Below are 72,089 nucleotides of genomic sequence, written 5' to 3'. Positions count from 1 at the left end.
CTTAAGCTTCCGAACAGATCGGTATCTTTTCTTTTTCTTCTCTCGGTTTTCCTCCAGATCTGTTTTTGTTTTACTCTAACTTTCTTATTCCACTTTCAGTGTTTGTGGATTTACTACCTTGTATTGCTTGTTAATCGGTATGATTATGTTAATTTGCTTGTTATCGACATGTTTCGTGCCTTTTCGTATTTGTATTCGTGTTGTTCGATTAGCTGTTATGGAATACATCATATTGAGCTGTCCTTTACGGGCTTTGATATCACCTGATTCGAACGCAGATGATTTAAATCTGAACATGGCCTTTGGCTTTGGCTTTTTGTTTTGCTTTTTCTTTGTGAGATATGGATCTTGGGTCAACATACACTCTTTCCCTCTTGAATGTTAAAATGTTTTAGCTTTAACGTTTTGTTGCTAATTTGTGCTGTTTTGTTGGATGTAATTTGTGTCTGGTATCATAACCTAGGGTTTTGAACAATTGCGATTCTTTTTTTTTTGTTTTTAAATTTGTAGAAGCTTATCTGAAAGGAGATATAATAGTTCGTGCAAATACTGAAGGTCTTGATTTAAAAGCACCAAATGATTTTTGTTTTGTTCATGCTAAATTTTTTGATGCTGTCTTTTTTCTCTGCAATTTATTTTTGATGAAGTTATGCTAATTAATTTTTTTTCATGTTTTGCCTTTTGTTGCCTGTTTAATATATTACGATTTAGCTAACCTTGGTGTCTTAATGTATCAGTTTTGACTCATTTTTTGGTGGAAAATAAAGACTAGTCAAAATGGTAAGTCTTGTACAGTGCAATGCATAATTTCATCATTTATATGCTGTTCGAATGTTCGCAATCTGAATTGAGAATTTTCTATGCATGCAGGTGAAGTTCACAGCTGAAGAGCTCCGTCGTATTATGGACTTTAAGCACAATATCCGTAATATGTCTGTCATTGCCCATGTTGATCATGGTATGGAATTAACACATTTTATATTTTGTGTTTCTTTCTCTTTCATGCACTTGTCTGATTCTAATTTTGATGTTCCCTCACCCTCTGTTATAAATGAAAATATTTAATTTTCTTTGGTGTTTTGGTATTATTTTAAGTTACGGCTTTGAACAAAATCATTGTGTAATAGACACTTTTTTTATGAAGGATATATTTTCAACTGTTTTTGCTGCTTTATGCTATATATTGTACGGTCGCAATATTATGAAATCATTGTACTTTGCTTGTTTACTGACTATATATGGTTTATGTTTTTGTATTGCAGGAAAATCAACTCTGACCGATTCTCTTGTGGCCGCTGCTGGCATTATTGCTCAGGAAGTGGCTGGTGATGTCCGAATGACTGATACCAGGGCGGATGAAGCTGAGCGTGGTATCACAATCAAGTCTACTGGTATCTCACTCTATTACGAGATGAGTGATGAATCTCTGAAGAATTTCAAGGGAGAACGTAATGGGAATGAGTATCTCATTAATCTCATTGACTCCCCTGGACATGTTGACTTCTCATCTGAAGTTACTGCTGCACTCCGTATTACTGATGGAGCCCTAGTCGTGGTGGACTGTGTTGAAGGAGTTTGTGTCCAAACTGAAACTGTGCTGCGTCAAGCTCTGGGAGAAAGGATTAGGCCTGTTCTGACTGTCAACAAGATGGACAGGTGCTTCCTTGAACTCCAGGTGGATGGAGAGGAGGCTTACCAAACATTCCAGAGGGTTATTGAGAATGCTAATGTCATCATGGCTACTTATGAAGATCCACTTCTGGGTGATGTTCAGGTCTACCCAGAGAAAGGAACTGTTGCTTTCTCTGCAGGGTTACATGGGTGGGCTTTTACCTTGACTAACTTTGCCAAGATGTATGCTTCAAAGTTTGGAGTTGATGAAGGCAAGATGATGGAGAGACTCTGGGGTGAAAACTTCTTTGATCCAGCCACAAAGAAATGGACCAGTAAGAACACTGGATCTGCTACCTGTAAGCGTGGGTTTGTTCAGTTCTGCTATGAGCCCATCAAACAGATCATTAACACTTGCATGAATGACCAGAAGGATAAGCTGTGGCCTATGCTCCTAAAACTTGGTGTCACCATGAAATCTGAGGAGAAGGACCTCATGGGTAAAGCATTGATGAAGCGTGTCATGCAAACCTGGCTTCCAGCAAGTACTGCCCTATTGGAAATGATGATCTTTCATCTTCCCTCTCCTTCAACTGCCCAGAAGTACCGTGTGGAAAATTTGTACGAGGGTCCACTTGACGATCAATATGCTGCAGCTATCAGAGCCTGTGACCCTGAGGGTCCTCTGATGCTCTATGTGTCAAAGATGATTCCAGCATCTGACAAGGGTAGATTCTTTGCTTTTGGACGTGTGTTCTCTGGCAGGGTTTCAACTGGTTTGAAAGTGAGGATTATGGGACCAAATTATGTTCCTGGAGAGAAAAAAGATTTGTATGTCAAGAGTGTTCAACGTACTGTCATTTGGATGGGTAAGAGGCAGGAAACTGTTGAGGATGTGCCATGTGGTAACACAGTTGCTATGGTTGGTTTGGATCAATTCATCACAAAGAATGCTACATTGACGAACGAGAAGGAAGTTGATGCTCACCCTATTAGGGCAATGAAGTTTTCTGTCTCCCCAGTTGTGCGTGTTGCTGTTCAGTGCAAGGTTGCCTCAGATCTTCCCAAACTTGTTGAAGGTCTCAAGCGATTGGCCAAATCAGATCCTATGGTTGTTTGTACCATTGAGGAGTCTGGTGAGCACATTGTTGCTGGTGCAGGGGAGCTTCATCTTGAGATCTGTTTGAAGGATTTGCAGGATGATTTCATGGGTGGAGCTGAGATCATTAAATCTGACCCTGTTGTGTCATTCAGGGAGACTGTGCTGGAGAGGTCATGCCGCACTGTGATGAGCAAGTCACCAAACAAGCACAACCGTCTGTACATGGAAGCAAGGCCAATGGAGGAGGGTCTGGCTGAAGCCATTGATGATGGCAAGATTGGACCAAGGGATGACCCCAAGGTTCGTTCTAAGATCTTGTCTGAAGATTATGGCTGGGATAAGGATCTTGCTAAGAAGATTTGGTGTTTCGGCCCTGAGACCACAGGACCCAACATGGTGGTTGATATGTGTAAGGGAGTGCAGTATCTGAATGAAATCAAGGATTCTGTGGTTGCTGGATTCCAGTGGGCATCAAAAGAAGGTGCATTGGCTGAGGAGAACATGAGGGGTATCTGCTTTGAAGTATGTGATGTCGTTCTTCACGCTGATGCTATCCACAGAGGTGGTGGTCAGATCATTCCTACTGCCAGGAGAGTGTTCTATGCTTCACAGCTTACTGCTAAACCCAGGCTTCTTGAGCCTGTCTACCTGGTTGAAATCCAGGCTCCTGAGCAAGCTCTTGGTGGTATCTACAGTGTTCTGAATCAAAAACGTGGTCACGTTTTTGAGGAAATGCAGAGGCCAGGTACCCCACTCTACAACATCAAGGCATATCTCCCTGTCATTGAGTCATTTGGTTTCTCAAGCACCTTGAGGGCTGCAACATCAGGCCAAGCTTTCCCACAGTGTGTCTTTGATCACTGGGACATGATGTCCTCTGACCCATTGGAGGCTGGATCACAAGCTGCACAGCTGGTGGCGGACATTCGCAAGAGGAAGGGCTTGAAGGAACAGATGACTCCTCTTTCTGAGTATGAAGACAAGCTTTAAAATCTTTTATTTTAGAACTATTTATTTTTCAACTTATTAGCTGAATTTATCTTCCGAAACCTTAGTTTTAAATTTTTGTCGAGTTTTGTTTGTGGTTTTGTCAGTGACTTGTTGTACTTGTTATTTGTGCTTGCGTCGATGTATTTTTGTTGCTCCATAGGATTTTGCATCGATGTTTCGAACTATTTCTGCGAATTTTGCTTTAAACATACTATATCAATATTTGTGTGGTGCAAAATAATCCAATTATAAATTGAATGCGGTAGGGGAATGGCAGTGCTGTTGCTAGAAAGCTTTAGGTATATGAGAAGTATAGATTTCTTTACAGTGATTTCTTAAGCTGGAGCGATTGCATGCATTGGGTAATTCAAATAGCATTCCATAGCTGCTGGGTGGGTATTTTGGCCAAAGTTTCAGAGTGATAAAGAAAAGCAACATGCACACAATGTTCTCTTCTTTTTTTCCATTCACAATCATGCGGGTCGAATTTTACAGTGTTAGTTTATACAGAGAAAAAACGACGTAGTTTGACGTTTGGGTTTTAGAAAAATAGGCAGTGTAAGTGGTTTCAAATCCAGTGCTTATAGTTTTCATTTTGTTGATTACATTTTTGATTATTTGAATTAAGTCTCATTTAATTTTTATATGTAGGATTGTGATTGAAAAAGAATAATTTTTATTCTTAAGAATTATTTTGTCCATTAAAATAAAGTTCTACATTAAAATCCTTAAGTAGTTTTTAACTTTTTCGAGTTTCATCTACTTCATAGAGTTTAACTTGTATAATAAAGTTTAACAGATAAAAAAAAGTAAGAAATTATTGTAAGAGTCAATTTGATCCTATATGTTATTCAATTATGTCTCCTTGATCATGAACATTTTTATTCTATCATCCATAAATCCCTTTAAAACACTTTAAACAATATTTTTTAAACATGAGTGTGCGATATTTTCATCTCTAAAACTTTCTTTTATAACAGAATTTGGAGTTTGCGGGAGGCTTAGAAAGTCCTCACTAATTTGAGTTAAATTATAACCTACCCAAAAAAAGGAATATCACTATGTAAAACTTAATAAAACAATGAAAAAAAACAAAAAAAATATATGGTAAGAGTCACTTTATTTAGTTTTATTGTAACGTATCATTGTTAAGATTTCAAATATACCTTTATTCAAATTATTATTCAAATACTTATCATAAAATTTTATTTAACCGAATGTTATATACACTTTCATAGGAAAACATTTATTAATATTCATTTTAAACAAAAAGTTGCTTATAATATAAAAAAGAGATAAATATGTTTATAGTCTGTTTCAGTTGATTTTGTAAATGGTTTATACTCGAAACTTGATCACCGTTTGGTCCACATCAATACTAGATCTGTTGACACCTATATTGACACGTGTCTCATTAATTTTTTTAATTTAAATTTCGTTTTAGGTTAATTGAAACTGACGTTTTGGAAGTGGGTTTTTAATGGAAGAAATGGTTGAATGGCAAGAAATATGGAAGGATTACAGGTAAAAATCAGTTGTAGTGAAATTCAGATACAATGTTGTATTCGAAAGAGGTTAGTGTGTTGATGTTGGTGGGGGTTAAGGTAAATTTTGAGGATTAGGGTTTCTTGTTCTTCCTTTCTAAAAATGAAAAAGAGTCATGGATCGTGAAATTCAGATGCAATGTTGTATTTGAAAGAGGTTAGTGTGTTGATGTTGGTGGGGGTTGAGGTAAATTTTGAGGATTAGGGTTTCTTGTTCTCCCTTTCTAAAAATGAAAAAGAGTCATGGATCGAAGTGTTCCACCTCATATTCTTCTTCAATGCTCGGATGTTCAAAAATTTGTAGATGTGGGAAAATATTATTGCTTTTGAAAGCCACTACCGCGAAGAATAATGGTAGATTTTTTTGGAGATGTAGAAACTAGGCAGTAAGTATCATTTTTTGCAGTGTTTAGATCTGAGGTAGTTATTTGTTGTCAATGATTTTTTTTTGGTCATTGTAGAGTGAAGGAAATTGTAGCTTCTTCCAATGAGCTGATGAGGTGGAACCTATTTGGGAAAAGTTAATAGAGAAAAAAGAAAAAGAAACTTTTTGTGATAATGAGAGAAGGGTCGTCGATTTGGTTTAGAAAAATGCCAAGCTAAAGAAGAAGTTGATGGAAGAGAGAAAAATGGGCCAAATTAAGACGTGGCTTTTCTTAGTTTCGTGGGCATCTACTATTGTTTTTTGTACTTTATTCGTGCTGAAAATGAATTGTAACGTGTTGGTTGTTCATGTTTACTCTATAATGAGTGGTGCTGAATTAAGATGTTGGTTCTGGGTGTGTTATCAGTCCATTCCATGGAAGTGTTATTTGTTATCAGTTTGTGGTGAATTGTAAAAAATGACATATTAGTGTTAAAAGCTTTGGCATTTGAAGATTATTTGTTATCAATGTCTTTGTTACTAGTTCCTGTATGAGTCCATTTGGGAGACGTTATCATTCCCTTTGACATATAATTGTTTAAAATTTTGGCATGAACTTGTCCATTATTAAGTGGTCCATAACCTGTGTTGTAATATTCAGCATACACATGTATTAATTGGTTCAATATCATATAGATATTCAACACATAACATATTATATTACCAAGATGATATAAATATAAAAGATGCTCCATTAACATCATACGGCCCATAAACATTACAGTGGTTCAATATGTTGACAAGTGGTGATAAAGATAAGAAGTGGTCCCCTAAAGTTGAATACAAAGCCTGATGCAAAGTTTGGTACAACCAAAATATCACATCTCCCCAAAATAAAGTTCCAATACCACTTCGAATTAAAAAACTCCCAAAATAACACAGCTTCCAAAATAACACAACTCCTAAACTAGGTCATCATGAGGCGTTGTTTGTACTAGCTTGCGAGCTTAAAACTGTTGTGGCCGCTGCAGCTTTCTTAGATCTCCTCCCTCCTCTGCTAGTTGATGGCTGTGATGTGGTGCTTATGGAGGATCTCAACCTCATGTTGGTTCTCATTCCAGATGCACTGGTACCTTCACTTACAACATTTTTGTTCTTTCTCTGGTTCTTTTTCCCCTGTCACGAACATGAAATATTGATTAGGTACGAGGTTACTATAAGCAATGTTTAATTTGATTGTAAAAAGTTTAGTTTTTGTACCTATGTTTTCCCAGCTCTACAACCTCTACTATTATGACCATATTGGTTACATTTCCTGCATTTCATCCTTATAGGTTTCCTCCCTGCTTTAGAGTAACTCACGTTCTCATCTGCCTCCCTTCTTCTTAATTTCTTTGGCCTCCCTGGAGGAGGCTTAAATGATGGAGGAAGTAAAGGTGTGGAGTTTGTTCTTGGCCATAATTCTTGTCCATTGATGGGTGTAATTTTTGGCCCATAGCAAGCTTCGTAAGCCTCTCTCTTATAATAACGATGGACATAATCTTGGGTTTGTTCTAATTTGTAATTTATTGCAGCAATGACATGTCTGCATGGTATTCCTACTAATTCCCAAAAATAACATGAACACCTACGATTTCCTAGATCAACAACAAATTTCTCCATTGTAAATCCTTGGGTCACTTCAAAAATAGCATCCCCAGTCCAAACAGCAATCCAGTTCCCACTTCTTTCAATTTCCCTATCTAGCCTTTTATTTGGCTTAGGCAAAACAACTCCAAAATATGCAGCAAAATTTTCTCTTAAGTGAGCAAATCTACTCATCAAATAGCACCTTATCCACTCCATCATAGTAATTATAGGTTTATCCCTAACTAACAAAATTGTGCTATTAAATGATTATGACAAGTTATCCATAAACACATCACACCTAGGGTATACACTAAATGCATGCTTGCACCATGCTTGTCGTGGAATAACTATTAACTAATCATATGCCGCTGCATTAATCTTCTTTAATTCCTCCATTTTTGATTCCCATGCTTGGTAGTATGTTGCTTTTGCAGCTCCCATCATCAGCTTGCGTATGACTACTCCTCCTCCAAATTTTTTCTTATAATTGTTGTATAAATGTCTTAAACAAAATCTATGTTCAACTCCATGAAGGATTTCATCAAATACTTGCATTAGTCCCTGATAGAAGCAAAAAGGCAATTAATATTATCACAAGAATGCCAAAACAGTGCTGGAAAATAACACATTTTTATTGGATACATGAAGTATACCTTTTGCTGGTTAGAAATGAACACCCACCGATTAGATTGCACATCCCCAATGTCATCCAGCAATAGACTCAGAAACCATCTCCAATGTCTTGACCCTGAAAGTATGACTTTACTACACAAAATCAGAAATCCACATTTCTTCTTGCAAACCACCTTCACTCTTATATCATCATTTTTAACAAACATTATCTCTCTTCCATTTAGTACTGAATACTCCTTAAGAGCTTGTTTAAACTCGGCAAAACTCCATCCCAACCTTGAACTTGAAGTCCTTTCGCATATCTTCACTTTGAAAAGTGGTATACTTGTGCATAAGCTCTCCTTCACACTCAACATCACTGTCTTATTAATCAGTGCTATATGTGGCATCTATGTCATGATTTTGACCTATTGAATCTGTCTTAAAAGCACCTACACCAGCACTCGCCGAAGACTTTCTTCTTCTCCTTTCCTTAGAAAAATTCTTCCACCTTTCAAGTAGTTTTGTGATGTCTCTGGGTGATTTATTAGTGGACCCAAAACAATTGTAGTCGTCTCTATGACGTTCTTCTTCACTTTTGTCCAATTCTTCAACACCACTATCATCCACATCACTTTGGTCGTCCACACCAGCAACATCCTCATTCTCAGCATCCCTATGACCGACATCCCATGTAACATCCTGGTAGGATATTACTTAAAATATATAAAATAAACAGAAATAAATACCTCATTTATAAATAAACCATTTCCCTAAAACGTGGGAAATTTTAAACTCTTAAAAATTTATATCCACTATAAATAGACAAAATACTCATAATTCTCTATTACAGTTTGAAGGTCCAAAACAATAATTAAATTACATGAAAATTAAATAAAAGTATCTATAAAAGTCCCATGCAACTGGTCCCCACTCTCTGCCACTATGTAGCTGGCTCACTTGTAACACATCTGCTCCCGGATAACAAGTTACCCAATCATCGCCACACACAAACAGATAGGGTGAGCTATGCACAAAGATATAAATAAATGTAAAGTAAACCCACCCACTAATTCATAGTTATTTATTTCTTTACAAAAACCCCACTTTCCCACACTCATAACCAATATGAGTTCATGCATGCACTCTAAATCTTGGGACTTCCTGTGCTTCCACGACCCTCCTCGCTCGTGGTCCAACCTACAAGCCTATCCCGCTCGTAGTCCTACTTCACGGACTTCCTTGCCCGTCATCCGAACTCCTCGCTCGGACCCGGACACGCATACCCGCCTTTCCTACTATGAACTCTCTCGCCCATAGCATTCTCAAGTTGAGCATGAGATGAACTCCCTCGCCCACTCATCCCAACGAGAGTACCTCCGGTGAACTAAATTGTTCACGTTTCGCATGCGGTCCACCCATCACGAACTCCTCGCTCGCGACTCAAGCCAACCACATCCCAGATCCTAAGGACTTAGTCCTTCAAGTCCAAACACCACAAACATATGCATATAATTTCCTTAGCTTAGGAAACACCAAGCAAACCAACTCAAACAATAGACACAAACCTGACTTCTCGCCATTCTCGCTTAAGCCATGGGTCTTCGCCCAAGCGAGTACATATGTCTCGCTCAAACTGAATCACCTCGCCTAAGCGAGTGAGAAACAATGGCTCACCACGAGCTCTCGCTTAGGCGAGACCTTCTCGCCTGAGCGAGACCTTCGTTCGCTCAAACACAATCCCTCGCCTGGACGAGGATTTGAACACAAGACGTGACCTGTTTCATCGCGACCTCGCTTGGGCGAGCTATTCTCGCTTGAGCGAGTGGACGTGTCGCTCAAGACCAAAATTGGTCGCTTGAGCGAGATGCGCGAACCAACACCAGGGATGAGTTTCTGCAACTTTCGCTTAGGCGAGAGTGACTCGCTTGGGCAAAAATATCAGAGTTTCGTCTCTGCTCACGCATATAACTCACCAAAACCAGACCAAAACACAACTCAAACATTACCAAGCATAAAATAGGTGCAAGCAAACCTCAGAACATGTTTTATATTCATTTAAACTACCAAAAACTCATGATTTAGTCACCCACAACCCTACACTACCAAAACCCTCATCCCCAAATCATATAGGGCATAAAAGGGTTTTGCAACCAACAACAACCATACCAATTTTTACTCTCATCACACAAACACGAAATTCACAGCACTCAGAATTCAATTGAAAATTGCGAAAACGAAAATCACAATACATTTGATTTTATACACAAAAGACAACTTCCCCTAACCTGAAATTCTTGATTAAAATTGAGGAAAAATAATGTTCCTTTGTTCACCAATGCTTTGATTCAACTTTCTCCCAATTTAGCCTCTGCACCCAAAACTCACCTCTCACTATATAATTTCGTTCTCCTCTCAAAAACCAATTAACAGCACAACAAAAACCCTTCCTCTCTAAAAAAAATAACCTTTTGTAGGTGTCTTTATGATGGGTTTAAGTGCTAAAACGAAAATGGGCTTAATGGGGTGTTTAATTTCCATTCAAGGGTAATTACTTAGTGCTTTTTTATCCCCGACTATACCCCTTCTGCTAGGTTTTCTCCGCCCTTTCACATTCAAGCCAAAGCTGCTTCTTATTAAAAAATAAGGGTTAATTCATGACTATCAACATTTGAACCCGTGACCCTCTTAATGTTAATTCAATTCATCACCATTCAACTAACCCATATTTGATGATAATTATTATAATCTCTTGATTATACTATCACTTAACAAGCTCATATATATTATCAAAATAATAATAAATCAAATAAAACACAATTGGCATACATAGGACTTGAACCCAAGTCCTCTCACACCATAAAGTACTCTCAACCATTTGAACTAGTACTTTTCCACGTCATACCATTTAACATTTAATGACATCAAAGTTCCCACCACCCGCATTTATTAATTAATTAATTATTTAATTAATTAATTTCCACGAGTCTTACATCCCCTTTCTCAGAAATACCCTCATCCTCCACTCTGGTCTCCCCTAAGTCAGCAACCCCAACTTCTTTTACAGTAGCCTCATCCCTCTTCCCACCATCTTGACATTCAACACCAGCCACCACCACATTAGGCTCCTCTTCACGCCCACCTTCACCTGCATTCTGTATCCATTCAATGTACTCAATAGGTTCAGCTATACTCACCACATGCTCTACATAAATCTGGACCTCTTCTTTCTTTGTTTCCGCACAAGCACACAATTGCAGTGCATCATTATTTGATACAAAAGGCCTTAAATCCTTATCCATTCGACCTCTCTTCGGATTCCATCAGAGCTTCATCGCCCCATCGTATTTGAACTCCTCCTTTAATATAGATAAGACCTTGAAATAGGACCACTTATCAGGATCCAATACATGGAATACGTGTTCTTCCCCTCCGTTGTAACGCAAAAACCTCCCCTAAATGACTCAAACTTTCCCATGTGGAAAAACGCAACTAAGAAAGACATTCTTTGCAAAACCAGAAACCCTAACTTCGTTACCGTAAACAAAAATCCCAAATGCAACCAACGATTTCAATGCATAAAACGTAAAAACCAATAAACTAATTGAAAACCTAAAAGAATTGAATTAAACCTTCATATTCAGCGGAAAATCACAGCACGAGATTAAGTCGTCTTCCCCAATCATGTCCTTCGAACACTATTACAGAAGAAGTAAAACCACCTTTCATGAGATTAAGTCGTCTTCCCCAATCTCTCCATCACGTTTTGTGGTCAGTGCTACGCCGCACAATAAAACCCTATTCAGGTAGACGATTGCATCAGCTCTGGACGTCAGCAGATTTTACAATCAAGAGTAAATTTTTATTTACCCTAAACGAGCGTTTCACCCATTTCATTTACCCTAAACGAAAAAAATAATCAGACACGTGTCAATTATGTGTCAATACAGGTGTCAACATATTTGGTAATGATGTGGAACGCCGTTTGCCACGCAATCACGTTATTAACGCCGCTTTAAAATAGGGACCAAAAACAAACGTTTTAAAAGCGTAGGGACCAAATGGCGATCAAGTTTCAAGCAAGGACCATTTACAAAATCCACTGAAACTACATGGACTAAAAACATATTTATAAATATTTTTTCATTTTTCTAAATAATTTATTATATTGTTAGCTTATTCTAACTAATATAAAGATCTTCTTACAAAATCCTGGTTTTAAAATAACTCTGAGCATAATTCCTACAATGAAGATGTTTTTAATGTTCAAATAACTAACTTTTATTTCTTAAATTTAATTGTGTTTTGGTCTAAGGTTATCCTAAATCAAAGGATAAATTTTTTTGGGTAAGTGTTTGAGATTATTTTGGTTTAAAATGTTAAGTTGATTTTGGTGCAGAGAGGTTAGTCTGTCTACCTTGAGCTAGGTGAGGCGTAAAGGTTGGAGTGATGGACAAGTTCGTCCTTATTGCATGATGGCACCAAGTCAAACTCAACACATTCGTTATTCTAAGTTGTGATTGGTTGGAATATCGACCATACAACCAATTGGTTCTATAGGAAGTCACCCAAATTACAAGGTACAAGAACTAAAGGAAAAAGAATGGTACAAGGCAGAGGAGGATTTGAAAGATGAGATCTCATCTTCTTTTGGGTTTGGTTTTGAAACAATGATTAAGCAAGTAAAAGTACTGTAATCGTATGTGGTTCTTTCAACTTTGTCTTTTAGTTGATTTTAGTATTTTCTTAAATCAGACTTTGGCTGAACGTATTGACTTTTGTCTTTTGATTTTAGTTGTTTTTGAAATGGTTTAATTAGTTAGATGGTACCCATTTTGGTAAGAGTGTGTCAATTTGGTATCCGTGAAAAAAAAGTGTTAATTACGTCCTCGTTTTTGAAAAAAATGCCTTAATTAGGTTCCTTTCAAAAAATATAATTAACGCCGTTAACGGTACGTCACATGTCACTATCTGATTTTTATAGTTTTTTTTTATTTTTAATTTTTTTTGCAAAAGTTTTTTTTTGTCACGTGTCAAGTCCCTATTGTGACACATGGCAATATCAATGCCACATGGCAGGATAATGCCACGTGTGGCAAATGTCATTGTACTGATCTCAATTTAGTACCTATCTATACCTCATTGTTTCAATTTAGTCCTCACTTTTTTGTCTTTGGTTTAATTTTGTCCCAATTTATTTTAATAATTGAAGTATATTTTTTAATTCACTTTTCATAAGATTAAAAGTAATTAAGTATAAATATTTTTACAACATTTAAGTATTGATATTTACATTAAAATTTAGTGTTAAAAAAATGTATACTAATAGAACAATGTAGTCATTTACTTTTTTTTTTTTCAAAATAGAGCAATGTTGTCTCTCTCCAATTCAAGACCAAATATACTATTTGTATAAATGTTATACTAATATTTTTTTATTAAAAATGACTTTTTAGCATATTATGTTATTGTATATTATTAACCTATATCTTGTTAATGTATTCTTTGACCACTAAATTTTAATATAAATATAAGTACTTAATTTTGTAAAAATATTGATACTTAATTAGTTTCAATCTTATAAAAAAATGAATTAAAAATATACTTTAATTATTAAAAAAAATTGAGACAAAATTGAATCAATAATATATATATATATATATATATATATATATATATATATATATATATATATATATATATACAATCAATACAATGACATTTGCCACATGCGGCATTATCTTGCCACGTGGCACTGACATTGTCACGAGTCACAATATGAACTTGACATGTGACAACAACAAAAATTTTGTAATTTAAAAATTATAAAAATTAAAAAGAAAATTAAAAAACCATAACACGTGGCATGCTATTAACGACATTAATTATTTTTTTCTGAAAGGGACCAAATTGAGACATTTTTTCAAAAGTGGGGACGCAATTAACACTTTTTTTTTCTGTGGGTACCAAATTGACACACTCCTACCAAAGTGGGTACTATCTGAATAATTAAACCTTTTGAAATTTACCCCTTGGTTAAGCCAACTCTCAAACTAAGTTGAGTTTTGTAGAAAATTAATCTTAGTTATTTTAATTTAAGACAATCTCTAGTTGAGCTGGATATCTTAATTGACATTTATAACTAATTCAAACTTTATTACCGATGAAATTAAATTTTATTTATAACTTAGTTAAATTTATAATGACAAAACTTAGAACTTAGTCGAAATTTATAACCAAGTCAAAAATTAGAACTATGTTGAAATTTATTAGAGTCAAATTCTATAATCGAGTCAAAATTTAGAATTGAGTTAAATTTATAACCAAGTTAAAATTTATAACCTTGTCGAATTTTATAATTGTGTATCATGCCTAAAGGCTTGATGAAATTCACACTAAACCTTCTGATTCTACTTGAGACCCATCTCATAGATTTAGGAAAATATAGCTTTTTACTTCTTCATCTGCAAGGACTTCTCTACGGGAATCGTTAAGGGCAAACATATTTCATGCTTATATGTTTTTCGAGTGATATATGGTGTATAACACTGATAAATTATTTTAGTGGTTGTTGAGACGTCTTCCCAAGATCTCCATTCTCTATGTACTTCCTTAATCTTTATTTGAGGAGAGTATCATTTCTCTTCTAGTCTCTTTTGTCTTGGGATTTCTTTAGCCTTAATATATGAAAATGATATGTAGAATTTCAGCCATGGATTCAACTTTGCTTTGAAGGGGAAATTCACTAATGGGATTTTCTCAAAGGCCTTTTACAAACAAATGGAAAAACCTAGCCGAGGTGACGTGAATCCGGAGGGGTGGATTCGTTTTTACGGATCCATCTAGGTTGGAATGCTAATAAGCAAGAAATTTGGATTGTTTAAAACGTGAAAATAGAAATATATAAGAAGATGGACTAAAAATTGATAGGTGTCACACTTCCAAGGATTGAAGATAAGCCTAAGAGTTTAAACATACAAAGGGATGAAGGACCTTTAATAAGACTTAAAGGTTCTTGAATCACTCAAGAACTTAGGAGAATCACTCTCACTAAGATAAAAGAGATAAAATCTAATAGTTCTAAATAAAACTCAACTTGTTTTCATTGAAAAAAATGGTTCAACTTATATAGAAGATTTAACCATCATAATTACAAAAGATCCATTAATTGTAATTACATCCCACTTAAGCTAATAATGATTCATTTAAGCTAATAATGATCCTACTACTTAATGGCTAATATTAATTGGAATTGTGGCAACCAAAAGTCACCCAAAAGCATTCAACAATGCATCGTCTTCTTGGTCTTCCAAAGACTGGTTCCTAAGTTGCCAAATGACCCCTTATTAGGAGAATTGCTCTCGCTATGATAGAAGAGATGAACTCTAATATTTTTGAATAAAACTCAACTTGTTTTCATTGATAAAAGTGGTTAAGCTTATATGGAAGCTTTAATCATCATAATTACAAAAAAAAATCCATTAATTGCAATTATATCCAACTTAAGCTAAAGATGATCCCACTATTTAATGGATGATTATAACTAAAGTTGTTGCAACCAAAAGTTATCCAAAAGAATTCAACTTTTGGTCTCCCAAAAGCTGATGACTAAGTGGTCGATTGGGTTAGTATTACAACTTAAAATAAAACCAAACGAGATTCCATTAGTTGATTAAACAAAAACATATTTTGCTCAACATATTTTAGAAAGGATTAGGCCATTATTTAAATAAACTAATACCTTAAAAAATGCAACAAAGTGGCGCATTAGTCCTTTTCCGTTTAGGCCATGATGCAATTCACAACCTTGGTCTTTTCTTCTTAAATCTTGGGCTTACATTCAAATAATATGGACAACACTTGTTGAAGAGTTTCGTTTGCTTTCCTTTTTCTAGCCCTTATCATAGGTCCTCCAAGTTCTTCAAGTGGATATGTGCCCTTACTCATTATCACATTTCCATCACTAGAACATAGGAAACTCTCTCCAACAAAACCAAACACCATTTAACCTTCATCCTTTGCAAGCTTCCGCATGTTCAAGCCATCACAAACACATTTACAAACATATCTTCATTTGACTATTAGGTACATACCATTTTATTGCAAAAGCTATTGTGGTAATCTTTAAGGGGTTCATTCTCTCATTATTTGATATCAAACAAATTAGCAATGCTAGGCGACTTCACTTTATTAGTGACAAGTTACAACAAGAACAACTGAAATAATGAAGAAAAAGATGATTGTTCCTTCTGGAATTCCACTAAACCACTGCAAAGCGTTCCCTGACAATGTTCCTGCGAATATGTTACATTGGATTTCACCTAGTCCACCTGGAATCATCATTTGTTCATACAAGGCCTTTAAATGACTCTTCAGATCCTCAGTTCATGAGAAGGAGATAACTTTAGGGATCATGTAATGTGTCATAACATGTTTGTTCATGATTGGTCAAGAGAATGGATGAGGTTCGTCATGATCATGCTTTGTTCTTTAGAAACCACCCTCTCGATGAGCTTCATAGTCGTGCATCATTTTTCGAAATTCCTCATTTGCCTTTTGCATCTCCTTTTGTGCTTTTGGTTCCTCCTCCATAACTTGTATTTCTCTCCACAATCTCTCTTGTTTGACCACAAGCTTCTTGTGATCAAACTTAGGCTTATTTTGCATAGTTCTTGACCTGTTCATTATCTTAGCTAAAATTATGGATAGTTTCCAAGATTTGTTGTAAGATTGGCACATTGTCTCTTCTGTTGAGTTCACCATGTCAAGGGATGGCAATGGGACAGGGTGGAGACGAGTTTTGCTATCCCATACCCATTTCGAGAGAAAAAAAAATTCATCCACATCCCTATACACAAACGTAACGAGTATCAATTTTACCCCATCCCCATCGCTACTAGTAAACGAGCATATACTCATATTCGTACATATACCCATTTTCTTACTGTTTTAATATGAATTAATTATTTTTTTATAAAATAATAAAAATTACGGTAAATGAAATATAACATGATCAAATATTCAATATTAAAAGGAGGATATTCTTTTTTCTTCAATATCAAATATTTAGAAAGAAATTATAATTGTATACATTTTAAATTAAAAGACAAAATAAAATTTCATTAGAGACAAAACATGTATTAAATTTGTAAACATTAATGTTACCTAGTTGATAAATATTTAAAGTAAATTTTTTTTAAATGTATGTTTACTTAAATTTTTAAAATTCTAATAAAATCTCTTTTTTTGCACAGTATAAAAATTATAAGACATCACTTGATCAAAATCACATAAGAACAAATATTAAACTAATAATAATTAAAATTTAATATAAATATTTAATCTTTTGAATTTCAATATATGTTGGATGATGGTAAAAAAGATTAATGACAATTATAATAAATTATTATATTATAGTAAATAAAATTTATTTTATAATTATAGTGATAAAATTACATGTATGATAATGAGTTAGTAAATAAAAATAATTATATAAAAAAAAGTTACCTACCCACAATGAATGACAATTGTTCTATTTTAGAATTATGCTAAACCAAAGAGCAAGATATTTAGAGTGAATGTTTCATATTGTTCTAGTTCGAAGTTTGGATGACTTCAAGTCAGAGAGTTGAAGTGTCTAGGCCTTTGAACTACTTTCCTATTTATAGCCATGAGAGTTATTGTAAGGCCCATTTTATTCCTGCCCTAAAAGTTAGTGGGCTGCCCTACAGTATTGGGCCTAAAAGGCTGGCCCATGATATAAAGACCCTTAGCGTTGCCCTAATTCCACATTTCTTGCACTTTCAGAAAAGAACCAGCCGTCACTCCCCATACCCCTCACAAAACGCTCTGCTAGGGTTCCTCCCCAAGTCTCTCGAGCTAGCTCCGAATCAGTTTCTACTCCACGTAAGTACCCCTCTAGCTCACCGGAGTTTCCTTTTTGGCTTTCCCTTGTATTTTCGCAGTTAGGGTTAGTACTAATCTGCCTTATTCCGTGCACATTCTGTTTTCAGCTCCGTAGTGAGTCCTAGAGCTGCTGTGCTCCTTGGTTACGCGTCGAAGGTCCTGTACGAACCTATTTCCAGGTACGGGAAGTTAGAGTTTCAGTCTTTTCGTGTTGTCTTGGCTGTTCTCGAGTGAATCACTGATTGCATGGATAAATCATTCGTTTTGGTGTGATTAACTGCTTTGTATGCTTTGTTGGTTCGATTTACATGGTTGTTGCAGTGAAGAACAGTGGCGAGACCTGTTAATCTCGCCCAAGCGAGTCCATCTCGCCTAGGCGAGATGAAACAGGGAGCTCGCCTAGGATTATTGCACGAAAGGTCGCCCAGGCGACCTGCTCGAACTTTGAGCGAGGGAACACCTCGCCCAGGCGAGAGGGGTCTCGCCTAAGCGAGATCCCGTGATGTTCCCTGAGTGCTCCATCGAACCCTCGCCTAGGCGAAGGGGGGGCTCGCTTGAGCGAGCACGTCTCGCCTGAGCGAAACCCTTCAGCCTGAGCGAGGGGTTGGGCGAGGCTGTACGCTGTTTGGGTGGTTGTTTGTCTTTGGAGGATTGATATTGCCTTGGGTGTGAATTGTATGATGAGAAACATGTATATAAGGGAGTATTATGTATGCTTGACATGAATTACGAATTTGCGTATGACGGGATGGGTATGATCTTAGCATGTGAAATGAATGAGTGGTTTGGAACTAAAGGGAACACGTTATTGATATGAGATGAGGCCCTAGATTCATGGAGTGGTGATGATCCGAGGTATGGATTCGAAATATGATACGTATGAGGAATTAATCTCAAGGGTTGCTATAGAAATGTAAATATGATTTAATGTTCTCTTATTGCTGAGTTATGAATGTTGGTCCGTGTCAGCGTGTAAATTCCTTGGGGTCTCTAGGCGAGACTTTCAGGGTTGCGCTTCAGTGGTCGGGACGTAATTCCATGGCCCCTGTTAGTGGGTGCCCATGGTGGTGCCCCATCTGTATAACTAGGTAAGGATTCAAGGTAAGGACTGCATCCTGACACTCTAAGGGGCCAGTTAGTCTCACTTAGAGCAAACTGACTCCTGTGGTGAGAGTAGCAGGAGGCCCGAAATTCATTAAGGGCTAACCTTGTGGTGAGGGAGATTTAATTCATTGTAACACTTGTAATACATAGCTCGGAGATGAGCAGCTCAGAGTCGAGCAGGGATATCCACCACAAGTGCAAGCATCCGCTGAATCCGACTAAGTTATACGTATCCGGATGAGTCAAGTCGAGTCGTAGTGTATTGAATGAGAGTCATAACATGTTTGGTTGATTATATGGATATGGGATGATGAAAATATATTTGACTGCATGATGAATATGTTGTTGGCTCTAGCTTACCCGTTTGTTTGCATGGTTGTGATGTATGTGGCTGTTCTTTCTTGCGATGATCATCGACTTGGTTGATGGGAGCAGATGGGCGAAGTTCTCGTGGTCAACAAGGGAATGGTGATTCCACCGCTTAGCCGTCTGGACTGGATCTTACACTTCTCTTCTTCATGTCTTCTTTAAGGCTATGGCCCTGTACTCGTTGTCTTTGGATTGAAAACTCTTAGTTAAACGGTTATCCTGCTTTTGTTGGCATTGTGTGTGCCTGGTTTTGTAGGGGTGATGTTATGAACCCTAAGACTGCATTGTTGATTATCTCTGTGTGACGTTTCCTTTAATTTTTTGTATTAAATTAAATGGTGCATTACAGTTATAGATTGAACAACTTATATCTCCTTGAATTTGTTAATATACGAAAGGTATGAAATCCTGAAAAGATAATTTAGGTTATTTTACTTAAAGATATAATCATGTTATCTTTTTCTTTAACATCGAAAATATAAAATCCTTTCCTATAATTGAGGTCGATCAATATATTATATAGTTTGTTATGATAGTACACAACCTCCCGGCCTAAGTTAATTTTAACATAAAGGTTGAATTTAGTATCAGGACGTTTTTTCAAAATTATGATGGTACAAATTATTTAAACATTATGTTTAAACAACGATTTGTATTTTCATATTTTAATTATTTTAAATACGAATATGTCATTAACGATCTGTAAGACAAGTTCTTTTACATTTTTATACCATTAGTTTCTTTTAGTTTCATGCTTAAATATCTCATTTAAGATAATTATCAGGGTAACCAAATAAATATGTTATATTATATAAAGTATCTGATTGGGGGAAGAGATCTGACCTGTTATAATTTAGATTAGGTTTTGGCCCAAACAAAATAAATTAATTCAGATTAATTTGGCTTAGATCAGTTTTGATTGGGGGAAATTATTTGGCTGTTGCTTCTTCCACCCATCAAATTTATCCCTCTACTCCATAAAACAGTTTCCGTAATAAGAGGGGATGATTGTTTTTCGGAAAAAAAAAATTCTGAGCTTTTTATGGTATTCCAGAAAGGACAATGATACTTTAATCCATTTTTTTTGACCCACTTTTAACCCACCACTTCAATCACCATTAGATCATACATTACATCACTAAAAAGAATAAAAAAAGATGATCTAATGGTGATTAAAGCAATGGGTTAAAAGTGGATCAAAAAAAGTGGGTTAAAATATCATTTTCCTTCCAGAAAATAAGTTTCAGTTCCGGATGAAATATGAAAGGGTGCAGGAAGCAATAGTCATATTATTTTTATCACGGGGCTATGATGGATATTTCTTCTTACACTCCCATAATTTAAATATGTAGCCCTCTAAATTTTAAAATTTAAAATTTACTCTTCTGGAATTAAATCAATTAAACCCTGATTATGTAGGCGTTGGAGTGTATTTTTACATTTGTTAAGGTTGTGGTGTGCTCGGTACTGATGGTAGTTTGCATCGAAGATTTTGTTATTGTTTGGTTTAGGATTTTCAATTTTAATATCGGTAAGTTGTTAACCATAAATATTTTAGTATTTTGAAAATGTACAATCTAAAATATATTATCTTATTAAAAAGATATATTTTGAATTATACGATATTAAAACTTTTTGAAAGATCTATTCTAAAATAAACATACATATAAGCAAAAACAAACAATATTTTGACCTACCTTCTTTATTTATTTTTAACTCTTCATTTTAATATTTTTAAATTATCATATCACACCATTAAAAAAAATCAAAATAGATAATTGAAGAAAAAAAGAGTTACAAAAATAAATATTTATTTTCTTAATCTTTTTCTAAAAATAAATAGCATTTATATCCTCTATAATTTTCAAATCGACATATGGATGATACCATTTTTCTTAATTTATTTAAAAATTAAAACATCATATTGTTAAAACTTAAACAGAAGTTATGAAAATTAAAAAAAAAAAAACTCTTTTACAATTATAAATATAATGAAAGAAATGAATTCCATTCAACTAAAATAAAAAACACAAAAGAATAAATGACATTGATCAAAAGTACAAGAAAATAAATACATTTAAAAATTGAAAGAATACATGTTATTTTAAGAGTAGAAGAGTTGTAAGTGTCATTTAATTTAAATTATGTTATCAGTGTTTCATCAAACTCACAACAACGTAATGTTATAGATTTACTCTCATGTGAAAATTTAAACTTCGACAAACAAATCAAACTGATTCCTGAACAAATCCTCCCTAACACAACAATATAATTTATAATAACTTAAACTTTGAAACGACAATTAAATGATAACAAAATCTTTTAACAATTCGACAAACACACTTTTATAAGAATATTTGTTTTATTATAATTAATCCTTCTTCATTTTATAAGCAGCAACTTTTTAAATTTACTCTCCTTTTCATTTTCTCATGAAATGAGTTTTATCGTTTGTCTATTTTTCGCCCAACAAAAAAGATGCAATAATTCATTTTGTACTTGGAGCAAAGCAGACTATACAAATATCTTTGAGTCTCCTCCAGATAGTCCGTAGTCAAAGTCAGAAAATAATTTAGTTTGTTTCACCAATATTTATATAAGTCAGTGTTCTTGCACAAAACTCCAAGAAACTTTCTGAATGGATCACTCTACCATAAGATACTAAGGTTATCCAACTCAATTCTAGTCAAAGATTTGAACAGCAAATTATTGATTAAGACAATGTTTGTATTTACATTATGTGTAGTGAATACACGTTCTGATATGCATGTTTGTATTTAAACGTGCTTTTGGACGGCTTTCAATGGAAAACAAAAACACATATTAAATATATAATTAATTAAACAAACCTTTATGATTGCCATTTTGGTTATAAAGATGATAGGATGATGATTTTTTATGATTAACTTAATTAAACATTTATTGAATATGGTTTTTACGCAATCAGGATCTTCTGTAAATCTCATCTGTTGGTCTTAGACTCAAACTACCACCATCTTCTCGAGCCCTTTTTCCCGCTGTTTCTCTCCCAGTAAAAGGTAACTTCTGCTCTGATATTATCCAAAGTTAATCAATATGATATTTTCAATCATCAAGTGGTTTTGTAACTTTCTATATGGCATTTGTTTTTTAAATTTCTGTTTGATACTAAACATTTTATTTATGCGTTCATTGATCATCATCATTGATCTTTTCACAATCAGCTCGTGTTTGAGAGGATTAAGAACCTGTTAAGATGGTGAGTTAGCATTATTTTCCCTTTTTCTTTTTCTCTGAAGGGATGATTTGAACTACTAAACTGGATAATCATGTACAGGTGAAGTTCACAGTTGATCAACTTCGGCGGATTATGGACCGCAATCACAACATTAGGAACATGTCTGTTATTGCTCACGTAGATCATGGTACGTTGTTCTAGTTTTTTGCGTTGATGTTAAGTCCCTCTCCCTAGCTTTTAATGGTTGACATTGTTGAGCAAAGTTTTCGTTGATTAGCCTCTGTATCTTCTTTGTCACGGGGTTTAAAACAGAAAAGATTTTCACATTCTCCTTAAACACTGCATTAATTAGGTTCTGGAATGCAGGAAAATCCACACTGACTGATTCTCTTGTGGCTGCTGCTGGAATCATAGCACAAGAGGTTGCAGGAGATGTGAGGATGACAGATACCCGTCAAGATGAAGCTGAGAGAGGTATCACTATCAAGTCAACTAGTATCTCTCTTTACTATGAAATGGCAGAGGGTGATTTGAAGAAGTTCAAGGGAGAGCGTGAAGGGAATGAGTTCCTTATGAATCTCATTGAATCACCGGGGCATGTGGACTTCTCATCTGAGGTAACGGCTGCGCTTCGCATCACCGATGGAGCACTTGTGGTGGTGGATTGTGTTGAGGGTGTATGCGTACAGACAGAAACTGTGCTAAGACAAGCTCTTGGAGAAAGGGTTAAGCCTGTTTTGGCAGTTAACAAGATGGATAGATGCTTCCTCGAGCTCAACCTTGATCCAGAGGAGGCATACCTTACATTTCAGAGGGTTGTTGAGAGTGAAAATGTGATCATGGCAACATATGAAGATGCTCTACTTGGTGATATTCAAGTATACCCGGAGAAGGGAACGGTTGCTTTCTCTGCTGGTTTGCATGGATGGGGTTTTACCCTCACCAACTTCGCCAAGATGTATGCTTCAAAGTTTGGAATTGACGAGGCAAAGATGATGAGTAGGCTTTGGGGTTCGAATTTCTTTGATTCTGCCACCAAAAAGTGGACCAACAAACACACCGAGACTGCTACCTGTAAGCGTGGCTTTGTTATGTTATGTTATGAACCGATCAAACATATTATTGAGCTTTGCATGAGCGACAAGAGGGATGAGCTGTGGCCTAAGTTGCAAAAGCTTGGGGTAAACATGAAGTCAGAGGAAAATGATTTGACAGGAAAGACTTCGATGAAACGTGTTATGCAGTTGGCTACCGGCAAGTAGTGCCCTTCTGGAGATGATGATATATCACCTTCCCTCTCCTGCCCGTGCTCAGCAGTATCACGTTCAGAATTTGTACAATGGTCCCCTGGATGATCCTTATGCTTCTGCTATCTGATAGGGGTAGGTTTTATGCTTTTGGACGAGTTTTCTCTGGCAGGGTTTCAACTGGTTTGAAAGTCAGAATCATGGGACCAAACTATGTCCCAGGAGATAAAAAGGACTTGTATGTTAAAAGTGTTCAGCGAACTGTAATTTGGATGGGAAAGAAACAGGAAACTGTTGAGGATGTGCCTTGTGGCAACAAGTAGCTATGGTGGGTTTGGATCAATTCATAACCAAAAATGCTACATTGACCAATGAGAAGGAAGTTGATGCACACCCCATTCGAGCTATGAAGTTTTCTGTGTCACCCGTGGTGCTGTTACAAGCAGGGTTCCGTCAGATCTTCCTAAGCTACAAGAAGGTCTAAAACGTTTAGCTAAGTCAGATCCTATGGTGGTGTGCACAATGTCAGAGACAGGAGAGCATATAATAGTTGCTGCTGGTGAGGTTCATCTAGAAATCTGCTTGAAGGACTTACAGGTCGATTTTATGAATGGAGCGGAGGTTTCAATATCTGATCCTATTGTCTCTTTTCGCGAGACTGTGTTTGAGGGATCTTGCCGTACAGTGATGAGCAAGTCACCAAACAAACACAACCGCCTATACATGGAAGCAAGGCCTATGGAAGATGGACTAGCAAAGGCTATCGATGATGAAAAGATAGGACCAGGGGTTGACCCAAAAAATAGGTCTAAAATATTGTCAGAAGAGTTTGGTCGGGACAAGGATCTGGCCAGGAAAATATGGTGTTTTGGCCCTGAGGGTAAAGGACCCAACATGGTGGTAGATACTTGCAAGGGCGTACAGTACCTCAGTGAAATCAAAGACTCAGTTGTTGCTGGGTTTGAGTTAGCATCAAAAGGAGGTCCAATGGCTGATGAGAACAAGCGAGGGGTCTGCTTCGAGATTTGTGATGTGGTTCTTCATGCTGATGCTATTCACAGAGGAGGCGGCCAGATCATTCCAACAGCTAGAAGGGTCTTCTATGCAGCCACACTGACAGCAAAACCAAGACTTCTGGTGGAAATACAGACACCTGAACAGGTCCTTGGCGCAGTGTTCTTAATCAAAAAAGAGGGCATGTGTTTGAGGAAATCCAGAGGCCAGGCACCCCACTTTACAATGTCAAGGCATATTTGCCTGTTATTGAGTCATTTAAATTCAACGAATCACTAAGGGCTCAAACAGGGGGGTAGGCTTTCCCCCAGTTAGTATTTGACCATTGGGATATGGTGTCATCAGATCCACTACAACCTGGCACTCCTGCTGCTTTGCTCGTGTTGCAGAGATAAGAAGGAAGAAAGGCTTGAAGGAACAAATCACACCTCTCTCCGAGTTCGAGGACAGGCTTTGATGTGTCAATAAGTTCTCTTAGATAGAAATATACAGTAATTTCTTTTCCCTTTTCCCTTTTCCTAGGTTTTGTTCATATTTCTCAATCTTAATGTTACATGATATTAATTGTAGTTTTTCAATTTTAATGTTGCATGTTACACTGCAAATGGTCATTCTTTCTCTCTTTCTTTGTTATCATAACTTCATATTTTATGTTTCAATTTCGCATCTTAGCTTCCCCCTTTGTAAATTAGATTTTGGAATAGCTGTCCTAAGCTTATATAACTAGCATGCTACGAAGATTGAACTCAAGTTCACAAAAAATCTAATCCAGAAGCTCTAGTATAATAACCTCACTTTTTCATGGCAACATACGATGTTCAAAGGAAATGAAATCCTAAATCATGATGCCAATTTTTACATAGAACACCTATTTGAAACTTCATAGACAGAAAGTCAACAGACATATGTTGGAAACCCTGCTGCATAGCTATTCTGTACAAGGTGATTCCGACTTGGGCATTGCCAAAAAACTCCACGAAATCTGCATGCAACAGGTAGATGCAAATCGCACTACGCAACTCTCCTTGTATTAGGCCAGCAGCTTATCCATTTTGCTGTTAGAGAAGTTAAAGATGTCTTCTAAGAATCAACCGTGTCAAAATCTTGACAAAACCTGCAAATTCATACGCACATATTTTAAAAGTTCTCAAGAGTAAGACCAATTGATAAACCGCATGTATCAAGACAAGTAGAAAAATATTGTTTGTATCTTTCCCCAAATTGATTACAGATGGTGGTATACATGGTGGTATGCATGGGATCTAGGTCTAAAAATTCGGAGATAATCTGCTATTTGAAAAAGTTAACTAAACAATTACAGATTTCAAATCCCTAAAATAATGAAACAAATATCTACAGGTAGATGTGCATAGAAAACGGAGTCTGAAGATTCTGTCTATTCCAATAAAACCGTAATTGATCACTAAGACCCAAATAGTAAACTACAACGAGAATGGATGACTTGATAATGACAATGTGCCGTAGCCTAGTAGAATGAACTTGCCTCAGTTATCAGTGGTTTTGCATGTTCTTCCCATTCAGTAGTCCACCTAGCTGAAGAACCAGTTTCCAATGCACCATATTTGAGGACCTTCAATGGATCACAGTCATCAGGAAATCCCTTGAAGAGAAGCTGTGTAGATTCAGGACACCAAATTAGTACGATCAAGACTAGACATTTAGATTGTATACATTATAAGACAAAAGTTTTTAACCGACAACAATCTAAACTGTGTAATCCACATTCAGATAAGAAAGTTGAAGCTTGTAATCATTAACAGACATACCAGAAGTTCATCAGCTAGCTCTGATGAAGAAGAGAAGAGAAGGCCATTTTTGTCAACTCTAACCAGTTCTTTAATGCTTCAAGAAGGTAACAGCTTTGACTCAAATGAAAAGAACAATTTTTTTGGACTTCAGAAGAAGTCACAGACAATTTTCAAGGAAGTATTAGCTTACCAAGAGTACGAAACCGCACAAACTGGCAGTCCACAGCCAAACATATCCACAACCTGGTACAGTTAAAAAAAAAAAAATCTAAAAATAAACAAAATATTTAATAAGATTCAATAGTTGTTTTTATAAACCTTACAAAATGCGACATACTCGACGTAAAACTGACATCCTCTTAAAAAGCCTATGGTTTAGGTATGAAAATATCCAATTTCCAATACAGAGTTCTAGACATTAAATTAAGAGGAAGAGCTAGTATTTAATATCACACATAAAGAAACATTAGAGATTCAAAGAAGGATCCATATTGAACCTATCTCGTGGTACATAATTAACTGAAAATGGCAAACTCAAAAACCTCAAGAAATATAGGCAGTTATAGCCCACTCAGTCAAAATGAATTAAATTAGCCAGAACATGTATAGAAGAACTAACACATAACATCATCTTTTTATATGACACAGAACTAATATTAGACTGGAGAGATGGATATATATATTCAATGAAGCACATAATTTAATACGAATGCTGATGTAATTCAAGAATTTCAATAATTTTATAGGAAAACCCATTTAATCAACATAACATTGATCAAAGTTTTCATGCCCTAGATGCTTATGAGTGCAATGTCTTAAATGATTCAAAACAGCAGATTATTACAGGGAGGATTTCAGTATAACCATGAAAAGACATTTGCTTTGTACACCGACATATAATAACGGATACCTTCATTGGAAGGTCTAATCCTGATGATGAAGTATGAAGACAAACACCTAGATCAGCTGATCCTGAAATGACCAAAAAATGTTAAATGAAGAATTTCACCACTGTACACGATCACTTCTAAAACAAGGAACACAATACCTAGTAGTAATGGATAATCATCAGCTGAAAGCCACATAGTACGAAATGCCACACGTTTAAGTTTTAATCTCTTTATTTTTGCTTCATACTTTTCTTTTTCCGGACCTTTGCCTTTATCAACGAAGATCCCACATCAGAAAATTCCATATGATTTCCAGTACTTCAGAATGAAAAAACAATATTTATACCAGTTATGATGAATAGCAATCTGGGATATGAACATTGTTTTCCATCAGATATTTCTTTCCACACGACCTCCTCATCTACTGAATCATCTTCACCCAATATGGCAGCAACGCGTCTATCATACATTACAGCAGCTTCCAAGAGAATACCAAAATCTTCATCAGGTGTCCTGAAAGTTGCACAAGTCTAAGAAATAAAGCACTCAAGTTTGGCTAGTACAAGTCAAGATTATCCTAGTCAATGGAGGTTTTCCATGGCTTTATATTTTTTATATTTTGCTTCATTTTTCTCACTGAAGGTCCCCATCTAACAAACTTTATAAGATGCAGGAAAAAAGAAAGTGCTATTTTAAACGGATAAAATGTTGTCTTGTACCCAGGTTTTCACTAAAGAAAAAACAAAAACTGCTGAGAATCAGAACATGAATACAAGCTGTGTTCATGTTAGAAAAGGAGGCAAATCATACTATGATAAACTTACCAGCTCGTACTGCTTACAACAAGTGCTGGTCGATTAGGCTTCAAATATATGCTTAATCCAACCTCATTTGTAAACAGGCTCTCGTTTTGGCAACGGCTAGCTATCAAGGAAGTTCCTGTAAGAAGCAAGCATATAAACAAAAAATGTGCTAACGACTAAGATTGATATATGTCTAGATTATAAAAGCAATCTTACCATTACTAACACAATCTCTGACACCGAGAGGCTGAAATAGGTCCTCATTTAATCTGCAAAATAACTGTAGATTGTCTATATTATATATGAAAATCTCTAAGGATGCTTGATAAATAATAATAACCAGAGTTACCTTATGCCTCTCCTCCAACGAAGCTGCATGAAAGATGTCCGGAGGCTGATCATACAAAACTGTAGCACTATAAAATTAAGAATTAAGATATATACATCAGATTTCTCCGCAGATTACAGCAGCAGTTTTATGTTAAACAATATATTTCAACTTTGAGTCGACTCTCTTACTTTATTCCCCAGTTTTGAGCCAATTCATGCTGCATTGCTTTTGTTACACAAAGAGAAGCATCTGCCATTTTTCCATAATGCTTTTCAAACCTAATTGGAGCCAAGAAAAAAATCACATTAGCATCAACCTTGAAAAAGCAAAGCCATATCACCAATAAAAATTTCTCACGTAAAATTAAGAAGACGCTACAGTAGTACCATTTATATAAGGAGACAAAATGACTATTTCTTCCCAATGACAGTGCAAGTAGAGTATACCCAAAATTATGCCAATCTATAACAAAAGATGATTTTCTCAACCAGCTAGCCCATTTTACGGCCACAAGGGTTGGAACTGAAGGAGGATTCTGCACAAACAAAGGAGTGAGATAAGTGATGCAAAAAGATACAAGATCAAACTTGCTTCCATTTCTGGTCATTTTGCTTTGTTTATCAATGAATCATTACACATTTAATAAAATATCCTTCAAAGTGTTGAGTCCCAACATCATATATGAAAGAAGCGTAGTGAAGTTTGGCACATCAGAATTTCTCTAGTAGTCCAAACTGACCTATAAGGATGCTTCTAAAACAAAGGCTAAGATCCAAGACAACAATCAACTTTTAAGGTATAAGTTTTCCAATATTATGTCTAACTTAGTAAGAACAAGGAGTATTGAATCTGTCAAGGAAGCCAAAATATGAAGAAAACTTAAAAGGCTAACCTGGACAATAAAAACATCAGGAGATGGTATTTTTACACAAAGGAACCAGAGAAGCATGAGAAATTGAACTATCGGCTTCAACAAAAGCATTATGGGCTGAAGTATCTTTGGTAAGCGTTGACTGGCTGTAAACCACTGCTTCTGAAAATTTGATAAAGTTCCACTCTAGATCAAATTAAGTAAAATACGAGGATAACTTTCCCAGAAAAGATTAGATCTAGGCAACATTGATACCATTATGTGAAAATGAATAGATGGGTTGGCAAGAAGTGCAGTATGGGGCTCTGAACCTGTTACAAAGTTATTAAACAATAAAATGTACTCATTATGCTCAAGAAATTTAGCATATAATTAAATCAATCTCTAATGATTCATTATAAAAAGCTTGAAATTAGAAACGATACCTCCATATGCAACTATGTCAACCTCCAGGGAAGCCTGCAATGCCATATAGAAAAGGCAGTGAATCAACTAACAACTAAAATAAATAAGTGTTTGAAAAGTTTAAACATTTTAAGTAACTTATGAATCATGACTAAATAGTGTGAATATATACCTAATCCTCATTCCTATATATGAAAGAAAGGTCATTTAACAATATCGGTACTACATGACTAAACCAATGAGCTTTCAGATAACAAATAACGACTTAACCACTATGGTTAAATGAATCCCCAAGAGTAAAGATTACACCATCCTTAACCAAACATTAAGTTACAGAGAAAAAAGTGAAATTATGAGCATCATCTGGGTCTCAGAACATCTAATAGCAGAAGCTACCAGGTAAGGAGCTCTCAATTGATTACACAAAACTTAAAACACATGATATGAAAAAGTCTGCACTGAATTTAAGAATCATGTTGCAGAAACCGTCAGAATTTTGGTACCTATGATCCAACTCCCTAAACATTATAAATCAACACCATTCTTTTCTCCAATCCAAACTTGAAATCAGAAGAATTATTCAAAAGGCACTACTAACATGATCCAGGTTCTGGCAAACTTACAACTAACTAAAAATACTTCCATGAATTCGGCAGCAGAATAAAAAAAAAAAAACTGAAAAAAATAGATAATCAAATCAAATTAAACTAAATTAAATTACTACAGGAAATTGGATAAATGAAAAAAAAAACCTGATTGGCGAGTGAAAGAGCGTGATACTGCATTCGAGGGCTCCGTCCAATGTCGCCCAAAACCACCACGCATGCTCTCCCTCTTCCTCCTCCCTTCTTTTCGTTGCTTTTCCCTTTTGGAACCCAATATCAAAATCCATTGAAATGATTAAGCCAAAATCCAAATCCAAAGGCTATCTCTCTCGCAAAATGTGGTGAGAGCAAATCAAAATCTCACCTGCCATTTCCAGTGTCAATGGAAAATCAAAATTTCGTCGTTGGGGGTAGTGACTCAGTCAAGAAGAATTTTAGAGTGTAGATGAAGGAAGACGAATATTCGGTTCATAAAACCGATCCACTAAGCGTTGGTAAGATCCGAATCAAAGTCGGGTCGAATTAATGGTAAATTTGTAATTTTCAATAACTTTCATGGTCTAATAGGAAAAGGGTTAGTTTGTTTCCTTCAGTTGGAGTGTGTTGGGGAACTGAATTTGAAGATGGAACGAAGGCAGAATCAAACTCCAGAAGGTTTGAAATTAACCAATAAAAGTTTTAATTTTGCATCAATTTAAATAGGTCTGGGGTTACCATTGTTCTGTGGGAAATTTGCAGGCCAAATAGCTAGGGTTTTGGTTGAATTTTTAGAAGTGGCTATTACCGCTGTTGTTTTTCTCAAAGGGGTTTATCCTTCTGGTTAGTTGGTTATTCATACGCTCTTTCCCTTTGGTTTGTGGCAAGAAGAAAAAAAAATATTGATTGTAAAATTCATTCTGAATTTTTGTTGTAGTTATTGGCAACTAAATTAATTGGAATTACTTTTCATTATTTGAGTTTTGGGTGTGCAAAAGGTGCTTTCCAACGGAGAAGGTATAGGAATGTGGTGATTCAAAGGGCTCGCCATCCTCAGCTTAGATATTACATACATGCTACTGTTACTGGGCTTCTACCCTTTGTACAAAAGGTTGGTCTTGTTTGGTAATTTCAATTGTTTTCTTGTTTTATGCACTCAACCTTATATTCTATAAGTAGTTGTTTGCTGGCATTGGATTTCAATGATCAAATATTGGTTGCTAGCTGTGTCATGTCAACGTATAACCATGTAATATGTGATGATGTTGTGTTGTGTGTACTAGTCACAACATACTCCTTTGTAGTTATTGTTTTCAACAGGTATCATTAAATAATTACTAGTGATTTCTCCGAGACATACGTGTGTTGTAGACTAATTCTTTTTCGGAAGATTTAAATAAGTTAATGCTTCACTTGAGGTCTACTGTCCCATACAAACACGCGCTATCCTGTTACATCCAAGCTTGCTTGTAACTGCTTTGTTTCGGCATGCTGATTGCCTTACCTTACATTTAATAGGGAATGGTGGAGAGAGTAGCTGTTATTTTCTTCAATGCTGACAACATTCCATTGGAGAAATTTGTATTCAAGCTTGCAATGAACCAAGCTTATGGTTCAGAGGTGGAAGAGGTTGATCTTGAGATCTCTCTCAGGTCATTTCTGATAAAACTGTCAAACTCAGACTCTCTTTCTAAAGTGCTGCCTCCCGGTAAATGCGAGTGTAATTATGTTTGCTGCAAAGAGTTCTGCGACCCTTTTGACTTCTCCTTGATTTCCCTTTGGCTTAATGCCACATTTGGTCTCTCTACTATGATATGAATAACATGATTTTGTCTACCAGTAACTTCTGTAACTATCAAATCCCTTAAAACCTAATTAAGAAATGCAGGTTCTTCATCAGTCTAACTCTAATCCAATTAATAACGAGGAAGATGTTTGGCTATGGTGTTTGAAGGATGCTCTCAAGTGAGGTTAGGAAACCACAAGGTGAACTCTAGCCTAGTTTGATTCACAAAAGGAGAGGTGTCTGGAGTAATCTTAAAAAAGTTTCTTTACTATATTCATGAATGACTTTTACACGGTCCTAAGCTCTCTATTTATAGGAGATAAAGAGAGTTAGGTGGTCTAGAAAAATGGAGGGGAAAAGGATATAGAATGTGGTAATTGGAGCCAAAAAGAGAGCACGAGGAAGTGTGACTTTCCAACTAAGCAAGTCACATGAGCATGCATCAAGGCGCTCCAAGGTGGAGTTTGGTGTCCAAGCTTACGCAAGAAGGATCTATATCCTTTGATGGAGCGCTCCACAAGGCCTACAAAGGTAGGGCCAACTCCTTTTTGGTCCAAAACATTTCCAAGGCCCAATTCATGGCCTAAAGAAAACCCTATTCTATTGGGCCCATAATAGAAAATCCAAAATTAAATCCTAATCTAGTATTTACAAATAAAGAGTCCTAGCTTAGGTCTTCACATCCTCCTTGGCCATGTGAACTTCATCTTGGGCCTTGCATGCTCAAAGGAGGTCCATTTTTCTTGTATCCTCCTAGCCGTGGCTTTAGTGGTTGGTCCCTTAGCTAGAGGTCTCTCATCATGTTATGAGGTTTTTCAGTTTCTTGTATCATCATGAACTTGAAGATATCCATTCTTCCATATTTTGACTCTTTGACCTTGTCATAGGTCCTTTGAATTGCCATGATTCCCTTCCAGGTTCTTCTTTCAGTTCTTCATGTATGGATTCTGAAGATAAAGATAGTCCTCTATCATATTCTCTTCAACTTATCATAATGGAAACCATAAACATGCTTTACATCAACCACAAACAGCCAAACAATGAAAAGCAGGCAAAACAGGGCATGTGGCGCTCAGTGTTAATGCTCAACGCCATTTGCCTAGTAAATACTGGTGCTCAACACCATCATGCCACCAATTAGTGCCTTGGAACCAAAATGCTCCCAATTAGTGCCTTGGAACCAAAATGCTCCCAGACATGCAGTGGTAACTAATGCTCAACACCACCTAGCAAACACTCAACACCAATAAGCTTGCAAAATGTGGCGCTCAGCGATAGAACCTGTCACTCAACGCCATATCAAATATCAGCAAATGCAATTTATGGTTTTTGGGCAATCTAGACCTTTTTCATAACTCAAGTTGGTATTCCTCTTTTAGGTATTTGTCTAAAAAAAATTTTAAATCATAGGAGTTGGTACCAATTTGATTAATGACTCAGGTTCTACATTTCCCCAATTACCACAAAATTAGACAACCAAACATACATAATTTATTAAGAAATTCATACACTAAAATCATCTATACTACAATAATCATCGCCAATCTCAATCAACAATACATATGCAAAATATCAATCTTTATCAAACTCACACACACAAACCATAACTAGCTTCTCTTACCTAACCAAGCAATTCACAAGACCACCCAAACAACTCTATGAACTGCAAACCACACAGGATGCTCTATCTACACATAAAAACATCAAAAGAATGATCAAGGCCCATTGTTATGATCATTGATTAGTAGAGACTCATACTGATGATTAAAAAAACACATGCAAGTGGACGAAAACTCACTTGCAACAGAAAACAAAAATAAACCAAAAAAAGGGTTAAAACTCAACTTACACTGACGGAGAAATTGATTGGTTCAAATTGAAGAGCTCGCTGCAAGGATCGCTTCTACGGTCTCAGATCTTCAATTAAGTGAACAGAGAACTAGAACTCCTAGATAGAAGTCAGAGAACTTTAAAAAAGTAGTTTCTAGAGAGATGGTATTTTAAAATAATGAAACTCGTTCATAACAAAACTATTTATACTAAAACCTTTTAATATTAAAGTAATCGAGTCTTACTATTTTTAAACCGCTATCACTTCTAAAATGCCAATTTTTAGTTGCAAGAGATTATTGATAGCCAAAATTGGACATTAATGATAAAACAGGGATCAGAAATGCAATTCAGCCTTTTATTTTTTCACTTAATAATGATGTGCTCTTTTTCTTGTAAAATAAAGAATTCCTGTATGAACAAGTTCCACGTGTGTGTGCATATTCACCAAATCATCTCCTCATTGTGCAATATCTTATCATCAATTTTAGATATTCACATACTAGAGATTGCTAGTTTTGAATCAAGTGGGTGTGGTTTGTGATTTCTTTGATACATTTGTAAAGCTAATGCTGAAAATTTTCTTTGGTGTGTGTAAACTGAAACAAATAGGTTTAAACTTTTTCTTTCGTTTCCTCTAAACAGATTGCAGGTGGGAGATTACTGCTTATTTTCGATCCCTACCGGAGACTGGTACAAGCAAAGAAGCAGAGTTGTGGATCCCAACTGACACAAAACAGTGGCAGCAGCCTCCACTTATAACCCCTATCAAATCAATGAGTAGTGAACCTCTGTGTTTGCAATTGTACTTGGAGCATCCAAGTTTATCAGAATCATTGCTTTGAGAATATAAACATTTGTGGTAAGAAAGTAGGAACAAATTTTCATAGAAAAGTTTGAACTCTCATTATCTCTGTTTCTTTTAAAGAAAATTCATTATATAATCATCACACTTTTGCTGAAAATTGCTTCCAGTGTTATGCAATGACCAATTAATGGTTGTGTTGCAGCTTGAAGGGTTGGTTTCATGTAGTATAATTTAAGCCTAAATCCACTTTTTATCCCCATAATTTAGCGTTTGTGTAATTTTGGTCTGTATAAAATTTTAATTGATAATTTGGTTGTTCAATTTTTCCAAATTAAGCAATTTAGATCTATCATTGACATATTATGAAATCTTTTTAGCAGAAAATGTTAACATATCTGTCATGATAAATATTGAAGTTTTTGTTAAATTATGTATTGAGGTTTGGTGTTAAATGTGTCGAGGTTTGTTGTTAAAGTTTACTATTAATATCTTGAGTGAATATTACTTGACATTATTCTAACTTACAGATGATATATATATTAAGAGTAAATCAAATTTACTCCATGTAAAATCTTACTGGAACAAAAGAGTACATTTACGAAACTACGAGGAATAAAAATGAATTTAAAGTTATAATTTAACTAGTCCCAAGTTCATTTCTAAAGTTATAATTTATAACATTTGAATGCTATGTATTTTCGGTTTGAAAGCGTGGTTGTTGCTCAGAATGTAGATAAATTTTTGCAGCTAAAAGGCGTGTGATTGATCGCGTTTTTCCTTTAAAAGTGATCTTATAGAACAATTTTCAAAAACTAGTTTTTGGGGATTCATGTTAGAGTACGAGGAAGAATATGAGCAGTAGAAACTAAAAGTTAAATCCTCCGCTCTCAATCTCTTTCAGTTTCGTTTTCTTTTCCATTTTTGTAAAATTGAAATCTGATTCATGTTTCGTTTGGTGCAACGAGAACGAGAAGAATGGATTCATCAACCTCGTCGTCCACTATCTTAGGTGAATCAATCTTCAAATGGAACATGTTTTGTATTCATGCTTGTTTGTTGCTAATCTCAGTGGATCTTACTTTTGCATGTGTTGTAATGGCAAACCAGAACATGAACAGCTAAAATGGCCGTGCCTTAAGACACTTTGGCGTCAACTCCTGACACCAACAAATAATCGTGTTTTGTCGTTTGCTTTCGTTGATTTGATGTTGTAAATTGAGTTCAATATTATTAAGTGAAAAAAATGGGTGTAAATTAGATGGTGTTTGATGGAAAAGAAAAAGTTGCGATAGTCACTTAAGCACAAGACAGAATTTGGACAACACTAAAACGACATAGAAAAAAGATATGGGAACCGTAATTCCCTTTATTAAAAACATCATTTTTGTATATTAAATATTAAAAAAACAAAGATAAACGCATCAATGATGACAATGCAAAGTGATCATCACAATCATTTTATTAATAACAAGACCGAACGACATATACCTATACAAAATTATAAAAAAAAAAGTACTTATATGAAATAACTTTAAAAATTAACTTATACACAAGTTAGCTTTAATTTAAGAAGTCTTCTATTATTTTTTTCTTATTTTCCTTTCCAAAAAGTACATAGGGAGAAGTTCTTCCGAACAATATTAGAGATGTTAGTTTTTCTATTTTCAAATTGAGAAAGAGATACTTCTTAAAAACAGTGATAACAAAATTATTTTTATCAAAGAAGTCTTCCTTGTTGTTTATTTTTAAAAGCAGAACAGTTTACTAAGAAACACACATACCCTATATCTTCCTAAGCAGTTTTAATGATGCATTATATTAATTGGATACATTTAGTGCAATTTATTTTCTTGGGTGCTGGGTCTACTGGAAAAAAGTTGGAGCCTAAATGCATAACATAAAAAAACATGGCAAGAAAAAAAAAATATTCATAGTACATTTTCTTGTAATCATGTGAACCCTTCGTATTATTTGATTCTCTGAATACAGAATGTGGCCCATGATTCAGTTATTGAGGCCATTTTGGCAAGAGCATGGAACCTTTAAAACAGTTCCCTAAACAAAACAAGAGTTTCAAGTTGCACCTTTATGCTATGATTTAAAATGAATGGATACTACTGTTTAGGCACATTGTGAAGGTCCTTTTTGATCCAACACAAAAGGAGCATTATCTCTTTACACAATGCAATGGTTATTTTTCGTGGCTAGTGGATGCAAACAATGTATTCAAACTTAGGAATATTAAAAGAACTATTTAGAAGCACCAGTGGTCTGGATTGAACTCTTCCCAAATGGAAAATTGCTTACTTTTTATAGTGTGATTTATGGAAGGTGGGGAAGATAGAGAGAATTATATATAGTAATGTATTATATTGATGGACAATGTGAAAGCATCATTATTAAACTTGTCTGTGTTTATTTATTGGTCCAATTGGTGTGGGCTGAAAAATGCTGGAGAGCTTTCTCACTTTGGACTTCATTGTCACATCTTTTCCTCCAATTGGTGTTAGCTACCTCAGCTACTTTTTCTTGCTTGTTGGCTGACATTATTGCACCATTTTCTCTCACTTTTTAGGGTTTTTTCTTGGTCTGTTGACTTCCTCAACCATAACCATCTTTTGATCATAGTAGTCTTCTTTACTTCTCACACCAATTGATTTCAAGTGGGTGGATCCATGACCTTCACCAACCCTAGTCTTTACCATAATAAAAAGATTGGTATAAACTCGAGCTCTTTCACATTTTATAAAAGATATCAAACAAAATAGTATTAGTATCATATAATGACATCCTAATTAAATTAACACTTCATTCTCAATAATATAGTTATGCTGTTTATTTATTTATATATATATATATATATGATTCGTTTACAACCTCTACATCCCGTGGTCTAGAATATTTGATTTCTCTAACCCCTCCACAGATCGACATCCTAGGATACCTAATTCCTCTATACCATCCACAGATCAAGAACCTTGGATGTTTGATTCCTCTATCCCCTACATTCCTAGACAACCAATGCTCTCTCATTCTTCTATACCCCGAAAGGCAAACATGCTACACTTTTAGATGATTCTCCACACTCTGGAGTGTCACTTGTTACTCTTTTTCAGTCTTCCACTATAGTTGGTCAGATTATTCAGTCTACCCCAACTCAAATAGTTCCCATCCCAGGTCCTACAGTCCAGACCCCACCTCCTCCCCTCCAGACTCCAATTGATGTCCCAATGGACCACTCCTCATCTGTTGAACCACCTTTGGACCATGATTTACCTATTGAGGAGGTGCAACGTGATGAACATCGCAAGGTCGTTATTACACTCGTTAGTAAATGGTAAGTTTTCTATGTTATTTAATTTTCTTTCTAATTGATGTACTTAATACTAAAAAATGTCTTTGTTTTTTTTTTTTTTGTAGATGGACGCCTAACCACCATGTCAATGAGGCAATTGGTGAGGCAAAAAGGACACAATTCAGGGGCCATACCATCATTATGAGGAGGTCCCTGAAGATGTTCAACTTAAATGGTGGACATATTTTAAGGTAATTAAAAATATTTTTTATTAATTATGATATTATATAGCACTTATAACTTTATATTTTTTTATTTTTGTAGTGCCAAATTACTTAGGCACTTGAGTATGAGTGGCATATTCAAAAGGTGTACGAGGAAAAAGTCAGAAAATGTCTTTGTGATATCCTCACCAAAGTTAGGACCAAAATGAAGAAACCTAGTTGGATGGGTGAAAATGCTTGGACTTAGGTGCATGACCATTGGAAAAGTAAAGAGTCCAAATACATATCCTCTCAGAATAAAAGAAACATAGCTTCAGTTAGAGATGGAGCACTACACTCTACAACACACACATCTCTCCTTGAGATTGCATTCAGACTCGTAAGTTTTCTTTAACATGTATACCAAATTTTCTTACATTATTGAACATTCTATAAGGCTGATGATATAATCTTACTAATTGCATAACTTTTATTAGGAGTGAAAACATGGTCTTCCTATGAATCCAAAAGAGTTGTTTCTTGTTACTTATAAGAAGAAGGACAATGCTTTGCTAGATACACATGCACGTGAAATATATATAGGTTATCGACAATTAGTTTAGTTTAGTCTTTTTTTTCTGTACAATTCTAACACTTTTTGATGAAGGCTTGATCCTTAACAAGGATGACGGTACATGGCACATGCTTAGAAGAAAGGGAGTTCCTCGAGCCCTTGTTTTGCTTTTATTTTCCTTAGTTTGAATTCCATGAAGTTGGCTTGGTTGACTATTTTAAGTTGACTTGTTGACCTTGACCTTAGGTTGACTTGTTGACTCAAAGATTAGCATAACCTAAAATAACATGCTAATTCAAATTTAACTTGTTTTGTAGGTTCATTAAGAGGTGGGACAAGGAAGGACAGGTGGCGCATTTAGATGGCTTTTAGAGAGCACATATGGAGGAAAAAGAAGGAGCAAAGCTTTCTAGAAACATCTAGAAAGAATGACCACATGCCTATGCCTTGGCCACTAGGAAGTCTAGAAATATCTAGAAGGAGCATCCACCTTGCCTTGTGATGAAGGATTGACCCCAACCAAGGATGGAGGCACATGCTTAAGAAGACTAAGCATGTTTAGAAGGGAAGTTCACTAATCCTTCATCCCTTTCATTTGTGTTTGTTATTTTTGATTCCCTAAGTTGACTTAGTTGAATCAACTTTAGTTGACTTGTTGATCTTTGACTAGGTTTGACTTGTTGATTATAGTTGACTTGACTTAAGCCAACATGCTAATCTATGTTTATTTGCTTTGTAGGTTAATTAGGAGTAAGAAAGAATGCTAGGTGGCGCATGGTGATTGGGGAGCATAAATGATTTGGAGGAGAGAGTAAAGCAAAGGCATAAAGCATAAAGTAAAAGGCATAAAACAAGTGTACCTATGTACCTTTGGTCTCCTTTGTTTTTAGCACACTTTGGCCACTTTTTGGAGACATATGAGACACATTCTTTGTCTCCTTTTGTGTAGAACGAAATTAGCCTTGCACACACCATAGTTGGCTCTTTTGTCTCTCATTTTTGTAACCTTATTTGACCTGGTTTCTAGAAGCTAGGGTTAGGTTTTTGTAGAGACATCCTTAGGTATCTTTTATTTGCATAGAGGACCCTAAACTCTTCTATATAAGGGGTGCTCCTAGACATGTAAAAGGGTTGAACATTTTGAAGTAAAAACACTCTCGTGTCTCAACCATTTGTGAGAGTTTCCTCCCTTGGGAGGGAATACTTTTAAGCCTTATCTTGCATAGCAAGTGGCGACACACATCCACTTATTTTCAAGGTTACCATGGCTTCTAGCCTATCCTTGTAGTGGTGTGCTTCTCACATTTCTTACCATTTCTTTCCTTTCCATTTTATGTTTTCTTCTTCCTTTAATTATTCTTGGTTTTCTATGGTTTATGTGCTTTCCATTTCCTTTTCATTTTGAATCAATCCATCATCTTTTTCTCTTGAGCTTTGTGAAAGGAACCTTTACATCTAGATAGCATGTTATCTTAATGTCCAGTGGGAATTTCACTTAGCTTTCTTAATCAACTCACACCATATTCAATAATCTTAGAAAGGAACAAGATAATCCTTCATCATCTTGGCCAAGAAAGCTTCTAGAATGTGTCCATGTGCTTCTTTGTTGACCTACTTTCTAGACTCTAGGTTTTGTTATTTGCATTGTAATCCTTTTTAGCTTATTTGTTTTTACTAAGAGGCCCTTAGACACTTCTATTTAAGGGGACCTCTAACACTTATACAAGGGTTGAACATTTTGAAGAAATTAAACACCTTTGTGTATCAACCATTGTGCGATTTTTCCTCCCTAGGGAATGAATGCTTTTAGCCTTATCTTGAATCCTGATTCAAGTGGCGGCACCATCTCTTATCTTTAGAAGGAGTCCATGGCTTTGCCTCTCCTCTAAAGTGGCGTGCTTCTCACACCTTTCCATTTCTCTTCTTACTGTTTTATTGCTTTCTTCTTCCTTTATTTTGTTTCAATTTTCAAACTATTGTTGGTCTTGAATTTTTAGTTCTTATGCACATCCCATTTTATTTTATGTTGAATCAATCCATCATCTTATTCTCTTGAGCTTTGGGAAAGGAACCTTCACATCTAGATAACATGTTATCTTAATGTCTAGTGGGGATTTCACTTAGCTTTCTTAATCCACTCACACCATATTCAATAATCTTAAAAAGGATAAAGATAATCCTACATCACTTTTCAAATATTATGAATGAATAAAAGATATATCATCGGCATGTGCGGGACATGAAGATAGATAGTTCTGCAGGAACCACTACAACAACAAAGATTCAATGCTGGAAATATGTTGTTGGAGGGAAAAGTAGATTTAGTTTTTCATTTTTCAGGTTCCATTACTAGGTTCTATAGGCTAGTATAGGCTAAGTAGTAAAATTTAGAATGTAATGCCAATGTGATTGTAATGAGAATGTCACTGGACTTGTCTTATTTTGATCTTAGACTTATGAATTTTGTGTGACTTTTGTAATTTGATCTAATTAAAGTCACATTGTACTTAATTTTATGTTTGCAATTTTAGTTCTAGATGAGTGAAATGATATCTCGGATTACTAGATGGCTTGAAATGTGTCTGGGTGCAGGTTTTGGGATGTGTCTGGACCTATGATGCCCAGACACGGATACAGACACGACACGGACACAAATACGGAGATACGACAAAATTGAAAAAGTATAAGACACAGACACGATAATATATATATATATATATATATATATATATATATATATATATATATATATAAATCTAATAATTATATTTCATAATAAAAAAACATTTAAAATATCATAATGTTTGAGTCTTATATATGTTAATCTTCATAAAAAAAATACAACTTCTAATTCTAGTTCATCGAGAGATAGGCTAGCAATATCAATAATTCCATTGTCATCCAATGAAAAATCATCCCCAACAATATCCCATAGGCTAGTTTCCTTTTCCTTGTATTTTGAGGAGTTTCTTGAAAGAAGATGAAGATTATTGTGGACAAATACTAAATCTTCTGCCCTTTTGGGTGTCATCTTATTTCTTTTTAAATAATTTATAAAAGAGTAGGTGCTCCAATTTCTTTCACAGCAAGAAGAAGAACATGGTTGTCCAAGTAGCTTAAGAGCTATATTTTGAAGTATTGGTGCATGAGATCCATGAATAATCCACCATGACTTTGCATCCATTTCTTCCTCTATCCCTTAAAGAGTCCTCATCTGCAAAATCTCCCAAATTTTACTTGAAAAGTTTGCAAACTCTAGATTCACTTCTCTCCTCACATCAACGTCATCAAAGTACCTCTTAAAACATTTTTTTCTTTCTTGAGTAAGTTCCAAAAATTTATGTGGGGCACTTTTTTGTGAGTCTTCACTTAACCATTCAGGACTATAATAATTCACTTAACATAATATTATAAATTCTAATAAAATATAGGCATAAAGTAATTTAACTACATAATTAACTTGGATTTAAAGAATAAGCAAAACAATGAAGAGATGTGCTACTTTTAGTCCAACGATCAATCAATATAGAATTTACTACCTCAAAAAAGTATGAATGTTCAACTTTTGTCTTCCTTTCATGTTGGTATATGATCTTTCTAGCATTTTCAATCATTGAGTCCCACATTTCATATTCTAAGTGAAGAGTAGCCATATCTGTATCTGTTTTTTTGAGAACATCATAAATAGGAGCAGTAAAAATAAGTATGTAGTCAACCTTCATCCACCAATTATCATTCAATAAAGTTTCTTTCACAAATTGTGCACTGTTCACATTGTCCTCTTTATAAGAAGACCAGTCATCACTAATAACCATCTCTTGGAGTCCTTTCTTCAAATGTTGAAACCTTTTGAGCATGATAATGGTTGAAGCAAATCTCGTTGAAGCAACAAACAACAACTTCAATGAGTTGAAGGTATTGAACATTGACAATCTCATAGAGTGCCCCACAATAAAGTTTTTAATAAATGTAGCATCATCAGCAATTTGTGTGATCCAAGAACATTCTTTATAAGTATCAATATTTTTTTCACAATTTTTTGCTGCACAAATATTTTTCAATGCAAGATTCAATGTATGCACTACACAAGGAGTCCAGTAGATTGAAGGAAATTCTGTTTCTATAAGCATACCTACTGCCTTACATACAACTGCATTATCAGTTATAATTTGTACCACATTTTTTTATCCAACCACCATAATTATATCTCTCATGTGTTTACCAATAAAATCTTTTTCCTTTATCTCACCAGATCCATCTATTGACCTCAAAAACATTGGACCACTCTCATTGACAACCATAAAATTTATAAGTAGTCTTCTTTGAGGATCATTCCACCTATCACTAACAATTGTCACACCTTTATCATTCCATGAATCTCTTATGGGTTGCAGAAGATTTTCTACATGACTTCTTTCTTTTGAACGTAAAGGACCTCTTAATTTATTATATGTTGGTGGTATATATCCACAGAGATTAGAAGTATTGGCAGCATAAGAAAATGCACTCCTGTAGTGGGGATTTTTTGCTAGATGAAATGGTAGTCTTGAAGAATAAAACATCCTTGCAATTTCATAATCAAGAGTATCTCTAGCTTTGATATTGAAAGAAGCTTCTAAAGGATCTTTGTGTTTTGGATTAACACTGCTATTTGTCTGCTTTCCTTCATTAGATACAGATGGTAGAGAGGCCTTTTTCTTCTTTGAATTTTCTATTTTCAATGCTGCTTCATTGTCTAATCCTCTAAACTCAATAAGTATTGATGTAGTCACGTTTGGACAAATTCTAACTCCTGCTCCCATCATTTTTAGCAAATGAGATCTTACTCAAGTGTAAGATCCATTCAATGATAAATTACACAAACTGCATTTAATCATATTCTTTCCACCACCGGGAGTTTTTCTTAACTTTGTAACATATCTTCATAAAGGTTTTGTTTCATCTTCATTTTTGATGGCTTAACTAGGTATACTCTCATCTTAATTTTCTATAATAAAATAAATTTTCTATTAAATTAATTTATTTAGATATAAAAAATAATAATATCACAAATTAAAAAGAAATTATATAATTCAAATGCGACAAATATTAATTATAACAATAAAAAACTAATATTTTAATTTAAATGGGACAAATATTAAAAAAATATAATTCAAATAAAACATTTAAATTTAAATATAAAAAAAAATTATTCACTCTATGTAGTTTTATTTTGGTTTTGCTTTAAACTTTTTTTTTTCATTTGAATTTATATCTTAACATTATATAAAGGTATTTTAAATAAAAAAACATAGCAATAAAAAACTTGAAAACATAAACAATGTTATTTTTCTTCTAGTTAATTTATTTTGATAAAATTTCAAAAATAAATATATTGTTCCATTGTACGATTATACAATTAAATTACATAATTTTAAATTCAATATAATAAATAAATTATAAAACAATAAAACATTATTTATTAAATACTAACAACGTTAACAAAAAAAATTATTCACATATGCAAATATACTTTGTATGAGAAAAACTACAATAAATTATTTTTACACAAAAAAAAATTATGAAGGATATTTATTTAAATTATAAAAAAGAAAGTTTATAAAGTTATCTTTTCATAATTTTTTCTCCACTTTTCTAGACCTTCTTTCTCCTTCCCTTGGTTATGCAACTACAAAGTAACAACTTTCCTTCGTTCTACAACTACAAAGCAACAACTTTTCTTTGTTCTGCAATTGCTAACATGTTTCCCAATTGTATTTCCTCTCAACTCAAGAGCTCCCAATCTCGATTCTTTATTCTATTTTTGTTACTTGTGATTGTAGCATCTTATATTACTCTAATTTATAGAACAATTTGTTCTTATTGATTTTATTTTTGTTCATCATCTTGATTTTATTTTATTTTAATAGAAGGTATGGAAGATTATTTTTTATCCTTTTATTTCATTTTCTATTTTAAATCTTTTGGGTTTATTTTAATAGAATGTATGGAAGATTATTTTTTATCTTTTTATTTCCTTTTTTATTTAAATTTTTTTGAGTTTATTTTAATAGAATGTATGGAAGATTATTTTTTATCCTTTTATTTCCTTTTTATTTTAAATTTTTTAGGTTTTCCTTTATTCTCTGAAAAATACCAATCGAAAACTTCAATCATGAGAATCTAATGCGTATCTGAGAAAGAGAAATACCAAAACGTGAACAGACGCCAAAATTTTTGCTCTAAAATCCTGGATATGCGATAAATTCTCCAAATTACGTATCAGTTTCACGCGTCCAAGTAGATGGAGGTGTCCTCCCGCACGTGTCGCAGAGCTGGGCCACGTCTGATCCATGGGAAAGCTCTCGACACCGCGTCGTGCAAGTGTCCATCGTGCCTCCGTGTCCGTGTCCATTTTGGGAGTAAGAAGCGTGCTCCAAAAACCGTGTCAGAGTATCACAGGTCTGGACACAAATATTTCATGTCCAAATTTTTAAACATTTACGTCGACCAAGCCGACGCCAATGATTAACTTTGAATAATTTGTGTCGGCTAAGCCCATGTTACACCCACTCAAATGCGTTAAATTCTCCCTGTATGCATTGTTTAGACCAACGAAAGTTGTTTTAAATATTTTATTTATTTCAATCGTGATTGGGCTTAGCCCACACATAAAAAATGATTATTATATTTTGGGAGAATTATGTTTTTTGTCCCTCAACTACTGATAATTTTTGGTTTTAGTCCCCCACCTAACGTTTGCACTATTTTAGTCCCTCACATTTTGTATTGCATGGAATTAGTCCTCAATTTTAAACTTTGTTAGTTGCAATTGACACCTGTCAAACGGGAGGCCACGTTAGGATCCCGTTTTCAGTGGTTTAAATATTGCACGTGGTTATTTTATTGGGTAACATTTTAAAATAGGGATTTGGGTAATTTGTGAAACCTTAAATTGGAGTGGTGCGACGGAGACATTGGTGAGGATCTTTGGTAGAGCGCGGAGACGTTGTGGAGTGATGAAGAGAGGGAGCAAAGGATTTTAGTGTTCGCAAAGGAATAATGGTTCGAGAATGTCTCAAAGCTGTGCATCGTCCTCAGATATGTCCTCAAAAGTGTGTGGGTGTGGGAAAAAATTGTTGCTCATAAAGGCAACGACTGTGAAAAACAATGGGAGATTATTTTGGAGATGTAGAAATTGGGCTATAAGTAACAAATTTTCACTATTGATTGGTCGAGCTTGATTTCGTTTCAGCTGATAATGGTTTTGTAATTTTTGTAGTCGAATTCTCATAGTAATTTCTTTGAATGGGTGTCACAACCGGAATCGTGACGGAAAGACAAACCAAAAAAGAAAATGAGTTTAAAAAGAGATTGGAGTCGCCACCATAGTTATTTTTGGAAAACTATGGAAAACCATAAAAATAAAGCAAGTCTGCAAAAAAAAAACCAGATTTTTGGATCCAGGAGTCGGTTACGCGTAGGGAAGGTGTTAGCACCCTACAGTGTCCGCCCGAAAGCGGTACCTTTAATTAAAAATGCCAAGTTGATGTGGTTTTCAAAATATTAATTTTTCCCAAAAATAATGACACAAATAATACTAAAAAGAAGCAAAAATATTTTTTTTAATTTTTGGGCCCGACAAGGATTGACCTTGGTCCTACGTATTCTCATTAAAAATGAGAAATTAGGGTTACGTAGTTCTTTAAAAGATATTTGAAAAAACAATTGAGAAAAAGATTTGATTTTTTAAAGGTGAACCTGACAAGGACTGGCCATGCTCCTACGTATCTCACGGTGGAGAATCAAGGATCACGTAGTTCTTAAAAAAAATATTAGTTGGAAAATGTTGATATTTTGTATTTTTAAAATTTTATATTTTTTTTTGTATTTTTGAATTACCTGAAAATGTGTCACACGACGTGAACGGTCGGACAAACACTAAAAAAGAAAGAAAATATTTTTGATATTTTGAAAATGAGTGTCACGCGGTGCGAGCAACCGGACAGACACAATAAAGTTAAAGAGAATTTTTAGATTTTCCTATTTTTGCAATTTTGATAATTTTCAAATATATTTGTATTTTAAAATAAATAAATAAAAAAGAATAATAAAAAAGATAAATAAATAAAAGGATGAAATTATTTAAGAAGGATAAAAGTGAAATACAAAAATATGGTGGTGCATGAATAACATGGGAGGTGCATGAAGTTAATCAGGTGTGTACAGTAAAAATGGGAGTGCGACAAATAAAATATAAAACAAGCCCAAAAGTGCCAATAAAACATGAAGATGGAGTGGGATCAGTAAACATGTAGGTGTAGGAAGTAGCCAGGAAAGAGCAATGGTGTTTGCAAATAATAAAGCCCAAAACAAAAATACAAAACAAAGGGAATGAAAATAGCATGCAGGGGTGCACAAACGAAATGGCATAAAAAAAACAGAGGGGGTGCAAAGATTAAAAGTGGGGGTGCGCGGAGCAAAAGTATGAAACAAGTGTGGCAGGGGTGCAAGGTTAGTAAATATCAAAGGGTACTCGTAGATAAAATTAAAACAGGGGTGCGAGATAAAGGAAAAAAGGGGTGCACAGAGTAAATAACATGGCCATAACCAATTTCTACTTAAACTAAACCTAAATAAAATTAAAGCTCTTCTTTACCAATGGCAGCCGTCTCTTCTCGTTTCCCAGCAACCACCATGACTCCAGCGGCTAAGACATGCGCTCCCCTTTGGCCACCACCAACGACACTAGCATCCACCGGAGGCCTGACCAGTGACGCTGTCGCCAATCGTTCTTCCTCACGCGAAACACCCTTACATCGTCAACAACGTTACCCCATTTCTCCGACATGTTCGAGACAGCGCGACTTGCCACTACCATGAACGCCGTTGCTGCCGCAACCAAAGTGCGTCGACGCGGCACCTGCCAGCACCATCGTTAATGCCGCCGCTACCGCGACCAGTACGCGTCACTGGTAGTGCCAACTTCCCCTTCCCTACGTGAGGGTTTCTTCCCGATCTAGGCTTCACGCTGCTAGCACGTTGCGGTTGTTTCCGCGTTGTACCACCTCGTCGTCGCCATTTGTGTCCAGACGTGCCAGTGGCAATGCCGCCGTGATTATCTCTTCTCCCTTTCTCTGTTTCAGATTCACATTTGGGTGGATATGATTGGGGAAGATGAAACGTGAATGTTTGGGGGTTGTTTGGGTATCTATTCTTTGATTTTATGCAAGTGAGAGATGAAGGTGATAACTTGAAGATGAAATTCACTCTATCAATCACGGCTTCGCTTCCCTCTAGTTGTAAAATCTCTCTCACTGTGTTCTTTTTGAATGCCTAATTCTCTGATTCTGTGGGTGGAGAACTAAGGAAGTTTCTTTTTTTTTTGTTGGTGTCCCCCCTGAATCTTAGTTTTTTTTCTTTTATTATGTCAATCCCTCTTTTTGTTACGTTCTCTTTGTCTCTACACCTTCCAATCTCGAAATTTGGGATAAGGTTGAGAGCAGATGTTGCTTCCTGCTCCTTCAGCCATCATGACCATGTTACAGGTCATTCCCAATACAAAACCATGATAGCATAACAGGCATGAGTCTGATAACAGAGAGACCTTACGTTACCTCTACCTTTCTTTCCCTTTTTCCTTTTCTTTTTTTTTTTCTTTTTGTTGTTGTTTTTTGTTTTGTTGTTTTTTTTCCTTTTTTTTATTAAACTAGAATGAGAGACATAAAACAAAAAAAGGAGCTACAATAATAGAAAGGAAAATAATGTAATAATAAGCCCAAATAAATAAATAAATAAATAAAACAAAAATTAAATTAAAAATAAAATAAATAATAATAATAATAAATAAAATAAACATAAATATTTATTTTTTCTCAAACTAAAACATATTTTTTACCTTTTTCTTTTATTTTATTAATTATTTATTTATTTATTATTCTCAATTGAACTTTAATTAATTTTTTTTTGTTTATTATTTTTATCATTGTTACCCGGACGAAATTGGGTGTTGACAATGGGTTAATGAAGATGAATACAAATTCGAATGTAATGAATCTCAATTTGAAGATAGCGGTGGAAAAGGAGATGAACAAGCTGAAGTGTTGCTAGAAAAGGACAAAGTTATATTATAGTTGATAAAGAAAAGTGAGAAGTTGAAGAGGAAATTGGAAGGAGAGAAAAATTGGTAGATTCCTGCAATGTTTATTTGTTTTTGTCGTGGGCGATTACATTTGTATTGGTCTTTATGTTGTTGTTCAAGTTGAATTGTAATTAGTCATGTACTCAGTAGTATTTAGGACTTAGGTATTAGTTATGTGTGAAACTTGAAGGGTTAATTAAGTGTTATGTGTTCCCGTTATGTTTTAGCTAAGTTTTGATGGGCAAGTCTTGTGTGCTCCTGAGATGTTTGAATGAATGAAATCAGAACTCTTGTTACTGGTGTTATTTTTTTTGTATCATTATTGGCCTTTTTTTCCAACAATGTATCATATCATATACTAATTTTATAGATTGTATCATTCTTGTTCGTATAAATTGTTTCTAATACTGGAATGAATATTTGGTATAAATTGATTAGATATCATACTAGAATCTTTAGTATTACTGGAATGAAACAATAGTATTACTAGAATGAAACAATAGTTAATCAAAAAAGTTGTCCACTATCACTATGCCCCACTGCAACAAAAAGGTGGTCCACCATTAAAAGCAACAAAACAACTTTGTTTCCTCCATCAATTTCACGTGGGCTGGGCAGAAGTTCCAATGCTTGCTTGAGACCCTAAGACCTATGCCGCCATGCTTCTGGTTTGTGTTGCAGCAACCATAGGTGCATATCTTCTTCTACTAGTGGAGCTCTGGTTGGATGGTCCTGCAGCGCTGGTAGCTCCATCCACAGTTGGATTTTTCTGTGTTTGTCCTTGTCAATTAGGTATGTATAACATATTCAGATTTGTATGCTTTGAACAAAGAAAAAAAATTGAACAAACAAATTCAGATTTACCTTTCTCTTTCTGATTCCCTTCCTACAACTCCTTATGTTATGTCCCAATTGCTTACACCTGCTGCACTTCATGATGAGATTTTTCTTTGACAGCTTGGAATGACTGACATGTTCATCAACTTCCCTTCTTCTTAGCTTTTTGGGTCTCCCAGGTGGTGTTTTATAAATTGGTAGGAGTAGTTCAGGTTGATTGCTTTTAGGCCAGAGTTGTTGTCCATTAATTGGGGTTATTTTTGGGCTATAACATGCCTCATACGTAGGTCTTTTGTAATATGGATGCACATAAGCTTTAGGGTTTTCTACCTTATAATTAATTGCTGCCACAACATGTCTACAGGGTATGCCTACCAGACCCCAAAAATAATACGTGCAACTATGTTTACTAAGATCTACCACCAAATTCTCCATGGTGAACCCTTGTGTGCCTTCAAACTTAGCACCCCCTGCCCACACTGGAAGACAATTCCACTTTTTTCCACTTCCCTATCAAGCCTTTTCTGTGGCTTAGGCATAACAGTTACAGGATATGTATTTAATTTTTCTCTAAGTGTTGCAAATCTACTCATTGTGTATGACCTAATCCATTCCATCATACTAATAATTGGTTTATCCCTAGCCAATAAGATAGTACTATTGAATGACTCAGACAGGTTATTCATTAAAACATCACATCTAGGATAAATGCTGAATGCATGCTTACACCATGAACTTCTAGGAATGCCAATTAACCAATTATATGCTTCAGGATTAATGTTTCTTAACTCACCCATCTTTTTTTCCCAACCTGCGTAGAATGTTGCCTTTGCTACCCCCATCATGAGGTCTCTGATAACTACACCACCACCAAATTTCTTCTTGAAATTGCTATAGAGATGCCTTAAACAAAAACGATGCTCCACTCCATTCAAGATTTCATCAAATACTGTCATAAGTCCCTACAAAAATGAATAGTTGTATATAAGAATGTAGTATCAATTAATTATCACACTCTAAAATTTTGAATGCATGTACGGAGTTCACCTTTTGTTGATCTGAGATGAAAACCCAATGATGATTTTCAATGTCCCCAATGTCTTCAAGAAATAGTGAAAGAAACCACCTCCACGTCTCCTTACATTCATTCTCTACAGCAGCAAATGCCAATGGATAGTATTAATCATTGGGGTCCCTGCCCACTGTAACCAAAAGTTGACAACCATAAGCTGTTTTCAAGTGGCATCCATCAACTCCTATAAAAGGCCTACACCCAGCCAGAAAACCAGGCTTACAACCTTCTAAGCACATGTAGAAACAACCAAACCTTGGTGGCAGACTTGCTTGAGGCTGATTAATCTTAATTTTGAATGTTCCAGCCTTTACTGTCACTAATTCAGCTACATAATCATGTAAGCGACTGTATTGCCTTTGTCCATCCCCTACCAAACAGTCCATTTCTATTTGCTTTGCTTTCCCAGCCCTCCAAAGGGTGATGCCAACATTGTATGTCTTCTTTATCTCCTCAATAATTTGACTCACTATCTACACCTACATTCATAAATATGTCTACTAAAAGTTGTGCTATCCAGTCCTTATTTGCATTTTTATTCCCAAAAACTTTGCCACACCTATGACGCCCAACCAATGTCTTAATCTGAAAGCTTTCCCTACCACCAACCTTGTTCGCCATCATTAAGAAACCACATTTTTTTTACAGACAGCCCTAACCCTCTTCTGATCATTTAACAAACTGGACTTCTTTACCATTTAAAACACTATGCTCCATTAATGTTTGCTTAAAATCCTTCAAAGAAGAAAATTCCATTCCTAATTTGAACTTAAAGTCCTTTGTCATATCTTCAGCTCTATATCTGGAAAATTTGAGCCCATCACGACCAACTCCCTCCTCACTATCAACATCTGAATCCAACTCGTTAGTATCGTATTCATTACTTATGTCATGTTCTCCAACTTCAACATTAGTCACAAAGGATCCAGCTCCAACATCTTTCTCACTCCTCACAATGCTTGAATTTCGTTTCATTGCTTTCCACCTATATCCAAAACAGGCCCAATTTTTCTAACAGGTGGCTCACTGTCCATCCCAAATCCATCATCATCATCTGCCACCCTCTCTTCTTCACGGTCATCAAGTTTATCTGTAGAAGAACCTTCATCCTTATCAAACACATCCTCAACTACCACATCTGCCCGTCTAGCCCCATCCTCATCACCCCCCAATTGTGCGTCATTCCTCAGTTCTGCCTCACCCCCCAATTCTGCCTCACCGCCTACTTCTGCCTCACCCCCAATTCTGCCTCACCAACCACATCACCCTGAACTCCTACTTCTACCTCAACCCCCAATTGTGCCTCAGTGCCCATTTGTGCCTCACATCCCTGTTTTGCCTCACACCCTTGTTCTGCCTCACACCCCTTTTCTACCACACACCCATGTTCTGCCTGACCAACCACATCACCATGAACTCCTACTTCTGGCTCACACCCCTTTTGTGCCTCAACCCCCATTTCTGCTTGACCCAGTTCTTCATCCATTCCAGCACCAACAATAAAATGAACTACTTCGGGCTGACAAGGAACGTGCTGAACATATATATCAACCTCTTCATTCTTATCCTCTACATACTTAGCCAACGCTAATGCCTCCTTATCATCACTCAGCAATCTTAGATTGTTTAACAACTTCTGTTTTGAGCCCTTCCACCAAAGTTTAACATCTCTAGCGTATTTGAACTCTTTTAAGATGCTTAACGCTTTGAAATATGACCAAAAATCTGGATCGATACCCTTAACCACATGGATTTCACCCCCAACATATTTTAATCCCTTATTCCTTTCAAACATACCCATGTGATGGAACGTAACCGCGAACCCCATTTCCAGCCCTACATTTCAAATAAATTCACAAACAAAACAAATCCAACATTCAACGAAACAACTAAGGAAGAGGAAAGTGAACATTCAACAAAAGAAATTTATAAATAATAAACGACTAACCTCACTTCATCATCAACCAAATGAAAGCACTCACCACCACCTTCTTCGTCGGTCTGTGATTAAAGTTAATAACTTTGGATTATCGGATTCTCTCTTCGTTCACGAAACCATCAGCTCAGATTATAGATTCTCTCTTCGTTCACGAAACCCTCAGCTCAGATTATGGATTCTCTCTTCTTTGAATAGCTTAGATTTTTTACGAATGCCAAAAACCCTTTCTAATTCTTACATAACCCTCAGCTGAAATGTTTTAGTAATGGTAACAAAATTTTATAATTCTAACATAACCCTCAGCTCACATTTCACTTAACATGTTATTGTGCACGTGCCTTACTAATTTCACTAAAACCACGTGCAATATTTAAACCACTGAAAACGGGATCCTGACGTGGCCTCCCGTTTGATAGGTGTCAATTGCAACTAACGGAGTTTAAAATTGAGGACTAATTCCATGCAATACAAAACGTGAGGGACTAAAATAGTGCAAACGTTAGGTGGGGGACTAAAACAAAAAATTACCAATAGTTGAGGGACGAAAAACATAATTAACCCTTATATTTTTATGTGTTTTCATCAATTAAGCCGACGATAAATAAGTAGCAAATCTTCGCCCCTATTTGGCCGATGCGAACAAGCTTTGCATCTAGGTAATTGGCGGTTTTGGCCTAATGGCGTCAATATTCAGCCGATGCCAAAAGCCTACATTCTTATAGTGATAGTTCAACCGAAAAATTGACAGTGATAAATTCTAAATGTTCTTACCGAGATCTTGAACGTGGACCTTCAAATAGGTGGAAAGTTATGAGTGAATTGAAGAATCCTAACATATGCTCTTGATGACTGGGATCAAATACCTCATTATTCAAGACTCTTTGACGCTCAAGTCAGTAAGAGAGTTTGGATCTTTAGAGTAAGAAAGAATGAGTATGAGAGATTTGTGTATGAATCAGAGTGTATTTCCTATTGAAATACTATATGTATTTATAGGGTTTCTGGGCCCTATGAGATTTTTTTGTAAAACATGTTGATATCAAGAGAATATCAAATAATATCAACAAATATAACAACTTACCGTATATATGATAATTAAGGGAATAATAACTATAATGTGATACCTTACATGATATTCCAAATATTCGGTAAATATATGGTTTTAAGAAATATCATGACGTAATCAAACTACTGAGATTTGGTCACACATATTGTTAATATATGAATATTTACACCAACAAATATATCTTCAAATATCTTTCGATCACTTTAGGTCAATAATATTGATTGAGTCTTGTTAGACAATGCTACTTAATATATTAATATATTTGTCGGGTCACATACGTACACTAAATATATAAATATGAGGAAATGACAGGTTGACTTAACCACTTCACCCATAATAGATTTGCAATAACTACTAATGTATAAATGTGTGCTATACATTCGAATAAATTTGCACAAAGGAATTGAAGTGTCTCTTCTAAATATGTTTATGCTTTTACATTCTAAACATTAACTATTAAAATATGATCTAACCCTAAGGTATTTGAAAAAATCAACCCCAATATCTCTTAGTTTATTTGTGTTTTGTGAACAATGTTTAAGAAACCTAGATTATCTAACAATTTTGTGAATATATATTAGTTTTGCATAACTATATAGGTACAAAATCTTTGGTAATTACCTTGTAAGATACTTTTAGCATATGAAAAATTCAAATTGAACAAAGATTTTTTTTCTTTTCTTTTGCTTTGTGTGAATGAAAAAAAAAAAAAGACTATTGCACAAATGAGCAACATCAACTTTATGATTTTTTTTAGAGAGTGTCATAAGTAGAGATTATATAAATATGTGATATAACTTATATCATATAAGTTCAATCTACATAAGAGATTAATACCAATTTTAATTTAAAAACTTTGAGAGATTGAATTTATGATTTTTTTTCTTATATGATATTTAATTTTGTAATTTTTGTCTAATTTGGAATCCAGAGTCAAATTTAAATTATTTTCAATACTTAAAGAGTCCTCAGTCTCGCTATTACTATAAGAAGTTCTACTTGAAATATTGTATATGAAACATTCATTGGTAAGAAAAGTTTTATGAATTGTTTCTAAACTGTAGGGACTTATGTATGTAATCTATGCTTTGGAAGATTTGTGGTCATTCAAATTCTTCCAATTTGTATCTGATGTGATATGATACTCCCACAGAATAAAGGAGCTTCTTTATTCCTTCTTTCCATTATCAATTTTTTAAGACTTGCGACATATTTTAAAATCAGCATCAATAGTTGTAATTTGATTATTTATTTGAAACCTTCTGTTCATTTCATAAAATGTAGTGATTCACACATCAAATTCAGCATATGAATTGACCTGCGAATGGAACAAAAGCATTTTGGAAATTAAATCCTTAGCCATGAATTGAGGTAATATACTTTATCTAAGAGTTAGGTTGTGAATATTTGTGTCTAATTTGTACCCCACACGTAATTATGTTTTGAATGCTTCCACCCTATCACCAGGTAATCCTTCATTTCCAAATGGTCACGGTCACATACATAGATACCTATCTTATCCAAGACGTGATTTTTCTCTCAGATAATATATAATAAAAACGAAAACTATATGCCAAGGGCATTAAAAGTTGAGTAGAGTCTTAATTAGTATATATATATATATATATATATATATATATATATATATATATATATATATATGCTGAAAAAAAGTTCTCATCTACTAATGAGTGTATGTATTTCATTAGTAAAATTATTTTTAATTTAATAATTTGTATTTGTGTAAAAGTAACACATGTGCTTAAATTATTTTTCAGGAAAAAAAAAATCTTTGTAAAAGTAGTTTTAAATTAAAGAATATTCATCAAGTATTTTTATACTGATTTGTCTCAAATCGAGACTATGCGTAAGTTTTAGGAAAACATTAAATTTCACTGATCATTTAAAATTATAATTATTGCTCTTTAGCTACTCCATGTTCAGGACGTTCAAAAACTCTGTACCCGCGGATATCTATGGAAAAAATCCACAACAGATAAGAAATGAATATTGAAAATTGATATCCGCGGGTAATGGGTATGAATATTTCTTATACCCATATGTTAACGGGCGGGTACGGGTATCATAGTATATGTGTTCCGGATACTCGTACCAGTTGTACTCTACTTTAAATTAAACAAAAAAATTATTAGAATATTTTTTATCAATTGGTTTTAAAAAATCTTATTCAGCACTATTTAAATGAGTTATTTTCACTTTGTTTGAAATTTACAAAGGTTATGCATTATTTTTATTTGAATTTGTAAATTTTCTTTTGTAAATATCCGCAGGTACTCGTGGATATCCATATATATTAAAAAAATATGCGAGTACAGATAACGTTGTTATCGATGCGATCAAATTAATACTGCTAAACTATAAAAACTTCAGTATTGCTAAGATAGTAGTCAAGAAAATAGAAAGGGTAAAGTAACCCTTAGTCGTCTCCCAACGAACACGAAATTGATTTTTAACAAGTTAGTTCTTATAAAATTTATACAAAACAAATAGTAAAATAAAATAGTATTTGAAAGAAAGAAATAAAAATGGAAAAAGATAAAATAAGATAAAAATAATAACAAAGAAAATAGATTGATTTTACTACTTTTCAAAATAGATTCGAATGTAAATTCCCAATTAATTTGTTGGTGTTCTCACTATTAACCAAAGTAAATTCTCAATTAAAAGCAAGACCTTTGTAGATTAATCATAGTAAATTTAACCACAGTACATTCTTAATTAAATATTACTATTCTTAATCATGTTCATTCTTTTATCTCTAAAATCAAGCAAAAAATTAATCAACCAAAGTACATTCTTGATTAATTCTAGTTAAGGTTTTCACCTCAAATCAAAGTACATTCTCAATCATCGGAAGAAAACTCATTCAATCACATGAAAATTTCTAAACTTAATCAAAGTACATTCTCAATTAAAATTAAAAACCCTTGAGCTCATATGATTGATATACATATAGATTAAAACATCTCAATAATTAGCTATGATGTAAAAACCATTACTTTTCACGTGATTCAAAGATAAAAGACATAGATGAATTAAAACCTCAACAACAATGGAAAGAATAAAGAAATTATTTCATTCTAATCTCAAAATTCATAATGAAATTATAATGGAATCAACCCAAGAAGCTTATTCCTCCATGGGATGAAAAAGTAAAATAAAAATAAAAGAAGAAAGTAGAGATGGAGGATGAAATTAGGCACCCCCTAAAGGGTTCCTAAATTTTGAAGTGTCGAGTTTCCCCTCTTTTGCTTCCCCTTGGGTCTCTTTATATAGGACTTGGACTGGACTTTTATGTTGCTAAAATCTCTCAAATGTCTTTTAAAATAAAGATAAAGATAAATATTATTTATCTTTGTAGTGATTATGAATATTTAAAAATATTTGGAGAGATATAGACTATTTGACAAATATAGTTGGTTGATAATATCAATATCTGATATAATTAAATAAATTAATTACTTAAAGATATATGATAAATTATCACCAACTAATATTTGCATTAAATTTCCAAATTAGCCCTTTGCAATCTCTTCAAATTATCTTCTAAATAATTCAATATCTTCAAGATATATTTGTTGCTATGGAGATCTTAAAAGATTTAAGAAGATCTCGCCATATTTAAACAGATTTTGTAGTTATTATCTTTTGATATCTTATGATATAATTAAATAAGATAATTATTTAAAAATATCAAATAAAATATCTAAAGATATACTTTCCCAAATTATCTTTTATCATAAATATTTATGAATTATCAAAGTCCTTTTTTCTGGAAAAAGATAGAGAAAAACACAAGGTTCAATTTTTGTTGTTCATTCCCTCATTTGCTTGGCTTAGATTTTTGTGAATTTGATAATTTCCTTTTCTTGGATTTATCTTTAAGGTGTCATGAAACTTTAATCAATTTATTTCCACACCTCATTGAGCTCAACTTAGCTGCAACTGCACTAACAGACCTCAAAATATCCAAAAAATATTTATGCAACTAAAAAGTCATTTTTAACATATTTTTGTATCTCATTCACAATAAACCCAATTATAAGAAATCCTAATTAAATCAATCTTTTAAGAACAAAATTCAATAAAAAGTCTAAAATTAAACATTAAATGAGGGCAAAAATAGGAACTCATCAAGTACCCGCATAACGGATATTGGATATTTGCAAGGATATGGGTACATGTATGGAGCAGATATTTATCTAGCGGATAAGGTATGGGAGAACTACTACTCATACTCTACCCACCCCGTTCACATCCCTATCCAAGCCTCTATTCAAGTGATGTTATATGACCCTTTTTATATTTGTTAAACGTTAATCGATGTAAAAGATATTCTCATATTACATCATTGATAAAAATAATTTAAGTAGTGTGTGAAGTTTCTTTAAGACAATATTGTATATGTTTCCACACCTGTAATTTCAAATAATTATATTAGCCAGGTCCAAAAATATTTTTCTAGCTAAATAAAACTTGAACTATGTAAAAATAAAAGAATTATTTTATATCAATCATGCCAACTACACTCGTACACTAAAAAAAATATCATTTTAAGAGAGGTTTTCTAGCGGGGTTATCATAACCTCCTGTAAAATATAAACTTACTAGAGGTTTCTAAAACCCTAGTTAAGTATCAGTAAAATTTGAATTCCTCCTTATTTTTTTCATTTCCTTTTGTTTTTAATTTTTAAAAATTTCCATTAGACATCGTTTTCATCGTTGCAGTTTGAACATAAGGAAGAAGAACACCTTTTCCACCGTTTCCTCAATGTAACATCCCTAATAGATATTACTTAATTAAATATTTAAAGATATAAAAAAGAAGTTTAAACGTCGCAATTTTATTAATCCCAAACGCGGGAAAAATCAAAATTTAATATTTAATGCGACAACATTCAATGAAATTAAATCCAAAAGTTATTACAAGTTCCAAATAAATCATGAAAACATAGTAAATCCCTAGCTCTAATTCCCAGCTAGCCCCTCTCTCCGTCTCGGGTGTTAGCAGCATCACTTGTATCATCAATTGATCCCGTGTAAAGAATTACACGATCATCGCCAAGCACAAACAGAAAGGGTGAGCTCAACAATATAAGAAATCACATAAATTAAATAATATAAAACACCCAATTATATTATCATAATTAGACCTTGGTTACATTCTCAACACTCCCAAGGTTTTTAAACCTCCAACATAACAACAAAGTGAGCCATGGACTTAGGATTTATGATGCTCACACGAACCTGCTTGCTCGTGTTCACGACTCTACGAACCTCCCCGCTCGTAGTCCTACTCTACGGACCTGCCCGCCCGTAGTCCAACATATGTGATCCACTAGCTACGTACCTCCCCGCACGCAGCATCTCTCCACTGTCAGCACGGATCACACGAACCTACCTCGCTCGTATCCTCACAGGAGAGTAAATATGTATGAACCTCCCCGCTCATACCATCACATGTCAACCACCATCCATGAACCTACCCGCTCATGGCTCAACATCTTCTGATCCACGTTCTCATCAATGTGTACAAACAATACACACACACTGCACTAAACTCGCTTGGGCTAGAAGCCTTAGCTTAAGCGACCAGGCCTGTCTCGTTTAGGCTAAGCTTCCTTGCCTGAGCGAGCGTGCTAACCTGGTTTATTTGCGAAGTCTCGCTTAGGCGAGTCTCTCCTCGCCTGGGCGAGATCACCCTTCGCCTAACACCAAAAACTCTCACCTGGGCGTAAAGCCTTGTCGCCCAAACAACAACCTCCTCGCCTACGCGAGGTGCCCAAAACAGGGTCTTACACCCCTTGATTTCTCGCTTAGGCGAGAGGTACTCGCCTGAGCCAGATAACAGATCGCCCAAAAACCTGGGCACTCCGCCTAAGCGAGTAGCTCGAGCAGAAACAAAATCACGACTCTACAACTCTCGCTTGGGCGAGCCTGGCTCGCTTGAGCGAGATTAGCATGTTGGTTCCCTGTTACACATACACAAACACATAAACCATGCCAAAACCTCATACCAAAATTGACAACCAATCCCTTCCATCATTCCAGTATTACGAACTTGTTTTAAACCCCAAAATTTGACCCCCCAAATAATGCAATTGGACCATAATCACATACAGTACCAAAAACCCCATTATTTTCATATACTCTCATAAAAGAATGCTTATACAACATACATCAGTCAAGGTTCAACCCAATCACATAGAGCATGAAAATTACATGGCATGGATACATATATTCGTGCATAACACTACAGTAAACATAATTAGTACAATCATATAGATATTTATACAGAAGAGCTCTCCTAACCTGGTTTTTCTCACCTTCAAATAAAAGAAGATGGATGGTTCTTCTGGCCCCAAATTGGTTTCCCTTAGTGCTCTCCCAACTCAACTCTCTTGGATTTCCTCTAATCCTATTTTCACTCAATTTACGTGCTCCTTACCACTCTCTAGGTTTTTAGACTTCAAAACCCTCCTAATTACTCTATTTTCCCTTTTTATATGGTCCTAAATATGGTTAATGGCAAAAAAAACGACATAGGGTTTTTAATTATTTATAATTGCCTTTCATAGCTTATTATGGGCTGCTTTCTTTCCCTTCTCTTGGCTGCCCACTGTCTCTAAGGTTTCTCCACCCTTTCACATTCAGACCACAAGTACTTTAGCAAAAATAAAGAGATTAATTTGTTCTCAGCAAGGGTTGAACCCACAACCACTCAATCACAAGGCAATTGCACAACTAATTCAACTAAATTCATATTTTGTGATAATCCCCAATATTTTAGGATTTCATTATCACATCTCACATTCAAATATATCACTAAAATAATTGCACAAGTTAAAATAACATACAATTGACATACATAGGACTCGAACCCAAGTCCTCTCATACAATCAAAGTACTCTCAACCACTTGAGCTAGTACTTTACCACGTCACAACAAATAACATTAAATGCCATAAAGGCTTCTACCACCCACATTTATTAAATAATTATTTATTTAATTATTTAAATTTCTCGGGTCTTACATTCCCCCCACCTCAAAAGATTTTCGTCCTCGAAAATTGGGCTTACCAGGAAACAGGTGTGGATATGATTGCTTCATGCGATCCTCCATCTCCTAGGTCATCTCCTGAGTAGTCTCATCCTAGAGGACCTTCACTATCTGGATCTCTTTTCCCCTAAGCTTTTTCACTTGAGAGTCTAGTATTCTGACCGGTCCGGTATTCACGGTTAGATCCTCCCTGATCTGGATGTCATCCGACTCCAGCACATGTGAGAGGTCTGCTACGTATTTTCTCAACTGTGAAACGTGAAATACGTTGTGTAGATTCGCCAGATGTGGGGGTAGCGCAATTTCATAAGCTACAACACAGATCCTCCTTAAGATCTGATATGGCCCAACAAATCTCGGAGTTAACTTCCTTGATTTGATAGCCCTTCCAATACCCGTCATCGGCGTGACTCTGAGGAACACATGATCCCCTGCTTCGAATTCCAAAGGCCTCCTCCTCTTGTCCGCGTAGGACTTTTGTCTGCTCTGAGTTGCCTTCATTCTCTCCTTAATAGCTTTGACTTTATAAGAAGTCTGCCACAAGAACTCTGGACCCAACACCAAGGACTCACCATCCTGATTCCAACACAGCGGTGTCCTGCATCGTCGCCCATATAAGGCCTCATACGATGCCATACCAATACTGGAGTGATAGCTAAAGTTGTAAGTGAATTCCACCAATGGAAGCATCGCACTCTAACTCCCAATATGATCCAGCACACAAGCTCGTAAGAGATCCTCCAATGACTAGATCGTCCGCTCCGACTGCCCATCAGTCTGGGGATGATATGCAGAACTCATCCTCAACTGAGTCCCCAAAGCTGCTTGTAGAGAGTGCCAAAAGCGAGATGTGAATCTCGGGTCTCTGTCTGATAGTATACTAGCTGGCACACCATGCAACATGACCACTTCTCAAACATACAACTCGGCCAACTTATCCATAGACCACTTCTGATTAATGGCAAGAAAATGGGCACACTTCGTCAATCTGTCCACTATTACCCAGATCGAATCATGCCCTTTAACAGACCTCGGCAAATGCGTCACGAAGTCCGTGGCAATACTATCCCATTTTCACTATGGGATGTCTAACGACTCTAATGTACCCCCTGGTCGCTGGTGTTCAATCTTGGCCTTCTGACATACCAAGCATGATGCCACGAAGTCGGCAACATCACTTTTCATCCCATTCCACCAGAAGGACAATTTCAGGTCCTGATACATCTTAGTCATACTTGGATGTATGCTAAGACGACTTTTATGTCCTTCTTCCATAATCTGCTTCCTCAACCTCCAATTTCCATGTACACATACTCTGTCACGGAATCGCAAGATGCCATCTGATCCCATCCTGTAATCCTTCCCTTTCTCAGTTCCTATCCAGCTCACAAACTGTTGCAGCTCGGCGTCATTCTTTTGCTGATCTCGGATAGTCTCCAAGATATCACTAGTCAGTGTCAGAACACTGCATCCGATGGAATCTTCACTCAACTTGATGAAGGATTGACCCCAACCAAGGATGAAGGCACATGCTTAAGAAGACTAAGCATGTTTAAAAAGGAAGTTCATTAATCCTTCATCCCTTTCATTTGTGTTTGTTATTTTTGATTCCCTAAGTTGACTTAGCTGAATCAACTTTAGTTGACTTGTTGACCTTTGACTAGGTTTGACTTGTTCACTATAGTTGACTTGACTTAAGCCAACATGCTAATCTATGTTTATTTGCTTTGTAGGTTAATTAGGAGTAAGAAAGCAATGCTAGGTGGCGCATGGTGATTGGGGAGCATAAATGATGTGGAGGAGAGAGTACAGCAAAGGCATAAAGCATAAAGTAAAAGGCATGAAGCAAGTGTGCCTATGTAGCTTTGGTCTCCTTTGTTTTTAGCACACTTTGACCACTTTTTGGAGACATATGAGACACATTCTTTGTCTCCTTTTGTGCTAGAACGAAATTAGCCTTGCACACACCATAGTTAGCTCTTTTGTCTCTCATTTTTGTAACCTTATTTGACCTAGTTTCTAGAAGCTAGGGTTAGGTTTTTGTAGAGACATCCTTAGGTATCTTTTATTTGCTTAGAGGCCCCTAAACTCTTCTATATAAGGGGTGCTCCTAGACATGTAAAAGGGTTGAACATTTTGAAGTAAAAACACTCTTGTGTCTCAACCATTTGTGAGAGTTTCCTCCCTTGGGAATGAATACTTTTAAGCCTTATCTTGCATAGCAAGTGGCGGCACACATCCACTCATCTTCAAGGTTGCCATGGCTTCTAGCCTAGCCTTGTAGTGGCATGCTTCTCACATTTTTACCATTTCTTCCCTTTCCATTTTATGTTTTCTTCTTCCTTTAATTGTTCTTGGTTTTCTATGGTTTATGTTCTTTACATTTCTTTTTTGTTTTGAATCAATCCATCATCTTCTTCTCTTGAGCTTTGTGAAAGGAACCTTCACAGCTAGATAGCTTGCTATCTTAATGTCCAGTGGGGATTTCACTTAGCTTTCTTAATCAACTCACACCATATTCAATAATCTTAAAAAGGAACAAGATAATCCTTCATCATTTGGTATCTAGAGCTTTGGTTGTCCTTGAATATGGTGTTTTCATGTTCTAACCTTGTCTTGTGTAGCTATCTTTGAATGGTCCACATAAAAACAATGCTGGCAGAAACTGTTCACGATTTTAAAAGATTAAACTGCACCTGCTCAGTGGTCCAAAAATTACGTTCTTGATGTCAAAAGAAAGCTCTGTGAGTCTAGTTTTTAACCAAAAAAGAACCAATGCATTTGGAGTTCTGTGGAGAGAGTTATGATTGAAATAGTGAGCAAAGGTCAGAGCTGCCGAGATCACCGTGAATCAACGTTTTTAAGGTTATGTTGGGCAGTTTTGGCTACTATTTTTGTTACTCTTCTTACTCCTAAATGTGGTTGGATAACATGTCTTTGGATGCTTACTCTTTGAGCCTTAAATCCATGAGTTTAAATGCATGATAGCTACATGTTTGTGTCTTTGTGTATGTCATGTTGAGTCTTTAAATGTGTCTAACTTTTGCTTGAGTCATATGTCATATGCTTCTTTGAGTTTTCTTATTCTTGTTTCTAAGTATTTGAGCTATTGCATGAGATCTATGCCTTTTGTTGTAGCATGCTCCTTGAAATTGATTTTGACCTAATTTTTAAGGAACTAAGTGTTCAAGACACCCTAAAATATCCTTCTCATCATCTTAAGTACCTAGTTTTGAAAAGAAAAATTATTTTCATGACCAAAAACAGTTTGGCCAAGAACTAATGTGTTGCTTGGTGAATCCATTTGGCCATTTTTACTAGATGTTATGCTACCAAATTTTATAATTGGATTTTGGGTGATATTGGCAAATTAGTTCCATGCTTTAACTTGGTTATGATCTTTCTTGGTGTATGCATAATTTGAGGTATAATCTTGGCTTGTTCAAATGCTTTCCATAGAGTCTTTAAAAGTGTTTTTCATTGGTTTAGTCTTGTTCAAGTTTTGTCTTTAAAACAAATTTTCTTAGAAGTTAAACTTTCTTGTTTTTGTGCTTTTCTTGCTTGTCACTAGGTGTTCTTTGTTGTGTCTTAGTAGTTTTCTTTTCTTGAAACTCTTGGGATGTTGTGGCCGAATCACTTGTCTTGCATTTGAAAGGTTTTGAACAAGTTTTTAAAAGTGTTTGCTTCACTCCTTTGGTGGATTTTGAGTGCTAGCCTTGCCTTGTTACTTTGGGAGAGTGATCTAAACACTTGGGTTACAATTTGGGTTGGATTTGGTCTCGGTTTTCATGTTGTCTAACCTCTAATCCATTTATTTTGTCTCGGATTTGAGTGTTTTTGTTGTAGGAATCATGGCAAGTTCATCAAATGCACCTACACCAAACAAAAACAATACATTGATGAGATTACTTCGGGATTTGGAGTTGTCTAGGAAGGAGGCCTTTGAACAATTGAGAAAAGACAAGGAGCAAAGTGACCTAAGAATCCAAGAGCACATTCAAAGGCTTGAAGCTAAAAAGCAAGAAAGAGAGGCTAGGAAAAGATGGCATTCTAGGCGCAACCCATCACAAGAGAAGCAAACTCCAAAGATTCCTAAGTTCAAAGGAGAAAATGACCCAAACATCTACATTGAGTGGGAACAAAAAGTGGACCAAATTTTTACCATTCATGTAGTTAGTCATCAAAAGCAAGTAGATTTGGTAGTCTTAGAGTTTGAGGATTATGCCATGACTTGGTGGCATCAATTATGTATGGACAATATTAACCAAGAGTCACTCGCGACTTCTTGGAGGGACCTTAAAAATTTGATGCGCACTAGATTTGTTCCTTCCTACTATAGGAGGGAGACTCTTTTGAAGCTCCAAAGGCTTCAACAAGGGTCCATGTGTGTGGATGAATATTACAAGTTAATGGAGTCCATGCTTCTAAAAGTAGGACTCCAATTTGAAAGTGAAGAGGAAAAGGTAGCTAGATTTGTGAGTGGGTTAAGGAGGGACATACAAGATTTAGTAGAGTTATATGAGTACTCCTCTCTTGACAAAGTTTTACATTTGGCCATCAAAGTTGAAACTCAATTGCAAAAGAAAAAAGAGGCCAAGAGGAGTGGTTCATACAATGACTACTATTCTAGTACTTGAAAAGATAAAGAAAGAAAACATGATAAATCACCACTCAAGAGTTCCAAAGACCCACCACCTAGGACTAATTCGTCTAGGCCTTCTAATGAAACTCCTAATTCTTCTCAAGGTACAAGGACAAGTTCTATAAAATGTTTTAAGTGTTTGGGATATGGGCACATAGCTTCAAATTGTCCCACCAAAAGAACCATGGCCTTAAACCTTAAAAAAGAAGTAGAGAGTGAACATTCTTCTCCCCCTTCCCCCAAAAGTACTTCTTCCCACACTTCTTCTTCAAGTGCAAGGATTAAACCCCTTGAAGGTGGATTGTTAATGATAAGGCACCAACTAAGACAAGTTTCCAAGGAACTTGACCCTTCTCAAAGACAAAACCTTTTTCATTCAAGGTGTCATATCAAAGACAAAATATGTCCCCTCCTCATATATAATGGAAGTTGTGTAAATGTGGCTAGCACAAGGGTTGTGGACAAGCTTGGCTTGAAAACTATCCCTCTTGCCAAGCCCTACAAGCTATCATGGCTTAAGAAAGAAGACATTAAAGTAACTCAACAAGTCCTCATTAACTTTTCAATTGGAAATTTTAAAGATGAGGTGTTATGTGATGTTGTGCCTATGGAAGAAACTCATATTTTGTTAGGTAGGCCATGGCAATTTGATAGAAAAGTCTTTTATGATGGCCATGCTAACACCTATGCTTTCTCCTTCCAAGGCAAGAAGTTCACACTCCTACCTCTCTCACCCAATCAAGCAAATGAGGACCAAAATAAAGTGAAAGATAAGAGAAAAGATGAAAAAGAAAAAGAGCAAGTTACCTCCAAAGTGTTACTTGCCTCTAAAAAAATATTTTCAAAGCAAGATGGACATCACCATTCTTTCTTCTCTTGCAAGGCTCAAAAGGAACACCCAATGCGCAAGCATGAGAAGAAGAGTGGTCTAGAAAAGAGGGATGGCCTAACCAAAGCTAGGGGTAGTACCCTTAGAAAAGATGGAACAAGAGCTCATAAAAGGGAGGCGCAAAACCTCCCCCAAATCAAGTCAAGCTCCATCTATAAAGGCTTAAAGAATTTGTGGTCAAATTCTCTCCAAGAAGGGGAGGATGATGAAGGATTGACCCCAACCAAGGATGAAGGCACATGCTTAAGAAGACTAAGCATGTTTAAAAAGGAAGTTCACTAATCCTTCATCCCTTTCATTTGTGTTTGTTATTTTTGATTCCCTAAGTTGACTTAGCTGAATCAACTTTAGTTGACTTGTTGACCTTTGACTAGGTTTGAATTGTTCACTATAGTTGACTTGACTTAAGCCAACATGCTAATCTATGTTTATTTGCTTTGTAGGTTAATTAGGAGTAAGAAAGCAATGCTAGGTGGCGCATGGTGATTGGGGAGCATAAATGATGTGGAGGAGAGAGTAAAGCAAAGGCATAAAGCATAAAGTAAAAGGCATGAAGCAAGTGTGCCTATGTACCTTTGGTCTCCTTTGTTTTTAGCACACTTTGACCACTTTTTGGAGACATATGAGACACATTCTTTGTCTCCTTTTGTGCTAGAACGAAATTAGCCTTGCACACACCATAGTTAGCTCTTTTGTCTCTCATTTTTGTAACCTTATTTGACCTAGTTTCTAGAAGCTAGGGTTAGGTTTTTGTAGAGACATCCTTAGGTATCTTTTATATGCTTAGAGGCCCCTAAACTCTTCTATATAAGGGGTGCTCCTAGACATGTAAAAGGGTTGAACATTTTGAAGTAAAAACACTCTTGTGTCTCAACCATTTGTGAGAGTTTCCTCCCTTGGGAGTGAATACTTTTAAGCCTTATCTTGCATAGCAAGTGGCGGCACACATCCACTCATCTTCAAGGTTGCCATGGCTTCTAGCCTAGCCTTGTAGTGGCGTGCTTCTCACATTTTTACCATTTCTTCCCTTTCCATTTTATGTTTTCTTCTTCCTTTAATTGTTCTTGGTTTTCTATGGTTTATGTGCTTTCCATTTCCTTTTTGTTTTGAATCAATCCATCATCTTCTTCTCTTGAGCTTTGTGAAAGGAACCTTCACATCTAGATAGCTTGCTATCTTAATGTCCAGTGGGGATTTCACTTAGCTTTCTTAATCAACTCACACCATATTCAATAATCTTAAAAAGGAACAAGATAATCCTTCATCACAACTGTATACCCAGATTCATATCCCTGAGCTTCTCAATTAATTCCAGCTCCTTCACCATCATTGCTGACATGTGCATCCTTTTCCGACTCAAGGCATCCGCCACTACATTTGCTTTACCAGGATGATAAAGCAACTCGAAATCATAGTTCTTGAGATACTTCATCCATCACCGCTGTCTCATATTCAACTCCTTTTGATCAAACAGGTATTTCAGACTTTTGTGATCGCTAAAAGCCTGGAACTGGGAGCCATACAAGTAATGCCTCCATGTCTTGAGAGCAAACACTACAACAACTAATTCTAAGTAATGGGTGGGGTAGTTCTTCTCATGCACCTTTAATTGTCTAGATGCGTAGGCTACTGGGCTTTTCTCCTACATCAACACACAACCCAAACCCTAGTAGGATGCATCGTAGTATACCTCAAACTTTTTACTGGTATATAGAATAACAAGCACTGAAGTTGTTGTCAACCTCCTCTTCATCTCCTCAAAACACTCTTCACACTCCTCTATCCGGGAGAACGGTTAGTCTTTTCTAGTGAGCTGGGTCAAGGGACTCACCATTTTAGAGAACCCCTCCACCAACCTCTTGTAGTATCCAGCCAAACCCAAGAAGCTTTGTACCTCAGTCACAGTCCGTGGTCTTTCCCATTTTAGCACCATATCAATCTTTCTTGGATCCACTAGAATACCATGTGTAGAAATAACATGCCCAAGAAACTATACCTCTTCTGATGAAGGATTATCTTGTTCCTTTTTAAGATTGTTGAATATGGTGTGAGTTGATTAAGAAAGCTAAGTGAAATCCCCACTGGACATTAAGATAGCAAGCTATCTAGATGTGAAGGTTCCTTTCACAAAGCTCAAGAGAAGAAGATGATGAATTGATTCAAAATGAAAAGGAAATGGAAAGCACATAAATCATACAAAACCGAGAACAATTAAAGGAAGAAGAAAACATAAAATGGAAAGGAAAGAAATGGTAAAAATGTGAGAAGCACGCCACTACAAGGCTAGGCTAGAAGCTATGGCAACCTTGAAGATGAGTGGATGTGTGCTGCCACTTGCTATGCAAGATAAGGCTTAAAAGTATTCACAACCAAAGGGAGGAAACTCTCACAAATGGTTGAGACACAAGAGTGTTTTTACTTCAAAATGTTCAACCCTTTTACATGTCTAGGAGAACCCCTTATATAGAAGAGTTTAGGGGCCTCTAAGCAAATAAAAGATACCTAAGGATTTCTTTACAAAAACCTAACCCTAGCTTCTAGAAACTAGGTCAAATAAGGTTACAAATATGATAGACAAAAGAGCTAACTATGGTGTGTGCAAGGCTAATTTCGTTCTAGTACAAAAAGAGACAAAGAATGTGTCTCATATGTCTCCAAAAAGTGGCCAAAGTGTGCTAAAAACAAAGGAGACCAAAGGTACATAGGTACACTTGCTTCATGCCTTTTACTTTATGCTTTATGCCTTTGCTTTACTCTCTCCTCCACATCATTTATGCTCCCCAATCACCATGCGCCACCTATCATTGCTTTCTTACTCTTAATTAACCTACAAAGCAAATAAACATAGATTAGCATGTTGGCTTAAGTCAAGTCAACTATAGTCAACAAGTCAAACCTAGTCAAAGGTCAACAAGTCAACTAAAGTTGAATCAACTAAGTCAACTTTGGGAATCAAAAATAACAAACACAAATGAAAGGGGTGAAGGATTAGTGAACTTCCTTTCTAAAAATGTTTAGTCTTCTTACGCATGTGCCTCCATCCTTGGTTGGGGTCAATCCTTCATTATCCTCCCATCCTTGGAGAGAATTTGACCACAAATTCTTTAAGCCTTTGTAGATGGAGCTTGACTTGATTTGAGGGAGGATTTGCGCCTCCCTTTTATGAGCTCTTGTTCCATCCTTTCTAAGGGCATTTACCCCTAGCTTTGGTTAGGCCATATTTATTTTCTAGGGTACTCTTCCTTTCTCGTTTGTGCTTTGGGCCTTCCTTTTTAGCTTGGGAGGAGAAGGAAGGGTGATACACATCTTGCTTTGGAAGAATTTTTTTGTAGACAAGTAACACCTTGGTGAAAGCTTGCCCCTTTTGTTTTTCTTCTTTATCTTTTCTTATTATATTTCTATCCTTATTAACTTCTTGAGGTAATAGAGGTTGTAAAGTTGTATTTTTCCCATTTATGAAGAAAATGTATTGGTTGGTATGGCCATCATGTAAAGTTTATTGATCAAATTGCCATGGCCTACCTAGTAAGATATGTGTGACTTCCATGGGAACAACATCACATAGCACCTCATCTTTGTAGCTTCCTATGAAGAAGTTAATTAGGACTTGTTTATTGACATCTATTTCTCCCTCTTTACTTATCCAAGCAAGCTTGTAGGGCTTAGCATGAGGAATGGTCTCTAAGCTAAGCTTTTCCACCAACCTTGTGTTAGCTACATTGGTACTACTTCCTCCATCAATAATTAGAGAGCAAACCCATTTGTTAATTTTCCATCTAGATTGAAAAAAATGTTTTCTCTTTGAGTTGGCTCAAGCTCACTTTGATCTTGACCTATCATGCGCCTTAATAACATAGGGTCTTTCTAAAAAATTTTAGTTTTACTAGAGGAAGAAGATTCTTTTGAAAGAGAATGGGGAGATGAGTGTTCACTTTCAACATCATTACTCTTCTTTAAGATCATGGTCCTATTGGTTGGGCAATTTAAGATTATAACCCAAACATTTAAAACATTTAATGGAACTTGATCTTGAAGAAGTGGAATGGTGAATGTGATCACTTGGTGACTTACTTTTACTTGGTGGTTCTTGATGAGAGTTAGAAGGGAACTTATCATGTTTCTTTTTATCCTTTCCCTTCCATGAGTGACTAAAGTAGTGGTTGGGTGAGTAACTCTTCCTTGCCCTTCTTTTTCTTTTCAATTGAATTTCAATCCCAAGGGCAAGTGTGAAAACATTTTCAACAGTGGAGTACTCATACAACACTACTTGGTCTTGCATGTCTCTCCTAAGACCACTCACAAATCTTTTTATTTTCTCTTTGTTAGTTTCTTTTATTTCAACCCTGTAACATCCCTAAGGAATATTACTAATATTTAATAAATAAATACGAAATGAAAGTAAATACCTCATTTAATAGAAATACGTTTCCCAAAAACGCGGGAAAATTAAAACTTTAATATACATGTCATAAAACCAGGAGTCCATAATTCATAAAACTAAAACAATATTTACATGGCTCCCCAAAGAGTTACATATTTAACTCAAAATCAAAATAATAATAATAAACAAAAATCCCCAGCTATCCCTCGTTCCGAGTCTATGCATCTCCTGGCTCACTTGTCAAATCATCTGCTCCCGGATAACGAATTATCCAATCATCGCCACACACATACACACAAAAAGGGTGAGCTATGCACAATATATAAACAAAATACATGAAATAAATATGCCACACATCCCAAAATAACATAATTAAATATCTCATTGTTTTCAAATTACCCATCCATGATCTCATAGTACTTCATGAGTCATATACATGAACTAGGTCTTGGGACTTCACTGTGCTCCCACGAAACTAACTCAATCGTGGTCCAACCCTATGAGCCTATCCCGCTCATAGTCTTGCCCTACAGACTCATTGTCTGTAGTAAATCATCCAAGCCTCCTCAACTTGGACCACGGAATCACCATACTATGGACTCCTCGCCCAATAGTAGCCGATGGGAACATAACAGTTCCTTGCCCATCGTGCGCCCGACGCATGTAATCATCATACTAAGGACTCCTCGCCCACTAGTAGCCGATGGGAACTCAACCAGTTCCATGCCCATCATGCGTCCAACCATCAAGCACATCTCAGACCCCTATTGGACTTAGTCCTTCAAGCCCAACACCACAAACACAAGCATATAATTCCTATCCTTTAGGTAATAACAATCAAACAGTCCAAACAGTGTATATCAACTTGGCTTTTAGCCATCCTCGCTTAAGCTATGTGCCTTCACCCAAGCGATCACACTAATCTCGCCTAAGTTGAATCATCTCACCTGAGCGAGCATGAAACAGTGGCAGCATCACACCATCTCACTGAGGCTAGTTCATCTCGCCTGAGCGAGTCACATCTTCGCCCAAAACGCAGAAAAACCTCGCCTGGACGAGAATTCGATGCATACTGCATCAGATCACAACTAAACCTCGCTTAAGCGAGTCACCCTCGCCTAAGCGAGAGTATCAATCGCTCAAGCACCAAAACCCTTCGCCTGGATGAGAAGTCGCGCTCAAACATGCACAGGACTCATCGTGACCTC

The 72,089-nt window shown here is 35.6% G+C and overlaps 3 protein-coding genes, 2 long non-coding RNA genes and 4 pseudogenes across 11 annotated transcripts in view; 5 read left to right on the top strand and 4 right to left on the bottom strand.

Annotated features, from left to right (window-relative positions):
- Positions 1-3,888, top strand: part of LOC114184963 (elongation factor 2) — a 4,068-nt gene extending 180 nt beyond the window's left edge. The window contains exons 2-4 of one of the 2 annotated variants that reach the window (XM_028072400.2): positions 738-780; positions 871-958; positions 1,263-3,888. In XM_028072400.2, coding sequence (XP_027928201.1) covers positions 778-780; positions 871-958; positions 1,263-3,703 — 2,532 coding nt within the window. In that variant the 5' untranslated portion in view covers positions 738-777 and the 3' untranslated portion in view covers positions 3,704-3,888. Of the gene's footprint in view, positions 1-737; positions 781-864; positions 959-1,262 lie in introns of those variants that run through there. The other variant, XM_085674018.1, reaches the window with a different exon arrangement.
- A 2,600-nt stretch (positions 3,889-6,488) lies between these two features.
- On the top strand, positions 6,489-12,619 carry LOC146886355 (uncharacterized). Its single transcript, XR_014994979.1, has 2 exons — positions 6,489-6,740; positions 12,252-12,619. It is a non-coding gene; the product is annotated as an uncharacterized LOC146886355 (long non-coding RNA).
- Positions 12,620-17,550: 4,931 nt separating this feature from the next.
- Positions 17,551-19,523, top strand: LOC146886354 (uncharacterized). The gene is made up of 3 exons (XR_014995017.1): positions 17,551-17,758; positions 17,866-17,937; positions 19,298-19,523. It is a non-coding gene; the product is annotated as an uncharacterized LOC146886354 (long non-coding RNA).
- Positions 19,524-22,526: 3,003 nt separating this feature from the next.
- LOC114184367 (elongation factor 2 pseudogene) lies at positions 22,527-25,314 on the top strand (annotated as a pseudogene).
- Positions 25,315-25,460: 146 nt separating this feature from the next.
- On the bottom strand, positions 25,461-30,898 carry LOC114185244 (UDP-Glycosyltransferase superfamily protein). 5 transcript variants are annotated; one of them, XM_085673666.1, is made up of 17 exons: positions 30,748-30,898; positions 30,531-30,643; positions 29,799-29,832; positions 29,629-29,684; positions 29,395-29,559; positions 28,889-29,037; positions 28,691-28,780; positions 28,521-28,587; positions 28,388-28,451; positions 28,193-28,307; positions 27,715-27,881; positions 27,527-27,637; positions 27,389-27,450; positions 26,669-26,721; positions 26,497-26,572; positions 26,214-26,342; positions 25,461-25,823 (listed from the first exon to the last, which is right to left on the bottom strand). In XM_085673666.1, exons 1-17 carry the CDS (start codon positions 30,752-30,754, stop codon positions 25,806-25,808), a joined length of 1,476 nt encoding a protein of 491 aa, XP_085529792.1. In that variant the 5' UTR covers positions 30,755-30,898; the 3' UTR covers positions 25,461-25,805. The 5 variants fall into 5 exon arrangements, with proteins under 5 accessions (XP_085529792.1, XP_085529793.1, XP_085529795.1 ...); XM_085673667.1 differs by having other exon boundaries at positions 28,193-28,292; XM_085673669.1 differs by having other exon boundaries at positions 28,949-29,037.
- A 9-nt stretch (positions 30,899-30,907) lies between these two features.
- REV7 (DNA-binding HORMA family protein) lies at positions 30,908-34,940 on the top strand. 2 transcript variants are annotated; one of them, XM_028072864.2, is made up of 5 exons: positions 30,908-31,037; positions 31,122-31,202; positions 31,358-31,470; positions 31,878-32,067; positions 34,621-34,940. In XM_028072864.2, the coding sequence occupies exons 1-5, from the start codon at positions 31,007-31,009 to the stop codon at positions 34,818-34,820; spliced, it is 615 nt and encodes a 204-aa protein (XP_027928665.1). In that variant the 5' UTR covers positions 30,908-31,006; the 3' UTR covers positions 34,821-34,940. The 2 variants fall into 2 exon arrangements, with proteins under 2 accessions (XP_027928665.1, XP_027928666.1); XM_028072865.2 differs by lacking the exon at positions 31,122-31,202 and having other exon boundaries at positions 30,968-31,037.
- Positions 34,941-41,682: 6,742 nt separating this feature from the next.
- On the bottom strand, positions 41,683-42,308 carry LOC146886353 (uncharacterized; annotated as a pseudogene).
- Positions 42,217-47,533, bottom strand: LOC146886352 (uncharacterized; annotated as a pseudogene).
- Positions 47,534-47,708: 175 nt separating this feature from the next.
- LOC146886351 (uncharacterized) lies at positions 47,709-50,768 on the bottom strand (annotated as a pseudogene).
- Between the last annotated feature and the right edge of the window lie 21,321 nt (positions 50,769-72,089).

Source organism: Vigna unguiculata, chromosome 5, assembly GCF_037176805.1.
Source record: "Vigna unguiculata cultivar grain cowpea cultivar isolate G323 ecotype 2 chromosome 5, ASM3717680v1, whole genome shotgun sequence".
NCBI classification, from domain to species: Eukaryota; Viridiplantae; Streptophyta; class Magnoliopsida; order Fabales; family Fabaceae; genus Vigna; species Vigna unguiculata.
The sequence above is the reverse complement of the archived record's forward strand: the minus strand, read 5'-3'. Positions and strand labels throughout refer to the sequence as shown.

Excerpts from the sequence above, each read along its gene's own strand:
- LOC114185244 (XM_085673666.1), bottom strand. Across the intron at positions 28,452-28,520 it reads CGTTGGAGGAGAGGCATAAG|TTATTTTGCAGATTAAATGA; the intron begins GTAACTCTGGTT and ends GACAATCTACAG. Across the intron at positions 27,451-27,526 it reads TGATTATCCATTACTACTAG|GATCAGCTGATCTAGGTGTT; the intron begins GTATTGTGTTCC and ends TGGTCATTTCAG.
- REV7 (XM_028072864.2), top strand. The coding sequence starts at position 31,007 with ATGGAACGAAGGCAGAATCAAACTCCAGAAG. Across the intron at positions 31,038-31,121 it reads GCAGAATCAAACTCCAGAAG|GCCAAATAGCTAGGGTTTTG; the intron begins GTTTGAAATTAA and ends GGAAATTTGCAG. Across the intron at positions 32,068-34,620 it reads TTCTAAAGTGCTGCCTCCCG|ATTGCAGGTGGGAGATTACT; the intron begins GTAAATGCGAGT and ends TCCTCTAAACAG.